The 72,089-nt window shown below is 48.6% G+C and overlaps 1 long non-coding RNA gene across 1 annotated transcript; it reads left to right on the top strand.

Annotated features, from left to right (window-relative positions):
• The first annotated feature begins 21,106 nt into the window (after nucleotides 1-21,106).
• On the top strand, nucleotides 21,107-63,632 carry LOC139237821 (uncharacterized). The gene is made up of 3 exons (XR_011588525.1): nucleotides 21,107-21,173; nucleotides 40,481-40,590; nucleotides 63,468-63,632. It is a non-coding gene; the product is annotated as an uncharacterized lncRNA (long non-coding RNA).
• Nucleotides 63,633-72,089: the final 8,457 nt, after the last annotated feature.

Genomic DNA, 72,089 nt, shown 5'->3' with positions numbered 1-72,089 from the left:
AGTTCTCCCTAGTGTCCTGGGGCCAATATTTATCCCTTAGCAAATATGACTAAAACAGATGATCTGGTCATTATCACATTGCTGTTTGTGGGAACTTGCTGTGTGCAAATTGGTCAGCCACGTTTCCTACATTACAACATTGACTGCTCTTCAAAAAGTACTTAATTGGCTGTAAAGCGTCTTGAGGTCATAAACGTCTCTATATCAGAGCAGGTTCACTAGGTTGATTCCGGAGATGAGGGGGTTGACTTACGAAGATAGGTTGAGTAGGTTGGGCCTGTACTCATTGGAGTTCAGAAGAATGAGAGGTGATCTTATCGAAACATATAAGATAATGAGGGGGCACGACAGGGTGGATGCAGAGAGGATATTTCCACTCATAGGGGAAACTAAAACTAGGGGACATAGTCTCAGAATAAGGGGCCGCCCATTTAAAACTGAGATGAGAAAGAATTTATGTAAATCTATGGAATTCTCTGCCCCAGAGAGCTGTGGAGGCTGGGACATTGAATATATTTAAGGTGGAGATAGACATATTTTTGAGTGATATGGGGAGCAGGCAGGGAAGTGGAGCTGAGTCCATGATCGGATCAGCCAGTAAATGGCGGAGCAGGCTGGGTAGGCCAGGTGGCCTACTCCTACTCCTATTTCTTATGTTTTTATGTTCTTATATCAATATAATTATTTATCACACTCTCAGGGTTATAGTGTCAGTAAATCAGAGCTTTGCTCTTACAGCATGTCCTGGTCACTGAGACGCGGGTGGAGTGTGGGTGGGAGGGGTGGGGGGGGGGGGCGGGGTTCGGGGAGGGTGGGGAAGATGAGAATTCAGGTTCCGCAAGTGGGACTGAGAGCAGAATGTCTGATCCTAAATCAGAGGCCTGAGTGATGTGGAATGCAGAGAGGTATATGATGAAAGAGGTGGAAAACTTTCAATTCACAACACGACTTCAAAGTTGAACAACGGCAGGAGGAGAAGGGGGGTACAACTTCAAACTGGCAAGCGGAGTGGGAAGGGCCATCATCAGGAAATTGTTCCCCACACAAAGAATGACCGACACTCGGAATGGGCGTTCGGTTATGGTCATAGGGGCTTACCCTTGGATACTGTGTCTGGGGGGGATTGCGGGGCGCAGGGCGGGCGGGTGGGGTCTGTAGGAACTTTCTGAATGGATGAGCGAGGATGGTGGGAAAGGCATTTCATGTCTGTGTCAATCTTGTGAGCAGTTATAAACTAAGCTGGGTGCCGAGGTTGTACCAGAGCCTTGAATACCCTCCTTGTCCCTTGCTAATCTCTCGACTCACTGCAGGGTCCGATGTCCAGGTGTGCTCTATTATTTACAGGTATTTCTGCGAAGGATATTCACAACGATCTTGCATTTCTTGTTTACTACTTGCTCATCCAAACAGTCCCTACCCTCCCTCGTGGCATGGTATTATGTAAAAGATGGACTATATCATATAAGTTAAATCTCGCAATATCGTTGTTATCTTTACAACTTCATTTGAACCCTGAGCCACCTTTCTGGTTTGAAACACACTCCGCCCTGTTCAATATAATATCCACACCTGCACGCCATACCATCACTCATTCTGCTTCTCTGTGTGTTATTTTTTTTACCCTGCAGTTATTTCTGCGGTGAATTGCAACAGATAACTGAGTCATGTGATTTGGATAAACGTCATGGCAGGTTTTTTCCCATTCAATTCGTGTTACAGAGTAACACACCCTGCACCTATCGTGCAACAATAACGCCTCTTACAGAGGTAGGACATTCCTCTATACCGATTTATGCCTGTAACTGCCTGGCTTCTGGCATGTGTTGGTCACGTCTGAGATGGCACACATCTGGTCGCACACTGGTGTCACACATCTGGGTTCACACATCTGGTCGCACACTGGCGTCACACATCTGGGTTCACACATCTGGTCGCACACTGGCGTCACACATCTGGGTTCACACATCTGGCCCCACACTGGTGTCACACATCTGGGTTCACACATCTGGCCCCACACTGGCCTCACACATCTGGCCCCACACTGATGTCACACATCTGGCCCCACACTGGCCTCACACATCTGGCCCCACACTGGTGTCACACACCTGGCCCCACACTGGCGTCATACATCTGGTCGCACACTGGCGTCACACATCTGGGTCCACACATCTGGTCGAACACTGGCACCACACATCTGGGTCCACACATCTGGTCGCACACTGGTGTCACACATCTGGACTCACACACCTGGCCCCACACTGGTGTCACACATCTGGACTCACACATCTGGCCCCACACTGGTGTCACACATCTGGGCTCACACATCTGGCCCCACACTGGCATCACACATCTGGTCGCACACTGGCATCACACATCTGGGTTCACACATCTGGTCGCACACTGGCATCACACAGCTGGGTTCACACATCTGGTCGCACACTGGCATTACACATCTGGTCGCACACTGGCATCACACATCTGGCCCCACACTGGCATCACACATCTGGTCGCACACTGGCATCACACATCTGGGTTCACACATCTGGCCACACATTGGTGTCACACATTTGGACTCACACATCTGGCCCCACACTGGTGTCACACATCTGGCCCCACACTGGCGGCACACATCTGGCCCCACACTGGCATCACACATCTGGCCCCACACTGGCGGCACACATCCGGCCGCACACTGGCGTCACACATTTTGGCTCACACATCTGTCCCCACGCTGGTGTCACACATTTGGCTTCATACCTCAGGTGTCACCCAACAAGCATACTTCAGGTACGAGTACATAGAATTACACAGTATTTGCAGCACAGAAACAGGCCATTCAGCCCAACAGGTCCGTGCCAGGGTTTATGCTCTGCACCAACCTCCGCCCACCTTACTTCATTTAACCACATTACTATATCCTTCTATTCCCTTCTCCCTCATATGCTTATCTAGCCTCCCCTTAAATGCATCGATACTATTCGCCTCAACCACTCCCTGTGGTAGCGAGTTCCACATTCTCACAACTCTCTGGGTAAAGAGGTTACTCCTGAATTCCCAATTGGATTAGTGACTATCTTATATTGATAGCTCCTAGCTTTAGTCTCCCCACCGCCCCCCTCCCCGCCCCCTTCCCCCCACAAGTAAAACATCTTCTCTATGACTACCTCTTTCATAACTTTAAAAGCCTTTATCAAGTCAACCCTCAACCTTTTCTTTTCGAGAGACTCTTTTCAATCTTTCCTGATAGCTGAAACAAATTAATTAATATAGCAATATGGACTGCAGCGGTTCAAGAAGGCGGCTCACCACCACTTTCTCAAGGGCAATTAGGGATGGGCAATAAATCCGACCTTGCCAGTGACGCCCACATCCCATGAACGAATAAATAAAACATTACACTATGGACCATGTTTCATACTTCAAATATTGCAATTCAAAAAATTAGAAAGGCAAAAATTTCTTGCTGGCTTCTTCTGATGTAGAGCCAGATATTTGCAAGCCAACCTGAAAACGTAACCCTCCAATTATTAACCTCTAGTTGACTGCACAATGTTTCCATTTACAGCAATTAGTCATTGGGGCCTTAAAAGATCGGGACATCTTACCACAGCTCCAAATTAATGACAGTGGAATAATACGCTGTGTGTTTCATGATATAACACTCCTGTTATTAGAAAACAGCGCATCAACTGGCTTGCGCTGAGCAACACCAAAGGACATTTTTTAGTAGACAACCAGTGTCCTAACTCGCACAAGTCCCGTTCACCCAATGTGCTCGCTGACCTACATTGGCTCCCGGACCAACAGTGCCTTGATTTTTAAATTCTCATTCTTGTTAACAAACCCCTCCACGGCCTCGTCCCTCCCTATCTCTGTAATCCCCTCCAGTCCCACAACCCCCCCCCCCCCCACCGAGATGCCCGCGCTCCTCTAATTCTGCCCTCTTGAGCATCCCTGATTACAATCGCTCAAAACATTGGTGGTCGTGCCTTCAGCTGCCTGGGCCCCAAACTCTGGAACTCCCTCCCTAAACCTCTCCGCCTCTCTACCTCTCTCTCCTCCTTTAATTTGCTCCTTAAAACATACCTCTTTGACCAAGCTTTTGGTCACCTGTCCTAATATCTCCTTCTGTGGCTCGGTGTCAAAATGTGTTTGATTACGCTCCTGTGAAGTGCCTTGGGATGTTTTATTATGTTAAAGGCGCTATATAAATGCAAGTTGTTGTTGCTTAATACTGGTTTATAAAAATACAGTGGTTTATAAAGGGAAAGCATTCCACTATTTGATATAACTTGCCCTCTTATTTATGGAAGTAAAACCCCAGATTTGTTTTATTAAAAAAAAGTAATAATTTTACTAAACTACCAAGGTTGATGCATATGCTACTTAACAATGGGCTAAAATCTATATAGTTAGCATGAGCAGTTACCAAACTAACCTCAAATTAACTTGAGGCCCCATGCATTTCTGTAATACATCCCTGAACCATCATCCCTGTGGGCCACCCCGACCTGTGAGAGAACACCATCGCAGGTCGGGAGTATAAGAGCTGGAGTGGCCACTGCAGCTTCCAGCACGAGCCGACACAAATGTGCGACGACTTCGAGGTGGGCGACTGGGTGACGTCATCAGGGCCCAGGTCAGCGATTGGAGCGTGGGCAGGAACATCGGCAGGGCCCTGGTACAGCAGAGGAGCGGGAAGGTCGTGGCGGACTTGCGACGAATGATCAGGGCGGAGGAGTAATGAAGGATCGTGGCTGAGATTTGGTGACCGTGGCGGAGGTTCGGCGAATGTTTGTGGTGCAGGTGCGGTGAATGTTTGTGGCGGAGGAGCGGTGAAAGTTCGTAGCGGAGGTGCGGTGAATGTTTGTGGCGGAGGTGCGGCGAGAGATCGTGGCGGAGGTGCGGTGAGAGTTCGTGGTGGAGGTGCGGTGAATGTTTGTGGCGGAGGTGCGGCGAGAGTTCGTGGTGGAGGTGCGGTGAATGTTTGTGGTGGAGGTGCGGCGAATGTTTGTGGCGGAGGCGGTGAGAGATCGTGGCGGAGGTGCGGTGAATGAGGGTACGGAGCCCAGAAGAGCCGAGGGCCCAGGGGCCGCACGGGCCAGCCCACACTGCGATATGTGTGCGCACTAGGTCTGTGCAGCAGAGCAGGTCTCCAGTCGTCCTGGTTAACCCTTGCCACTGGATAAAGGCCTAGCTCTTTCAAGCCCGTGTGGTGGCTGGTGTGCAACGGTCACCACACGTTAAAAAAATCCACGCACAGGCATCTTCCACCCTTCAATTGGAGTTCAGGACTGGAACATCGGGTCCTTCATTGAAACATCTGTGAACTCATATGGAAGCAAGTCATCCTCGTTCGAGGGATCGCCTGTGATGATGAGTATATTCCTTGACTTAGAAAGTGGCAGGTGAGCTGCAATCAATGTGGCTCAGTGGGCAGCACTCTCAGCTCTGAGGCAACAGGTTGTTGTTGTCACATTGCGATTCCACAGGCCCTGACAGTCCTCCAGTACCTCATGTGACGTGAGCATAACAATCCAGGCTGACACTCCAGTGCAGTGCTTTTGGATAAGACATTAAACTGAGGCCCTGTCTGTCCCTCTCAAGTGGACATGAAAAATCCCAGGGTACTATTTTGAAGAAGAGCAGGAGAGTTATCCACGGTGTCCTGGGCCAATATTTATCCTTCAAAAAACAGATTATCTGGTCATTATCGCATTGCTGTGTGTGGGAGCTTGCTGTGTGCAAATTGGCTGCCGCGTTTCCCACATTACAACAGTGACTACATTCCAAAAGTACTTCATTGGCTGTAAAGCGCTTTGAGATTCCAATGGTCGTGAAAAGCGCTATAGAAATGCAAGTCTTCCTTCCTCCTTCCTTCCTTACTTTCTTACTTCCTTCCTTCCATCCTTCCCTCCCTCCCTCCTTCCTTCCTTCCTCCCTCCCTCCCTCCTTCCTTCCTTCCTCCCTACCTCCCTCCTTCCTTCCTTCCTTCCTTCCTCCCTCCTTCCTTCCTCCCTCCCTCCCTCCTTCCTTCCTTCCTTCCTTCCTTCCTTCCTTCCTTCCTTCCTCCCTCCCTCCCTCCTTCCTTCCTTCCCTCCCTCCCTTCCTTCCTCCCTCCCTCCTTCCTTCCTTCCTTCCTCCCTCCCTCCTTCCTTCCTTCCTTCCTTCCTCCCTCCCTCCCTCCCTCCCTCCCTCCTTCCTTCCTCCCTCCCTCCCTCCTTCCTTCCTCCCTCCTTCCTTCCTTCCCTACTTACTTATTTCCTTCCTTCCTTCCTTCATTCCTTCCTTCCTTCCTTCCTTTCTCCCTCCCTCCCTCCCTCCTTCCTTCCTTCCTTCCTCCCTCCCTCCCTCCTTCCTTCCTCCCTCCCTCCTTCCTTCCTTCCTTCCTTCCTTCCTACCTCCCTCCCTCCCTCCCTCCCTCCCTCCCTCCCTCCTTCCTTCCTCTCTCCCTCCCTCTTCCTCCCTTCCTTCCTTCCTTCCTTCCTTCCTTCCTTCCTTCCTCCTCCCTCCCTCCCTCCCTCCCTCCTTCCTTCCTATTAACCTTTGTAGCTACACCATTCTGCCACATTGCCAGGACCAGGTAAATGAGAGTGATTCAGATTATAATCTCTGTCCTTGTGGGTGAGAATGTGGTCACCTCTCATAGAAACATAGAAACATAGAAAATAGGTGCAGGAGTCGGCCATTCCGCCCTTCGAGCCTGCACCGCCATTCAGTGAGTTCATGGCTAAACATGCAACTTCAGTACCCCATTCCTGCTTTCTCGCCATACCCCTTGACCCCCCCTAGTAGAAAGGACTACATCTAACTCCTTTTTGAATATATTTAGTGAATTGGCCTCAACAACTTTCTGTGGTAGAGAATTCCACAGGTTCACCACTCTCTGGGTGAAGAAGTTTCTCCTCATCTCGGTCCTAAATGGCTTACCCCTTATCCTTAGACTGTGACCCCTGTTTCTGGACTTCCCCAACATTGGGAACATTCTTCCTGCATCTAACCTCTCAATTCACATGCTGAAATAATCGGTTTATCTTGCAGCTCAGGACCTCTTCTTAACAACTCAGTTACTAAGAATTCTAATTATCGTGCTTCTATGTTCTTCTGTTTAGTTCACTCCCGTCCACTGATATGGTGCTGAGCCTTGACCTAACTCGCACCCAGTCCCGCTCACCCATCACCCCCCTGTGCTCGCTGATCTAGATTGGCTCCTGGTTAAGCAACGCCTCGATTTCAAAATTCTCATCCTTGTTTTCAAATCACTCCATGGCCTCGCCCCTCCCTATCTCTGTAATCTCCTTCAGCCGCCCCCCCCCCCCTCCGCGCCCCGAGATGTCTGCGCTCCTCTAATTCTGCCCTCTTGAGCATCCCTGATTATAACTACTCAACCATCGGTGGCCGTCCTTCTGTTGCCTGGGCCCCAAGCTCTGGAACTCCCTCCCTAAACCTCTGCGCCTCTCTACCTCTCTTTTCTCCTTCAAGACGCTCCTTAAAACATACCTCTTTGACCAAGCTTTTGGTCACCTGCCCTAATTTCTCCTTATGTGGCTCGGTGCCATTTTTTTTGTCTCATAACACTCCTGTGAAGCGCCTTGGGACATTTCACTACGTTAAAGGTGCTATATAAATGCAAGTTGTTGTCACATTGCGATTCCACAGGCACTGACAGTTCTCCAGTACCTCACCCATCACCATTTTTCAGGCGTGGACACAGGCTATTCGAGCGTTAGCTAAACTAATCTCGCCTGACGTCCACGCACTTAGACTTTCTAGTAAAGGTCGTCATATAACGACCAGGAGCAGGAACCCTGGGCGATTTCCCCCCAACCTATCCCAACAACAATTTGCATCTATATAGCACCTTTAACATAATAAAAGATCCCAAGGCACTTCACAGGTACGCAATCAGATACAAAATTGACACCGAGCCAAAGAAGGGGACATTAGGACAGAGGGCTGAAAGCTTGATCAAAGAGGTAGGTTTTATGCTGAGTCTTAAAGGAGGAGAGAGAGGTAGAGAGAGACGGAGATGTTTGGGAGGGAGTTCCAGAGCTTAGGGCCCAGGCAGCTGAAGCCATGGCTGGCAATTAACAAAAGAAAGAAAGACTTGCATTTATATAGCGCCTTTGACAACCACCAGACGTCTCAAAGCGGTTTGCAGCCAATGAAGTACTTTTGGAATGTAGTCACTGTTGGAAACGCAGCAGCCAACTTGTGCACAGCAAGCTCCCACTAACAGCAATGTGATAATGACCCAGACAATCTGTTTTTGTTATGTTAATTGAGGGATAAATATTGGCCAGGACACCGGGGATAACTTCCCCTGCTCTTCTTCGAAATAGTGCCATGGGATCTTTTACGTCCACTTGAGAGGGCAGACGGGGCCTCGGTTTAATGTCTCATCTGAACGATGGCACCTCCGACAGTGCAGCACTCCCTCAGCACTGCACTGGAGTGTCAGCCTAGATTTTTGTGCTCAAGTCCCTGGAGTGGGACTTGAGCCCACAACCTTCTGGCTCAGAGCCGGAAGTGCTGCCCACTGAGCCACGACTGCCGTAATGATGAGACGAAGGAAGTGGGCCAGAATTGGAGGCGCACAGAGTTCTCGGAGGGTTGTCGGGCTGGAGAAGGTGACAGTGATAGGGCTATTTTCGTGCCCCTGTGACAATCCCAGCTGAGGTGAGTTAACTCACCACAGACCGGAGGATCAAATCTTTGACCTTGGGGCACTGGGGTACAGGAGCAAGGATGTCTTACTACAGTTATACAGGGCCTTGGTGAGACCACACCTGGAGCATTGTGTGCAGTTTTGGTCTCCTTACCTAAGAAAGGATATATTTGCCATAGAGGGAGTGTAGCAAAGGTTCACCAGACTGATTCCTGGGATGGAAGGACTGTCGTATGAGGAGAGATTGGGTCGACGAGGCCTGTATTCACTTGAGTTTAGAAGAATGAGAGGGAATCTCATTGAAACATATAAAACTCTGACTGGGTTGGATAGACTGGATGCGGGGAGGATGTTTCCCCTGCCTGGGAAGTCTAGAACAAAGGGTCACAGTCTCAGGGTACGGGGTAGGAAATTTAGGACCGAGATGAGGAGAAATGTTTTCACTCAGAGGGTGGTGAACCTGTGGAATTCTCTACCACAGAAGGCTGTGGAGGCGAAGTCATTTAAGAGGGAGATAGATAGATTTCTAGACACAAAAGGCATCAAGAGGTACGGGGAAAAAATGGGAATATAGTGTTGAGTTAGAGGATCAGCCATGATCATATTGAATGGCGGTGCAGGCTCGAAGGGCCGAATGGACTACTCCTGCTCCTATTTTCTATGTTTCTATGTGTCCTGGCTCTGCATTTGTCAAGAGGACTAACGAGGGGTGCCTCTATGTTAAATGTGAATGCTGCAGATATCACAAGGGGATCTGGCTGGGAGGAGATGCCGAGCCCAGCAGCTGAAATGACATAGGAACCCCGGGGTTAATGAGCATAACTCTTCTGATGTTCGTCCAACCCTTATGTACTGCCAGACTTAATAACTCCTCACAGCAGTATCATAGCAAAAAAAACTGCTGTTTAATGAAAAATATCTTTGTATCTTGACTTTTCGAAGGAAACAGCATTTGTCACAACACAATGATGATGATGACCATTTACATGTTAATACTTAATTATTGTGGTGATTGGAATCAGTCATGGGGATACTGGGAATCCAGTATTTTTCACTTCTTGCATGACTTTTCAGCATTGAGCATTGGCACAGAATAAAGCTGCCCATATATTATCCCGTCAAGCACTCCCAGATCAGTTACAGCACAGTTCAATAAAAAGAAAGAACTTGCATTTCTATAGCACCTATCACGTCCTCAGGATGTCCCAAAGCGCTTTACAGCCAATGAAGTACTTTTTGGAGTGTGGTCATTGTTGTAATGTGGGAAACGCAGCAGCTGATTACTGCACAGCAAGCTCCCACAAACAGCAATGTGATAATGACCAGATAATCTGTACTTTAGTGATGTTGGTTGAGGGATAAATACAGATGCAGAGAAAGAATACAGAGTAAAGCTCCCTCTGCACAGTCCCATCAAACAGTCCCAGGGTAGTTATTGCACGTGTTAGATACAGAGTAAAGCTCCCTCTACACTGTCCCATCAAACACTCCCAGGGCAGGTACAGCATGGGTTAGATACAGAGTAAAGTTCCCTCTACACTGTCCATTCAAACACTCCCAGGGCAGGTACAGCACAGGGTTAGATACAGAGTAAAGCTCCCTCTACACTGTCCCATCAAACAGTCCCAGGGCAGGTACAACACGGGTTAGATACAGAGTAAAGCTCCCTCTACACTGTCCCCATCAAACACCCCCAGGGCAAGTACGGCACGGGGTTAGATACAAAGTAAAGCTCCCTCTACACTGTCCCCATCAAACAGTCCCAGGGCAGGCACAGCACGGGGTTTGATACAGAGTTGCGTCCCGCAGGCCACAATACGCCAAGCAATGAAACATTCCCAGCAGAATTCATTTTGTTCCAATGAAGGGCTTTCTTTCATTCTTTCTCACCCAATTTCCCCCACCCTTCCTGACCTAAAAGCGTTGCCGCCTTCCCGAGGAATGGTCCCATGGACAACATGGCGCCTCGCGTGAGTGTGGCCGTCATTTGAGAGTGAGTGGTGGCAGGCTATTCGACTCTGGGGGCATCGCGACTGAGGTCCAATTCTGTCCTCACCCAGCATTTGCACGCCCACTGCCCAGTCGGAGTCAGACTGGATGGCGATAAGGGTAGTGAATCATGGTGCACCCCCACCCCTCTAGATTTAGTTCACGTCGACTTGGGCTCAAACCAGGGACAATTCTGGCCAGTGTGGTCCCGCTACTCACTGCACAAACACATCAGGGGAGCCTTAGCAGGAGGGAAGTGCCTGAAATATTAATTTGGCTTTTCCCCTTTCGGATGCAGACTTACTTGCCGAGTACTTACAGTATTTTCCGTCTTGCTCAGTGGGTAACACTCTAGCCTTCTGAGACAGAGCATCATGGTTTCAAGTCCCACTCCAGGGACTTGAGCACATAAATCTAGGCTGACACTCCCAGTGCAGTGCTGAGGGAGCGCCGCACTGTCGGAGGTGCCGTCTTTCGGATGAGACGTTAAACCGAGGCCCCGCCTGTTCCCTCAAGTGGCCGTAAAAGATCCCACGGCACTATTTCGAAGAAGAGCAGGGGGAGTTATCCCCGGTGTCCTGGGCCAATGTTTATCCCTCAATCAACATAACAAAAAAACAGATTATCTGGTCATTATCACATTGCTGTTAGTGGGAGCTTGCTGTGCGCAAATTGGTTGCCGTATTTCCCACATTACTACAGTGACTACACTCCAAAAGCACTTTGGGGCTTCCGGCGGGCGTGAAAGGCGCTATAGAAATGCAAGTCTTTTTTTTCTTTCTAACTAGAGTGGGAAGAGGCTGGAGTGGAGCATAAACACCGGCATGGAGCGGCTGGGCCGAATGGCCTGTTTCTGTGCCGTACATTCGATGTCATCCTACCAAAATGTCTGGTTGTGTGTGGCTCAGCGACTTTGAACAGCCTGCTTTGACCCGCCAACAAGCCTGCGAACGGATTGTAAAAGGTCATGTCAACCTTATGGAGGAGTTATTAGCACTGGACGAGTGCTGCGAACAGATTGAGCTTCTGACACACCACAGGCTGTTTATAAGAGCCTGCCTCAGTGGGGAATCAAACGAGTATGAATCAGTTTCTTTTCGGATTTGGCTGCAGGCTTGTGATTTAACACTGCACCAGCATGTCAAGACTTCCCGTGTACTAAACAAGCCGGCAGTGAAACCCCCTCCCGAGCCTTCCACTGGATCCTTACGGTCTTAACTCTGAACACAAATCGTAAGTACATTTGGCATAAAAGACTTTCATTTCTATAGCGCCTTTCACAACCACCGGACGTCCCAAAGCGCTATAGAAATGAGGTACTTTTTGGAGTGCGGTCACTGTTGTAATGTGGGAAATGTGGCAACCAACTTGCGCACAGCAAGCTCCCACACAAACAGCAATGTGATAATGACCCAGCTAATGGTGGTGTTGAGGGATAAATATTGGCCAGGGCACTGGGGAGAACTCCCCTGTTCTTCTTTGAAATAGTGCCGTGGGATCATTTACGTCTACCTGAGAGGGCAGACGGGGCCTCGGTTTAACGTCTCATCCAAAAGACGGCACCCCCGAAATTGCAGCACTCCCTCGGCACTGCCCTGGGAGCGTCAGCCTAGATTTTTGTGCTCAAGTCTCTGGGCTGGGACTGGAACCCACAACCTTCTGACTCAGAGGTGTGTGTTCTGCTCACTGCGCCACAATTTGCTTCAAATCACCCTAGCAACAGATCCTTCTATTCCTTTCTCCTTTGTGAGTTTATCTAACTTCACCTTAAATGCAACTGTGCTATTCGCCTCAACTACTCCCTGTGGTAGCGAGTTCCACATTCATCCCATCTCCAATTAATTACTTGAAGCAAAACAATTTGTGGGGCTATGGAGAAAGAGCAGGAGATGGGACTAATTGGATAGCTCTACCAAGGAGCTAACACAGGCATGATGGGCTGAATGGCCTTCTTCTGTGAGATATTATACTATGATACTATGAAAAAGAAGTTTCCCCTGAATTCCCTGTTGCATTTATTAGTGATTATCTTCTATTTATGGCCCCAAGTTCTGATCTCCCCCACAAGTGGGAACATCTGTATGTCTACCCTATCGAACACCTTCATAATTTTAATGGCCTCTATCAGGTCACCCCGCATCCTTCTCTTCTCTAGAGAAAAGAGCCCCAGCCTTTCCAGATAGGTATAGCCTCTCAGTTCTGGTATCATCTTTCTAAATCACTGTCTGAGTACAAACTAACTGACCCTGGCAGCAGTAAATAGGGGCTATAATTGCGTAAGGAAGAGAGAGATCAGCCAGGCTCCTTGTTCCAGATTGCCCAGCGATCGCCAGGGGGTGAAGGGAGATTTAAAGTCATTGGTAGAAGGATTGGAGGGTATTTGAAGAGAAGTTTCTTTACCCAGAGGATGGTGGGGGTCTGGAACTCACGGCCTGAAAGGGTGGTGGAGGCAGAAACCCTCACCACATTTAAAAAGTACTTGGATGTGCACTCGAAGTGCCGTAACCCACAAGGCTACGGACCAAGAGCTGGGGAGTGGGATTAGGCTGGATAGCTGTTTGTCGGCCGGCGTGGACACGATGGGCCGAATGGCCTCCTTCCGTGCTGTAAATTTCTAGATTCTATGGTTGGTTCCTGAGCCAATATGGCAGGGGGATGGGAACCAATGCAGGGAGACAGAGGGAAACAAAAAGGAGACAAAAGCAAAAGACAGAAAGGAGATGAGGAAAAGTGGAAGGCAGAGAAACCCAAGAAAAAGAACAAAAAGGGCCACTGTACAGTAAAATTCTAAAAGGACAAAGGGTGTTAAAAAAACAAGCCTGAAGGCTTTGTGTCTTAATGCAAGGAGTATCCGTAATAAGGTGGATGAATTAACTGTGCAAATAGATGTTAACAAATATGATGTGATTGGGATTACGGAGACGTGGCACCAGGATGATCAGGGCTGGGAACTCAACATCCAGGGGTATTCAACATTCAGGAAGGATAGAATAAAAGGAAAAGGAGGTGGGGTAGCATTGTTGGTTAAAGAGGAGATTAATGCAATAGTTAGGAAAGACATTAGCTTGGATGATGTGGAATCTATATGGGTAGAGCTGCAGAACACCAAAGGGCAAAAAACGTTAGTGGGAGTTGTGTACAGACCTCCAAACAGTATAGGGATGTTGGGGAGGGCATCAAACAGGAAATTAGGGGCGCATGCAATAAAGGTGCAGCAGTTATAATGGGTGACTTTAATATGCACATAGATTGGGCTAGCCAAACTGGAAGCAATACGGTGGAGGAGGATTTCCTAGAGTGCATAAGGGATGGTTTTCTAAACCAATATGTCGAGGAACCAACTAGGGGGGAGGCCATCTTAGACTGGGTGTTGTGTAATGAGAGAGGATTAATTAGCAATCTCGTTGTGCGAGGACCCTTGGGGAAGAGTGACCATAATATAGTGGAATTCTGCATTAGGATGGAGAATGAAACAGTTAATTCAGAGACCATGGTCCAGAACTTAAAGAAGGGTAACTTTGAAGGTATGAGGCGTGAATTGGCTAGGATAGATTGGCGAATGATACGTAAGGGGTTGACTGTGGATGGGCAATGGCAGACATTTAGAGACCGCATGGATGAACTACAACAATTGTACATTCCTGTCTGGTGCAAAAATAAAAAAGGGAAGGTGGCTCAACCGTGGCTATCAAGGGAAATCAGGAATAGTATTAAAGCCAAGGAAGTGGCATACAAATTGGCCAGAAATAGCAGCGAACCCGGGGACTGGGAGAAATTTAGAACTCAGTAGAGGAGGACAAAGGGTTTGATTAGGGCAGGGAAAATGGAGTACGAGAAGAAGCTTGCAGGGAACATTAAGACGCATTGCAAAAGTTTCTATAGATATGTAAAGAGAAAAACGTTAGTAAAGACAAATGTAGGTCCCCTGCAGTCAGAATCAGGGGAAGTCATAACGGGGAACAAAGAAATGGCAGACCAATTGAACAAGTACTTTGGTTCGGTATTCACTAAGGAGGACATAAACAACCTTCCGGATATAAAAGGGGTCAGAGGGTCTAGTAAGGAGGAGGAACTGAGGGAAATCTTTATTAGTCGGGAAATTGTGTTGGGGAAATTGATGGGATTGAAGGCTGATAAATCCCCAGGGCCTGATGGACTGCATCCCAGAGTACTTAAGGAGGTGGCCTTGGAAATAGCGGATGCATTGACAGTCATTTTCCAACATTCCATTGACTCTGGATCAGTTCCTATCGAGTGGAGGGTAGCCAATGTAACCCTACTTTTTAAAAAAGGAGGGAGAGAGAAAACAGGGAATTATAGACCGGTCAGCCTGACCTCAGTAGTGGGTAAAATAATGGAATCAATTATTAAGGATGTCATAGCAGCGCATTTAGAAAGAGGTGACATGATAGGTCCAAGTCAGCATGGATTTGTGAAAGGGAAATCATGCTTGACAAATCTTCTGGAATTTTTTGAGGATGTTTCCAGTAGAGTGGACAAGGGAGAACCAGTTGATGTGGTGTATTTGGACTTTCAGAAGGCTTTCGACAAGGTCCCATACAAGAGATTAATGTGCAAAGTTAAAGCACATGGGATTGGGGGTAGTGTGCTGACGTGGATTGAGAACTGGTTGTCAGACAGGAAGCAAAGAGTAGGAGTAAATGGGTACTTTTCAGAATGGCAGGCAGTGACTAGTGGGGTACCGCAAGGTTCTGTGCTGGGGCCCCAGCTGTTTACACTGTACATTAATGATTTAGACGAGGGGATTAAATGTAGTATCTCCAAATTTGCGGATAACACTAAGTTGGGTGGCAGTGTGAGCTGCGAGGAGGATGCTATGAGGCTGCAGAGTGACTTGGATAGGTTAGGTGAGTGGGCAAATGCATGGCAGATGAAGTATAATGTGGATAAATGTGAGGTTATCCACTTTGGTGGTAAAAACAGAGAGACAGACTATTATCTGAATGCTGACAGATTAGGAAAAGGGGAGGTGCAACGAGACCTGGGTGTCATGGTACATCAGTCATTGAAGGTTGGCATGCAGGTACAGCAGGCGGTTAAGAAAGCAAATGGCATGTTGGCCTTCATAGCGAGGGGATTTGAGTACAGGGGCAGGGAGGTGTTGCTACAGTTGTACAGGGCCTTGGTGAGGCCACACCTGGAGTATTGTGTACAGTTTTGGTCTCCTAACTTGAGGAAGGACATTCTTGCTATTGAGGGAGTGCAGCGAAGGTTCACCAGACTGATTCCCGGGATGGTAGGACTGACCTATCAAGAAAGACTGGATCAACTGGGCTTGTATTCACTGGAGTTCAGAAGAATGAGAGGGGACCTCATAGAAACGTTTAAAATTCTGACGGGTTTAGACAGGTTAGATGGAGGAAGAATGTTCCCAATGTTGGGGAAGTCCAGAACCAGGGGTCACAGTCTAAGGATAAGGGGTAAGCCATTTAGGTCCGAGATGAGGAGAAACTTCTTTACCCAGAGAGTGGTGAACCTGTGGAATTCTCTACCACAGAAAGTTGTTGAGGCCAAATCACTAAATAAATTCAAAAGGGAGTTAGATGAAGTCCTTACTACTTTGGGGAAGAAAGCAGGAAGGGGGTACTGAAGTTGCATGTTCAGCCATGAACTCATTGAATGGCGGTGCAGGCTAGAAGGGCCGAATGGCTTACTCCTGCACCTATTTTCTATGTTTCTATGTTTCTATAAGTCTGGGCTTTCCTCTGGTTGAAAAAAAATCCCAGCTCTCAGCTGGTTTTCAGACAACAAATTTAAAAAAAACTTTATTGCCCCAGCCGAAATGGTCAATAGCACCCAGGGGAAAGACATTTTTTTATTTTTATTTTTGTGGGTATTGCTGGCAAGGCTGGCATTTATTGGCCATTCCTTGAGAAAGTGGTGGTGAGCCGCCTTGTTGAACCGCTGCAGTCCGTGTGGTGAAGGTGCTCCCACAGTGCTGTTAGGGAGGGAGTTCAGGATTTTGACCCAGCGACGATGAAGGAACGGCGATATATTTCCAAGTCAGGTTGGTGTGTGACTTGGAGAGGAACGTGGAGGTGGTGGTGTTCCCATGGGCCTGCTGCCCTTGTCCTTTTGGGTGGTAGAACTGCCGAAGAAAGTAAAAGGTTTTCGGAAACAAACTAAAGGGTTAACAAAGATAAAATGGCTGCGATTAAGTCACAAATGTAATAACAATAACAGTTAGAGAACAAAAAAAGGAAGAAAGACTTACATTTATATAGCGACTTTCACGACCACCAGACATCTCAAAGTGCTTTTCAGCCAATGAAGTACTTTTGGAGTGTAGTCACTGTTGTAATGTGGGAAACGCGGCAGCCAATTTGCGCACAGCAAGCTCCCACAAACAGCAACAGGAATGAAAAGAAAATGAGACAAGTAGGGATGATAGGAGGCGAGCTGAAATACATTTTATTTTCAGGCCAAATTGTACGTGCCTTGATGCTTCGGGGTTAATTGTGTTTTGCTTTCAGTGTCACAGAGTTTAAGCTCAAACTAACAAATCTAGTTGGACTGGAGAGACTGAAGTGTTCCCTGACGTGTTGACAGTCGAGGATTGAAGGCAGGTGAAGAGCTGGCACAGTGGAGCTCTTTGCAACGTCTGAAGGCTGACCGAAAGAGATCCAGTAACTCAGCACCTACTGGGGATTGAACGAGTGACACTCTGCTCTGGGTAGCTCTGTGCCCGATCCCCTCCCCCTCCTCATCACCGTGACATTGCCAAACATGCTCCTGGCCTAGGAGGTGAGACAATCTGCTTGGAGCCCAATTCTCACTGCTATCATAAGAACATAAGAAATAGGGGCAGGAGTCGGCCATTAAGATCACGGCTGATCTGACCATGGGCTCAGCTCCACTTCCCCGCCCGCTCCCCATAACCCTTCACTCCCTTATCATTCAAAAATCTGTCTATCTCCACCTTGAGTATATTCAATGACCCAGCCTCCACAGCTCTCTGGGGCAGAGAATTCCAAAGATTCACAACTCTCTGAGAGAGGAAATTCCTCCTCATCTCTGCTTTAAATGGGCCGCCCCTTATTCTGAAACTATGCCCCCTAGTTCTAGATTCCCCCCACGAGGGGAAACATCCTCTCTGCATCCACCCCGTCGAGCCCCCTCAGCATTTTATATGTTTCAGTAAGATTGAAAAGAAAGAAGGAACTTGCATTTATATAGCGCCTTTCACAACCTCAGCACGTCCTAAAGCGCTTTAAGGGAACGACGTGCTTTTGAAGCGCAGTCGCTGTTGTGATGTTGGAAACACCGCAGCCAATGTGAAAATGGCCTGGTAATCCTTTTTTTTAATGCATTCACGGGATGCGGGCATCATTGGCAAAGGTCAGCATTTATTACCCGTCCCTAATTGCCCTTAACTGAGTGGCTCGCGAGAGCATCTCAGGGGGCAGTTTAAGAGTCAACCACATTGCTGTGGGTCTGGAGTCACATACAGGCCAGATTGAGGTAAGGGCAGCAGATTTCCTTCCCTAAAGGGCAGTACTGAACCAGATGGGTTTTTACAACATGGTCACCATTGCTGACACAAGCTTTTTATTTCAGAATTTGTTGCTGTGGAGGGATTTGAACTCATGTCCCCAGATCACTTATCCAGGCCTCCAGTAACATAACCACTCTGCTACCGTTTCCTTCTGTTTTAGCGATGTTGAAGTAAGTAATGGGCAGGACACCGGGGATAACTCCCCTGCTTTTTTTTTTTGAAATAGTGCCACAGGATTTTTTGCATCCACCTGAGAGAGCAGACAGGGCCTCGGTTTAACGTCCGAAAGACGGCACCTCTGACAGTGCAGCACTCCCTCAGCACTGCACTGGGAGTGTCAACCTGGATATTTGTGTTCAAGTCTGATGGAATGGGACTTGAACCCACAGCCTGCTGACGCAGAACCACGAGTGCTGCCCACTGAGCCACGGCTGACACCTCAAGTGTGGCGGAGAGAGAGAGAGAGACAGACGCAGTAAATGGCCAATCCAGAGCCACTCACACCTCTGCATCCCAGTAACACACCACCAGATCCTGTCACAGCCCCGTTTCAAATGGAATCCAGACACCTCAGCTCCATCTGACTTAATTGTAACACAAACTCAGGCCAATTAAATAGCAATAAATTAGGCGCATGTGTTTATTGTGGGTATCCTTTTAATATACCAGTAGCTACTGGCATGAGGTGAATCTTTAGGTAGTGACTGTTAAGTACTAGGTAAGCAAGTGACTGTGAATATATTAAGATCATTTAGTGTGTGTTTTCTGATTGTTTTATCTATGTATAATTTATGTCTGGCATCTGTAGCATGTAGTGATGACAGATTCAGAGTGGGCAGAAAACAATAACTGCATTGTTATTTTTTTAACTTGAGCCAGTGCAAACATGTCTTTTTCAAACCACCGCACCCAAAAGACTCGATCCCTGTGCTGAGGTACACCTCCCCGGACGCCAGGCACCCTTTCTCTTATCACCCCCAGGTGGCTAGTGCTCAGACCCGCACAAGTCCAGGCGGCGAGTGCCGACCAGCTATTCGACTGTCAGGGCATCGCGGCCCAGCCTGATCCTTTCCTCACTGAGTCACCGGCTAGCGATCAGCAGCTGGAGTCCCGGTTAACGTCCCAGTCCGCCCCCCCCACCCCAACCCACCACCACCCCCCCCAGCCCAAGGGCACTGATTTCAATTTCAGTGACCCCCCCTCCCCCCCCCCCAACAAACCTGAGATTGGCAAAGTCAGCGCAGACTGGGGATTAGAAGCGAGCCCTTTGAACTCTTTGGGCTAGTTGACATAATTAACCTCATACGGCATCATCATCATCATAGGCAGACCCTCGGAATCGAGGAAGACTTGCTTCCACTCTTAAAATGAGTCCTTAGGTGGCTGAACAGTCCAATACGAGAACCACAGGGCCTGTCACGGGTGGGACAGATAGTCGTTGAGGGAAGGGGAGGGTGGGACAGGTTTGCCGCACGCTCCTTCCGCTGCCTGCATTTGATTTCTGCGTGCTCTCGGCGACGAGACTCGAGGTGCTCAGCGCCCTCCCGGATGCATTTCCTCCACTTAGGGTGGTCTTTGGCCAGGGATTCCAGGTGTCGGTGGGGATGTTGCACTTTATCAGGGAGGCTTTGAGGATGTCCTTGTAACGTTTCCTCTGCCCACCTTTGGTTCATTTGCCGTGAAGGAGTTCCGAGTAGAGCGCTTGCTTTGGGAGACTCGTGTCTGGCATGCGGACACCCTCCTCTGATTGAAATCAGTCCGCATTCCCACTCCGGTCAGTAGTGAGTGACCCTGGTGTGACGTGTACATGCGTGGGCACTGACATTCACTGTACAGACCAAAGGGTTGGCAGTGCCCGTGAAATGGAGCCCATCGAGAGTCAGGGGAGAACCCAGGGAGCGAGAATGGAATAAAAAGACATTTTTATAATATATTAAACTGAAGCTAACATCTCAGATATAAAAGGAGCAGATTTAGATTTTCCGCGATGCTGTAAAACAGATGCTAGCGAGTCGCTAACCAATGCTACATCTCCTCCCCTGCCCCCCCCCCCCCCCCCCCACCACCCCCCAATTTTAATTTCCACAGACTTCAAATCGGGGAGAGGTGAAATGGGCTGCTGACTCCTTATCATCTGTCTTACACCATCGGACAAAGTCAAAATCGACCCCAAACGCACGGCGTTTTTCGGATGAGGCATTAAACCGTCTGCCCTCTCAGGTGGACGTAAAAGATCTCACGGGCTCTATTTCGAACAAGAGCAGGGGCGTTATCCCCCAGTGTCCTGAGACAATATTTATCCCTCAATCAACGTCATCAACAGATGAGCCACGATCTCATTGAATGACGGAGCAGGCTCGAGGACTCAAATGGCTGACTCCTGCTCCTATTTCTTAACAGATTATCTGGTCGTTGTCGCACTGCTCTTTGTGGGAGCTTACTGTGCGCAAATTGGCTGCCGCGCTTCCTGCATTGCGGCAGTGACTGCACATCCAAAAAAAAAACCTCATTGGCTGCGAAGCACTTTGGCACATCTGGCAGTCGTGAAAGGCGCTACAGAAATGCAAGAATTTATTTTACTCCAGACACTGCTTTAAAAGTACGGGGAAAAAATCCTGCTCTGGGAATTAACTTTTGGAAATTCCTGTGAGATCGGCGGGTGGGGGTTTTTTTTTGGTTTTGTTGAAAGAATCCTTGCAGCGTTTGTTCTTCGAACATCTGGTTGCATTAGCTCAACCTGTCAGTGCTGACTGAAGTCCTTATGCATTCAAACGGGATACGCTCAAACCACAGTAACACCAGGCATGGATGCTGCTGGCATACCTGATCCAAACTTGGAATTCCAATGGTACAGCTCACTTCCCACCCACCCCCACTGCTGTGTACAGCATTCCGAAGTTAACACATCACTTCCTCCCCAGTCCCAGTTTGTCGATATTCCGCAGCGAGCAAGTCTCTCGGCTAATGCTCACTCCCCAGTCCAAGGGTGAGATGTTTCCTGTGAGTCATCTTCTCATTTTGCTTTTCTTTCTAATTAACACCACCCTCCCCCCGCCCCTCCCCACTTCCTCGCTCCGCTCTCCCCTGTCCCCCCACTCCCTCCCCCTCCCTTGCTCCGTTCCCCCCCACTAGCTCGCTCCTACTCTCTCCCCACTCCCTCGTTCCGCGCCCCCCCCACTCCTTCGCTCTCCCCTCCCCCCACTCCCTCGTTCCGCTCTCAACCCCCCACTCCCTCGCTCCTCTCCCCCCCCACTCCCTTGCTCCCCCCCGCTCCGAACCCCCCCCCACTCCCTTGCTCCTCCCCTCCACTCCCTCGCTCCGCTCTCCCCCCCACTCCCTCCCACTCCCTCGCTCCTCCCCCCCACTCCCTCGCTCCGCTCTCCCCTCCATTCCTTCGCTCCGCGCTTCCCCTCACTCCCTCGCTCCTCTCCCCCACTCCCTCGTTCCGCTCCCTCCAACTCCCTCGCTCCTCTCCCCCTCTACTCCCTTGCTCTACTCCCCCCTCACCCCCACTCCCTCGCTCCGCGCTCCTCCCACTCCCTCGTTCCGCTCCCTCCCACTCCCTTGCTCCTCTCCCCCTCCACTCCCTCGTTCTGCTACCCCCTCCTCCCATTCCCTCACTCCTCTCCCCCCCCACTCCCTCGCTCCGCTCTCCCCCCCACTCCCTCGCTCTGCTCCCCCCTCCGCCTCCCACTCCCTCGCTCCGCTCTCCCAACCCCACTCCCTCACTCTGTTCTCCCCCTTCCCCCCCCCACTCCCTCGCTCTGCTCCCCCCCCCTCCCTCCCATTCCCTCGCTCCGTGCTACCCCCCCACTTCCTCGCTCCGCTCTCACCCCCACTCTCTCGCTCCGCTCTCACCCCCCCCCCCCCCACTCTCTCGCTCCGCTTCACTCTCCTCACCCCCAGTGTCTCCCCCCACCTCCCCGCCCCTCCCACAGAGGCTCTGAATCACTCTGGGGATCAGGTTTCACGTCCACGGGCTGACCGTCTTAGCCTCGCCCATCCACCCGCCCTTCACGTACCAGCCTTGTACAGCGAGGCTTTGACCGGCGGTAGGCACAACAGGCCCTGCCCCCGTGCCTGGCGCCCGCCCGTGCAACATTCCAGCACGGGTAGGGGGTGGGGGGAGAGGCCTGGGAGGGCGAGGACGGAGAGTCGCGGCCGACGGAGACTAACAGTGCACCAGTGGATACCACGTGCTCTTGTTGCTCTGTGTGGGATATTGCTCTGTGCGGGCAATCTTTGCACTCAGACCCTCGCTCGGTGAAGCAATGGGCCCAGCTCTGGGAGTTCCGGCTGAAATCCCCATCCCCAATAATAGGTTCCGATAATAGTGAGGGTCCGATAATACTGAGAGTCCATTATTAGTGCTCGCTGACCTACATTGCCACCCGATTCAAAGGGAGTTAGATGTGGCCCTTATGGCTAAAGGGATCAAGGGGTATGGAGAGAAAGCAGGAATGGGGTACTGAAGTTGCATGATCAGCCATGATCATATTGAATGGTGGTGCAGGCTCGAAGGGCCGAATAGCCTGCTCCTGCACCTATTTTCTATGTTTCTACCAACTCCTCGATTTTGAAATTCTCATCCTCGTGTTTTAAATCCTCTCCACGGCCTCACCCCTCCAAAGCCCCGCAACCCTCCAGGATCTCTGTGCTCCTCCGATTCTGGCCTCTTGTGCATCACTACCTTACTTCCTTCCAACCATTGGTGGTCGTGTCTTCAGCCGCCTGGGGCCCTGAGCTCTGGAACTCCCTCCCTATACCTCCCTCGCCACCCCTCTCTCCTCCTGTAAGACCTTCCTGAAAGCCCACCTCTTTGACCAAGCTTTTGGCCAGTTATGCTAATGTCTCCTTCATTGGCTCGGTATCAAATTTTGTTTGATCACGCTCTTGTGAAGCGAGTCGGAACTTTGTCCTATGTTAAAGGCGCTATATCAATGCAAATTGTTGTGTCTTCACAAGTGTCAGCTGTGGCTCAGTGGGCAGCACTCTCGCATCTGAGTCAGAAGGTTGTGGGTTCAAGTCCTGCTCTAGAGACTTGAGTGCATAAATCTAGGCTGACTCTCCAGTGCATTACTGAGGGAGTGCTGCACTGTCGGAGGTGCTGCCTTTCGGATGAGAAGTTAAACCGAGGTCCCATCTGCTCCCGCAGGTGGATGTAAAAGATCCCACGGCACTATTTAGAAGAAGAACAGGGGAGTTATTTCTGGGTCAATATTTATCCCTCAATCAACATAACCAAAAACAGATGATCTGGTCATTATCACATTGCTGTTTGTGGGAGCTTGCTGTGCGCAAATTGGCTGCTGCATTTCCCACATTACAACAGTGACTACACTCCAAAAAGGACTTCATTGGGCTGTAGAGTGTTTTGGGATGTCCTGTGGTTGTGAAAGGTGCTATATAAATATAAGTTCTTCTATCGCTTGCGAAAGAATTCAAGGAGACGGAAACCTGTTTCCTTCAAAGCAAGTGATTATGGTTTCCCTACACCCTAGAACGACTAACCTTCCCACTTAAATTAGAGGCAGCAACCTTGAGCTGCCCCGATTTACAGTGGATAAATGCCTGACGTGATACTGAACCACACAGACTAGCAAAGTCCTTGCACTCAATAATCCGGTCTACGGCGAGTTAGCTGAACTCTGCCAAGCCAGCCCTAGCGGTGCTGAGGCTGGAGGACAAACATCAGCCAGTGTCCCTGATCTTGGCTATCAGCCGTGGCTCAGTGGGCAGCATTCTCGCCTCTGGGTCAGACAGTCGTGGCTTCGAGTCCCATTCCAGGGACCTGAGCACATAAATCCAGGCTGACACTCTCAGGGGAGTGCTGCACTGTTGGAGGTGCCGTCTTTCGGATGAGACGTTAAACCGAGGCCCCCGCCTGCTCTCTCAGGTGGACGTAAAAGATCCCATGGCACTATTTTGAAGAAGAGCACGGGGAGTTATCCCCGGTATCCTGAGGCCGATATTTATCCCTCAATCAACGTACCAAAAACAGATTATCTGGTCATTATCACATTGCTGTTTGTGGGAGCTTGCTGTGCGCAAATTGGCTGCTGCATTTCCCACATTACAACAGTGACTACGCTCCAAAAGTACTTCATTGGCTGTAAAGCGCTTTGAGGCATCCTGAGGTCATGAAAGGTGCTATATAAATGCAAGTCTTTCTTTTCAATACAGTGACTCCTGCTGATTGTGTATTTCCCCACCCTAGACCTCTCCTTTAAGACCGACCTCTTTGACCAAGCTTCTTCTTAACTGGCTCGGCGTCAAATTTTGTTTGATAATCACTCCTGCGAAGGGCCTTGGGACGTTTTACTACATTAAAGGCGCTATATAAATGCAAGTTTTGTTGTCTGGACATGATTGGGCTTGAATGTGATCTCCCTCCTTCATGGTCAAATAACTTGCCAACACACACTGTCTAGACTCAGGCATGAAGTCACTTGGATGAGGCACTGGAAGTGTAAGAGGTGAGGGGGTGCAATGGGATGGGCGGGGTGATGTGCAGGGGAGAGGGTCCCAATGAAAGGCAGCTTCCTGTAGGAATGCTAACCCCAGCATGAGTCAGCGATTGCAGGAGAAGAAATACAGAAAGGAAGGCAGGAATTTATATAGCACCTTTTACGATCACTGGCTGTCCCAAAGCCCTTTACAGCCAATGAAGTACTTTTTGGCGGTGTAGTCACTGTTGTAATGTAGGATTACCGCACAGTAAGCTCCCACAAACAGCAATGTGATAATGACCCGGATAATCTGTTTTAGTGATGTTGATTAAATATCGGCCCCGGGACACCAAGGGGATAACTCCCCCTGCTCTTCTTCAAAATAGTGCCGCGGGATCTTTTTACCTCCAGCTGAGAGAGCAGACAGGGGGCCTCGGTTCAACGTCTCGTCCGAAAGAGGTGAGATGGTACAGGAGCCTGGCTTTACTGCCAAACCCACACCACCGCCCCGGGCCGGGGAGTAAACAGAACATGTGGAAATTTGCACCTTGCACCTGAGTCGCAGCAGCAAACAGGGCAGTCTGTACGGAGGAACGGCGAGAATGTGAGCCCCACCCCTAATTCCCAAGGAAACCAGAGTATTGTGAAACACCAGCACCTTGCCTGGCCTGTATGCACGGAACCAAGATTAGCACAAAGTGCTTTGCGTGTAGAATGAACTCGAATCATAGAACGGCTGCAGCACAGAAGAAGGCGGCCAGTGACATTGCGAAAGATATGGATTGCTGTGCATCCCTTGCTCCCTCTAATTGGACTGTACAATGTCTCGCTGAGACCAACAGATCTTAGCCTCAGACCTCTGTAAGCCTCAAAGCCCCCCACCTCCCAAAAACACCAGAAATGACAGAACAACAAAACATAATTATAGGGGTTCTCAAATTCTTTGTGCGGGCAGCCACTACCTCTTTCAATTCTTCAGCGCTATTATCTGTTGAATTCCTGGATTCTGTGGCAAATGCTGCAAGTGTCCGGGAGTCAAGGCGAGCCAAACAGGAATCGCTACCATACAAGGGCAGAGCGGTAACTCGAGCCTCGGAGGGCGGGTTGTTGCTTGCCTGGCTGTGGTTCTCTCCTGCTGACTGGAAGAAGGAGGGAGTGCAGCTCCACATCTTTGCCTGAGCTGCGTGGTGTTCTCCCCTCCCATCGCCCCCCAACACCCCCCCCCCCCAGACATGTCCCCACCTGCGCGCACTGACGCGTGTGGCACAGGTATTCCGCTGAGCAAGCAGCTCTCTGTGCCTTTAGCCCTTCGTCGACAGGGAACACGACAGCAGGCCATTGGGACACTTCGAGCCCCTTCCCAGCAGCCGGTTCGATCGCGCACACAAGCAAAAATGCCCCCCGCTCCCGGATGCCGGCAATCCGAAATTTAAAAAAAAAAACCAGGACAATGCTGGACATGCTCAGCGGGTCGGGCAGCGCCTGTGGAGAGGGAAACAAGAGTTAACGCTTCGGGTCGCCGACCCTGCGTCAGAACTGGCGGATGCTCGACATGAACGGATTCTTAAGGAGCACAGAAAGGAGGGAAGAACAAAAGGGAAGATCTGTGATAGGGGGGAAGATAGGAGAGATTAGAGAGACAAAAGGAATGGCAGAAGTTAGAAAAAGATTCGATCATGGCTGCTAGGAACATAGGAACAGGAGGAGGCCATTCAGCCTCTCGAGCCTGTTTCGCCATTCAATCAGATCAACATCCCCACTGACACCTGGGAGTCCCTGGACAAAGACTGCCCTAAGTGGAGGAAGTGCATCTGGGAGGGCGCTGAGCACCTCGAGTCTCATCGCCGAGAGCGTGTAGAAATCAAGCGCAGGCAACGGAAGGAGCGTGCGGCAAACCAGTCCCACACCCCCCCCCCCTTTCCCTCAACCACTGTGACAGAGTCTCTGGTTCTCGTATTGGACTGTTCAGCCACCTAAGGACTCATTTTTAGAGTGGAAGCAAGTCTTCCTCGATTCCGAGGGATTGCCTATGATGATGATGGCTGATCTGTGATCTAACTCCATATACCTGCCTTTCGCCATAGTCCTTAATACCTTTGGTTAACAAAAAGCTATCAATCTCCGATTTAAAATTAACAATTGATCTAGCATCAATTGCCGTTTGTGGAAGAGAGTTCCAAACTTCTACCACTCTTTGTGTGTAGAAGTGTTTCCTAATTTCACTCCTGAAAGGTTTGGCTCTAACTTCTAGATTATCCACCCTAGTCCTAGACTCCCCAACCGGCAGAAATAGTTCCTCTCGATCTACACTCTCTGTTCCCCCTTAATATCCTGAAAACTTCCAACAGATTGGCAAAAGAACCAAAGGCGATGTAAGAAAAGAGTTTTTAACGCAGCTAGTGGTTGGGATCTGGAACGCACTGCCGGAGAGGGTGGTGGAGGCAGACTCAATCTCATCGTTCAAAAGGGAGTTGGATAAGTATCTGAAGGAAAAACAATGGCAGGCCTACGGGGAAAGGGCGGGGGGAGTGGGACTAGCTGAGAGTCGGCACGGGCTCGACGGGCCGAATGGCCTCCTTCCGTGCTGTAACCTGCTAAATCCTTAGATGCTCTAACAATGACTCCATGAGGCGGTGTGTTGTACTTGAACTGTAGTGACCTTAGTCCTTTATTAGTTAACTCCAGAGTGAGGATCACTAGGCCAGGCACACCTGTACAGGTAACCTATGAGTCTCCCACTGCTGTGCCCTCTGGTGGCACACCTTGAGATAGTACCAATGGTAGCCATGTAGAATACATGACATAACCATTATTTGATTCTATGTGTCAGATCATCCCTTAACCTTCTAAATTCTAGGGAATGCAGTGTGAGGGAACTGCCTGCAAGCAACAACAACTGATTTGCTGGGTAAATGCAATGCTTTGGTGTTTTACTGAACCCCAGGAAGGTCCCTGGTCTGTGAGATGAGTTGGCTGCCTCACCACTGGAATGCTTTGAATGACATGATGTTGCTGTAGCTGCACGGCAGTTACAATCTAAACATTCCACAGAAAGTTAAGTCAAGTCAAGGGTTGTATTCCCTCGAATTTAGAAGTTTAAGGGATGACCTGATCGAAGTTTTCAGGTCGTGGTGAAGACGGCAAATGGCATGTTGGCCTTCATAGCGAGAAGATTTGAGTATAGGAGCAGGGAAGTCTTACTGCAGTTGTACAGGGCCTTGGTGAGGCCACACCTTGAATATTGTGCACACTTTTGGTCTCCTAATCTGAGGAAGGACATTCTTGCTATTGAGGGAGTGCAGCAAAGGTTCACCAGACTGATTCCTGGGATGGCAGGACTGACATATGAAGAAAGACTGGATCGACTAGCCTTATATTCACTGGAGTTTAGAAGAATGAGAGGGGATCTCATAGAAACGTATAAAATTCTAACGGGATTGGACAGGTTAGATGCAGGAAGAATGTTCCCGATGTTGGGGAAGTCCAGAACCAGGAGTCACAGTCTAAGGATAAGGGGTAAGCCATTTAGGACCGAGATGAGGAGAAACTTCTTCACTCAGAGAATTGTGAACCTGTGGAATTCTCTACCACAGAAAGTTGTTGAGGCCAGTTCGTTAGATATATTCAAAAGGGAGTTAGATGTGGCCTTTACGGCTAAAGGGATCAAAGGGTATGGAGAGAAAGCAGAATGGGGTACTGAAGTTGCATGATCAGCCATGATCATATTGAATGGTGGTGCAGGCCCTGTACCTATTTTCTATGTTTCTATATTTCTGTGATATAAAGGGGAACAGATAGGGTAGATAGAGAGAAACTATTTCCGCTGGTTGGGCAGTCTAGGACTAGGGGGCATAGTCTAAAGATTAGACCCAGACCTTTCAAGATTAAGGTTAGGAAACACTTCTACACACAAAGGGTGGTAGAAGTTTGGAAATCTCTTCCATAAACAGCAATTGATGCTAGGCCAATTGTTCATTTTAAATCTGAGATTGTTAATTTTATGTTAACCCAAGTTTTTAAGGGCTATGGGCCAAAGGTGGGTATATGGAGTTAGGTCGCAGAACAGCCATGATCTCATGGAATGGCGGAACAGGCTCGAGGGGCTGAATGGCCTCCTCCTGTTCTTATATTGCTATGTTAACTATGTTTCTTTCCGAACAACTTGCATTTGTATAGCGCCGTTCACGACCTCAGGACGTCCCAAAGCGCTTCACAGCAACGCAAACAGACAAAAATTGACACCAAAACAAATAGAAAGAAATAACTTGCATTTATATAGCGCCTTTCACGACCACCGGACGTCCCAAAGCGCTTTACAGCCAATAAAGTAGCTTTTTAAAGTGCAGTCACTGTACCGCGGGAGCGCTGTACTGTCGGACAAGACATTACACCGTGGTCTGACTGCCAAAACGGATGTAAAAGATCCCCAGGGCGCTATTGAAAATGAGCTCTCTTGGTCCATGTTTATGCCTCACCCACCCATCTAGCTATCTAAAAGATTAACTCGCCATCGGCGCTGGCTGTGTGCAAATTAGCTGACACATTTGCATCCAAAACAAGTGACTTCAGAAATTATTTATAGTCAAATTGCTTTGTGGTGTCGTGAGAAGATAGAAAGAAAGACTTGCATTTCTATAGCGCCTTTCACAACCACCGGACGTCCCAAAGTGCTTTACAACCAATGAAGTACTTTTGGCGTGCAGTCACTGTTGTAATGTGGGAAACACGGCAGCTAATTGGCAGCAAAACAGCAATGTGATAATCACCAGATAATCTGTTTTTTTTAAAATGTTGATTGAGGGATAAATATTGGCCTCAGGACACCGGGGATAACTCTCCTGCTCTTCTTCTAAATACTGTCGTGGGATCTTTTAGGTTCACTTGAGAGAGCAGACAGGGCCCTCGGTTTAACGTCTCATCCGAAAGACGGCACCTCCGACAGTGCGGCACTCCCTCAGCACTGCACTGGGAGTGTCAGCCTAGATTTATGTGCTGAAGTCGCTGGAGTGGGACTTGAACCCACAATGAATATGAAAGGTGCCACATAGATATAAGTTCCTTGTTCTCTTTCGGTTAGCACGAATGTGAGCACGCGAAGGTACAGTGACATTAGTCCTCTCATTTTCCGCTCTTGTGCACACATCCTAATTTAGAGAGCTGCCCTTCATGAAAGCAGCGTTTTGATGAAGCTTTCTTTTTTAACTTGTGGGACAAGCCAGGACAGGCATGTCGTTATTAGCAATGTCAGGTGTTTGTAAACAAACAACAACTGTTTGCCACTTGTTCAAGAAAAACAACCTCCCTTGAAACCAAAGGCTAATGAATATTTACAACTTGTTTTTTTCCCCCGGAGCACTTCCTTCTCAATATCTTGTTTTATGAATTCCCGACTCCCTGCTCTAAGCATTGAATTGTCGCCTCCGTTGATTTACAGCTTGTGCAAATGCACTGAGCACCTCGAGTCCCGTTGCCGAGAGCATGCAGGAACCAAGCGCAGGCAGTGGAAAGAGCGTGCGGCAAACCAGTCCCACCCACCCTTACCCTCAACCACTGTCTGTCCCACCTGTGACAGGGACTGTGGCTCTCGTATTGGACTGTTCAGCCACCTAAGGACTCATTTTAAGAGTGGAAGCAAGTCTTCCTCGATTCCGAGGGACTGCCTATGATGATTATAGCCTGTACCGAAATGGACGTCACTGTGGAATCTGTTCCTCCAACGCTCCGGTGAAAATTCCACGTGATCAAGGCAAGCGTTGACTTTACTGCTCACAGTAGCGCAGGGCTCTACATGGTCCAATTAGTGTCTCCCGCTGGAGTGCGGGTCCACACCCATTGGCCACCTGTCCTACCCCGCCCATGGGGCCACTCTCCGCCTGCGAGCCCCGACAGCGAATCTTAGCTGGCTATTCAACTGTGGGTGGTGCATTACAGTCACACTTAATCCTGTCGCCTCGATTTCAAAATTCTCATCCTCGTTTTCAAATTCTTCCGTGGCCTCGCCCCTCCCTATCTCTGTAATCTCCACAACCCCCTGAGATGTCTGCGCTCCTCTAATTCTGCCCTCTTGAGCATCCCTGATTATAATCACTCAACCATTGGTAGCCGTGCCTTCTGTTGCCAGGGCCCCAAGCTCTGGAACTCCCTGCCTAAACCTCTCCGCCTCTCTCTCCTCCTTCAAGACGCTCCTTAAAACCTACCTCTTTGACTAAGCTTTTGGTCACCTGAACTAATTTCGTCTTATGTGGCTTAGTGTCAAATTTATTTTTTTTGTCTTAAAATACTGCTGTGAAGCACCTTGGGACGTTTTACTACATCAAAGGCGCTATATAAATGCAAGTTGTTGTTGTTGTCGTCACCCTACTTCCATCGCGCAAACCTTCCAGCGGGGACGGGTGGGCGGGAGGCGGGATAGCTATTAGGAGTCGGGACTCTCCTTAGCCCCGGGGTGTTGGGGCGAGCTGCAATACAAGTTTTTTTTGCTTAATATATTCGCTCTTGGAATGTGGGCGGTGCAGGGCAAGGCTGCATTGATTGCCCATCCCGAGTCATCCCGGGGGCATTGAGAAAAATTATGAAAGACTTGCATTTATATAGCACCTTTCACAACCTCAGGACATCCCAAAGCGCTTTACAGCCAATGAAGTACCTTTTGAAGTGCAGTCGCCATTGTAAAGTGGGAAACGCGACCGCCAATTTGTGTACAGCAAGCTCCCACAAACAACAACGTGATAATGAGCAGATAATCGCTTTTAGTGATGTTGATTGAGGGATAAATATTGGCCCCAGGACACCGGGGAGAACACTTCTTCGAAATAGTGCCGCGGAATGCGTTTAACGTCTCATCCAAGAGACGGCACCTCTGACAGTGTGGCGCTCCCTCAGCACCGCACTGGGAGTGTCAGCTGGGACTTTGAGCTCAAGTCTCTGGAGTGGGACTGACATATGAAGAAAGAGGGACTTAGATGTGGCCCTTATGGCTAAAGGAATCAAGGGGTATGGAGAGAAAGCAGAAATGGTGTACTGAAGTTGCATGATCAGCCATGATCATAATGAATGGTGGTGCAGGCTTGAAGGGCCGAATGGCCTGCTCCTGCACCTTTTTCTATGTTTCTATGTTTCTCTGACTCAGAGGCGAGAGTTCTGCCCACTGAGCCGACAGTAGAACAGAGGTTGAAATTCGCTATAAAAGTTATATTTTGCAACAGTTCTTATCAGTAATAGACATTCCCCCACCCTCCGAGACCTCTGCTGTCCTGTGTGTGAGGGGGGGGTGGGGTCAAAGGAGATGGTGGTGAGGGGCTAGGAGATGGCACTGGTGGTTGGTCTCGTCTCATTCGGGACATGTGGGAGAGTGGCAGTCTCTCGGTTACGCCGGGCTGGTGCGCGCACACAGAAAGCAGGAAGTGAGAGGGTTGGGCTGCCTGTGTTCCAAGCTGGGAATGAGCAACAAGAAAGTGGAGAGAATGTGAAAGTGGGTGAGGCCATGGCAATATGCCCATAGCGTTTGTGGGAAACAGCTGGAAGCTTGCCCAGTACAGGGCCAGCTCTGAATAGCATAGCTGATCGTCTGCATCATTTCTTCTACATCTGATACATTCCTGATATACCCAATGTAGGATATATTTCATATACCCTGATATGCCCAATATAGGATATATTCTTTCATATACCCTGATATAGGATATATTCTTTCATCTACCCTGATATCCCCAATATAGGATATATTTCATATACCCTGATATACCCAATATAGGATATATTCTTTCATATACCCTGATATAGGATATATTCTTTCATATACTCTGCTATACCCAATATAGGATATATTTCATATAACCTGATATGCCCAATATAGGATATATTTCATATACCCTGATATACCCAATATATGATATATTCTTTCATATACCCTGATATACGCAATATAGGCTATATTTCATATACCCTGATATACCCAATACATGATATATTCTTTCATATACCCTGATATAGGATATATTTCATATACCCTGATATACCCAATATAGAATATAGTCGTTCATATACCATGATATAACCAATATAGGATATATTCTTTAATATAACCTGATATACCCAATATAGAATATATTCTTTCATATAACCTGATATAGCCAATATAGGATATATTCTTTCATATACCCTGATATACCCAATATAGGATATATTCTTTCATATACCCTGGCATACCCAATATATGATCTATATATTCCTTTATATACCGATATATATGATATACACAATATATTACAATATATACTGATATATCCGATATATATATGATGTATTCTTTTATATACTCTGATATATCTGATATATTATAGATATATATTCCTTATATATTCCGATGTGTAATTTATTTAGATTTTCAAAAGGCCTTCGACAAGGTACCCCATAATAGACTGATGAACAAGGTCAGAGAATGCGGAGTCAGGGGACAAGTAGCAGAATGGATAGCTAGCTGGCTTCGAGACAGAAAGCAGAGCATAGGGGTAAAAGGTATCTATTCACAATGGTAGAAGTTGGGTAGTGGTGTTCTATAAGGATCAATGCTGGGACCACTGCTGTTCACAATTTATATTAACGATTTAGACTTTGGAATAAAAACACAATTTCTAAATTTGCGGATGACACCAAATTGGGGGGATAGTCAATACTGAGGACTGCAACAAATTACACGAGGACATTAATAAACTTGAAGAATGGGCATATAATTGGCAAGTTAATTTCAACATAAGTGTGAGGTATTACAGTTTGTTAAGAAAAATAAGGAGGTCACATATTACTTGGAAAATACGAATCTAAATGGGTTAGAAGAGCAAAGTGATCTTGTAGTACAAATACACAAATCATTAAAAGTAGCAACACAGGTTAACAAGGCCATTAAAAAAAGCAAACCTAGCAACAACAGCATCAATAACAACAACCTGTATTTATATAGCGCCTTTAACGTAGTGAAACGCCCCAAGGTGCTTCACAGGAGTGTTATGAGATAAAAAATTTGACACCGAGCCGCATAAGTAGAAATTAGCGCAAGTGAGGTAGGTTTTAAGGAGCGTCTTGAAGGAGGAAAGAGGGGTAGAGAGGCAGAGAGGTTCAGGCAGGGAGTTCCAGAGCTTGGGGCCCAGGCAACAGAAGGCACGGCCACCAATGGTTGAGCGATTATAATCAGGGATGCTCAAGAGGGCAGAATTAGAGGAGCGCAGACATCTCGGAGGTTGTGGGGCTGGAGGAGATTTCAGAGATAGGGAGGGGCGAGGCCATGGAGGGATTTGAAAATAAGGATGAGAATTTTGAAATCAAGGCGTTGCTTAACCGGAAGCCAATGTAGGTCAGCGAGCACAGGGGGTGATGGGTGAGCGGGATTGGTGCGAGTTAGGGCACGGGCAGTTGAGTTTTGGATCACCTCTAGTTTACATAGGGTAGAATGTGTAGAAAGCACAAGGGTTTATCTCTAGAGGGATAGAATTGAAAAGTAGTGAAGTTATGCTAAACGTGTATCGAACCTTGGTTAGATCACACTTGGAGAACTGCGTACAATTCTGGTCGCCATATTATGAAAAGGATATAGAGGTACTGGAGACAGTGCAGAGGAGGTTTACAAGGATGATACCAGAAATACAAGGATATACATAGCAGAATAGAATGAACAGGCTGGGTCTCTTTTCTCTTGAAAGGGAAGGATGAGAGGTGACCTAATAGAAGTCTTTAAAATTATGAAAGGTTTTGATAGAGTGAATACAGAGAGAGTGTTTCCACTTGTGGGGAAGAGCATAACTAGAGGCCATCAATATAAGATAAGATACAAGAAATCCAATCGGGAATTCAGGAGAAACTTTTTTACCCAGAGAGTGATGAGAATGTGGAACTTGCTACCACAGGGAGTGGTTGAAGCGAGTAGTATCGATGCATTTAAGGGGAGACTGGACAAGCATATGAGGGAGAAGGGAATAGAGGGTTATGCTGATAGATTTAAATGAGGAAAGACGGGAGGAGGCTTGAGTGGAACATAAACGCTGGAATGGACTGGTTGGGCCGAATGGCCTGTTTCTGTGCCGTATATCCCATGTAATCCTATGAGTCTCCACCCATCCTTCTCCATCTAACCCCATCAACATATGCTTTCTCCACTATGTGTTTGGTGGTGGTTTGCAGATTCAGATCAGCCGTGATCTCACTGAATGGCGGAACAGGCTCGAGGGGCTGACTTGCCTCCTCCTGTCCCTGCATTCCTATTACCCTCCTGTGAAGCACCTTGAGATGTTTTACCACGTTAAAGGCGCCACATAAATTGCAAGTTGTTAGTGTTCTCTTCTCAGTGACATAAGAACATAAGAAACAGGAGCAGGGGTCGGCCATTCGGCTGATCTGATTGGCCTCACCTCCACGGGCCATGTGTGGGTAGGTACAAACCGGGCGTTCTCGTTTGAAGCCGAGTGAAGTCAGGGCTGACGTGGCTCTGGCAAGTCCAGGGCAACGGGCATGTGAGTGACATCACGAGTCTATAAACAACAGGAAGTGTGATGTTAGTTCTGAACCTTGATCGGAAGGTCTGGGCGGCAGGGGTTTCAGATAAGGAACTTGGGTGTGACGAGGCGACTGAACCCGTTAACGTGCTTACCAGGCGCTTGGAACACTTTTACAACCCTGCTGGACTGGTGTTGATTGACGAGCGTGTGGGAGGAGGAAGTGTCTCCTGTATAGAGCACAGAGAAGATCAATGTTTATTCTCAAACCTAGTGTGTTATCAATCCAGCTAAACTGCACGTACAGGCCACATGGCTCAAACACTTAATCACAAAACTCGAAGACCAAAGCAAAATACTGCGGAGGATGGAAATATGAAATAAAAACAAAAAATGCTGGAACATACTCAGCAAGTCGGGCAGGATTTGTGGAGAGAGAAACAGAGTTAACTGTAATATATTTGCTTCGTGGGTTCTTTTGCTTAAGAATTCACATTGTTATTAAGAACTAGTTGGTCCTCCACCAGCCTATCCTCGCCACACAGCACTGCCCCCCCAGTCATCAAGATCCATGGCGCGGCCCTGGACAACATGGACCATTTCCCTTACCTCGGGAGCCTCTTATCATCAAGAACAGACATTGACAACGAGATTCAACACCGCCTCCAGTGTGCAGGGCAGCCTTCGGCCGCCTGAGGAAAAGAGTGTTCGAAGTCCAGGCCCTCAAATCTGCCATTAAGCTCATGGTCTACAGGGCTGTAGTAATACCTGCCCACCTGTATGGCTCAGAGACATGGACCATGTACAGTAGACACCACATGTCTCTAGATAAATCCCACCAACGATGTCTCCGCAAGATCCTACAAATCCCCGGGAGGACAGACGCACCAACGTTAGCGTCCTCGACCAGGCCAACAACCCCAGCATTGAAGCACTGACCACACTTGATCAGCTCTGCTGGGCAGGCCACATTGTCCGCATGCCAGACACGAGACTCCCAAAGCAAGCACTCTACTCAGAACTCCTTCACGGCAAATGAGCCAAAGGTGGGCAGAGGAAACATTACAAGGACACCCTCAAAGCCTCCCTGATAAAGTGCAACATACCCACTGATGCCTGGGAGTCCCTGGCCAAAGACCGCCCTAAGTGGAGGAAGTGCATCCAGGAGGGCGCTGAGTACCTCGAGTCTCATCGCTGAGAGCATGCAGAAATCAAGCGCAGGCAGCGGAAAGAGCGTGCGACAAACCTGTCCCACAACGACTATTTGTCCCACCTGTGACAGGGACTGTGGCTCTCCTATTGGACTGTTCAGCCACCTAAGGACTCATGTTAAGAGTGGAAGCAAGTCTTCCTCGATTCCGAGGGACTGCCTATGATGATGATGCATACCTCATCGCGGATCCCCCGAACTCAAATGGCTGGGGTTCTATTGAGTCTTGTGAACATCACATGACTGGCTAAGTCACTCACAATGCAACAGCTCTACAAACTTGTGAGCATGCTCACAAGGGCCTACATTAAATTAACATTTCAGGTCCATGACCACTAATCTGAAACTCCGGTGCCCTGCATCAAGGAGCTATCGGGAGGGAGGAACTTAAAACAATCACTGTCACTAAAGAAGTACTCGGTAAAATAATGATACTAAAGGTGGACAAATCCCCTGGACCTGATGGCTTGCATCCTAGGGTCTTAAACGAAATGGATGCAGAGATAGTGGATGTATTGGTTGTAATCTACCAAAATTCCCTGGATTCGGGGAGGTTCCAGCAGATTGGAAAACCGTAAATGTTACGCCCCTATTTAAAAAAGGAGGCAGACAGGAAACAGGAAACAGTTAGCCTAATATCTGTCGTTGGGAAAATGCTGGAGTCCATTATTAAGGAAGCATTAGCAGGTCATTTGGAAAAGCATAATTCAATCAAGCAGATTCAGCATGGTTTAATGAAAGGGAAATCATGTTTGACAAATTTGCTGGAGTTCTTTGAGGATGTAACAAACAGGGTGGACAAGGGGAAACCAGTGGATGAGGTGTATTTGGATTTTCAGAAGGCACTCGATAAGGTGCCACGTATAAGGTAAAAGCACAAGATAAAAGTTCACGGGGTTGGGGTGATATATTAGCATGGCTAGAGGATTGGCTAACTAATAGAAAACAGAGAGTGCGGTTAAATGGGTTATTTTCCGGTTGGCAAACAGTAACTAGTGGGGTGCCACAGGGATCTGTGCTGGGTCCTAAACTATTTACAATTTACATTAATGATTTAGATGAAGGGACCGAGTGTAATGTAGCCAAGTTTGCTGATGATACAAAGATGGGTGGGAAAGCAAATTGTGAGGACACAAAATATCTGCAAAGTAATATAGACAGGTTAAGTGAGTGGGCAAAAATTTGTCAGATGGAGTATAATGTGGGAAAGTGTGAGGTTATCCACTTTGGCAGAAAAAATAAAAAAGCAAATTATTATTTAAATGGAGAAAAATTACAAAATGCTGCAGTACAGAGGGACCTGGGGGTCCTTGTGCATGATACACAAAAAGTTAGTATGCAGGTACAGCAAGTGATCAGGAAGGCAAATTGAATGTTGGCCTTTATTGCAAGGGGGATAGAAACATAGAAACATAGAAAATAGATGCAGGAGCAGGTCATTCGGCCCTTCGAGCCTGCACCACCATTCAATATGATCATGGCTGATCATGCAACTTCAGTACCCCATTCCTGCTTTCTCTCCATACCCCTTGATCCCTTTAGCTGTAAGGGCCACATCAAACTCCCTTTTGAATATATCTAACGAACTGGCCTCAACAACTTTCTGTGGTAGAGAATTCCACAGGTTCACAACTCTCTGAGTGAAGAACTTTTTCCTCATCTCGGTCCTAAATGGCTTACCCCTTATCCTTAGACTATGACCACTGGTTCTGGACTTCCCCAACATCAGGAACATTCTTCCTGCATCTAACCTGTCCAATCGTGTCAGAATTTTATATGTTTCTATGAGATCCCCTCTCATTCTTCTAAATCCCAGTGAATATAAGTCTAGTTGATCCAGTCTTTCTTCATATGTCAGTCCTGCCATCCCAGGAATCAGTCTTGTGAACCTTTGCTGCACTCCCTCAATAGCAAGAATGTCCTTCCTCAGATTAGGAGACCAAAACTGTACACAATACTCAAGGTGTGGCCTCACCAAGGCCTTGTACAAATGCAGTGCGACCTCCCTGCTGCTATGCTCAAATCCCCTCACTATGAAGGCCAACATGCCATTTGCTTTCTTTACTGCCTGTTGTACCTGCATGCCTACTTTCAATAACTGATGTACCATGACACCCAGGTCTCATTGCACCTCCCATTTTACCAAACTGTCACCATTCAGATAGTAATCTGCCTCCCTGTTTTTGCAACCCAAGTGGATAACCTCACATTTATCCACATTATACGGCATCTGCCATGCATTTGCCCATTCACCTAACCTATCCAAGTCACCCTGCAGCCTCCTAGCATCCTCCTCGCAGGTCGCACTGTTATCCAGCTTAGTATCATCTGCAAACTTGGAGATATTACATTCAATTCCTTCGTCTAAATCATTAATGTATATTGTAAATAGCTAGGGTCCCAGCACTGAACCCTGCAGCACCCCACTAGTCACTGCCTGCCATTCTGAAAAGGACCCGTTTATTCCCACTCTTTGCTTCCTGTCTGCCAACCAGTTCTCTATCTACGTGAATACATTACCCCCAATACCATGTGCCTTAATTTTGCACACTAATCTCTTGTGTGGGACCTTGTCAAAAGCCTTTTGAAAGTCCAAATACACCACATCCATTGGTTCTCTCTTATCCACTCTACTTGTAACATCCTCAAAAAACTCTAGAAGATTTGTCAAGCATGATTTCTCTTTCATAAATCCATGCTGACTTGGACCGATCCTGTCACTGCTTTCCAAATGCGCTGCTATTACATCTTTAATAATTGATTCCAACATTTTCCCCACGACCGTTTTCTCTCTCCCTCCTATTTTAATAGAGTATAAAAGCAGAGAAGTCTTGCTATAACTATACAGGGTATTGGTGAGGCCACACCTAGAGTACTGCGTACAGTTTTGGTCTCCTTATTTATTTACTTCAGAGAAGGTTCACTAGGTTGATTCCTGAGATGAAGGGGTTGACTTATGAAGAAAGGTTGAGCAGGGTGGGCCTGTACTCATTGGAGTTCAGAAGAACGAGAGGTGATCTTATTGAGACATATAAGATAATGAGGGGGCTTGACAGGGTAGATGCAGAGAGGATGTTTCCCCTCGTGGGGGAATCTAGAACTGGGGGGCATAGTTTTAGAATAAGGGACCGCCCATTTAAAACTCAGATGAGGAGGAATTTCTTCTCTCAGCGGGTTGTAAATCTGTGGAATTCTCTGCCTCGGAGAGCTGCGGAGGCTGGGTCATTGAATATATTTAAGGCGGAGATAGTCAGATTTTTGAGCGCTAATGGAGTCAAGGGTTATGGGAAGCGGGCAGGGAAGTGGAGCTGAGTATATGATCAAATCAGCCATGATCTTATTGAATGGTAGGGAAGGCTCGAGGGGCCAAATGGTCTACTCCTGCTCCTATTTCTTATGTTATTATGTTCTATCCTAACTCGCACTGAGTCCTGCTCGCCCCCTGTGCTCGCCGACCTACACTGGCTCCAGGTCCAGCAATGCCTCGATTTTAAAATTCTCATCCTTGTTCTCAAATCCCTCCGTGCCTTGCGCCCCCGTCCCTATCTCTGTAACCTCCTCCAACCCTCCGAGATCTCTGTGTTCCTCCAACTCTGGCCTCTTGAGCATCCCCCGATTTTAATCGCTCAACCTTTGGTGGTCGTGCCTTCAGCTGCCTGGGCCCCAAGCTCTGCAACTCCCTCCCTAAACCTCTCCGCCTCTCTACCTCTCTCACCTCCTTTAAGACGCTTTTGGTCATCTACTCTAATATCCTCTTACGTGGCTTGCGGTCAAACTTTGTTCGATAATCACTCCTGTGAAGTGCCTTGGGACGTTTTAAAGAAATAAATACTTGCATTTATATAGCGCCTTTCACAACCACCGGACGTCTCAAAGTGCTTTACAGCCAATTAAATACTTTTTTTGGCGTGCAGTCACTGTTGAAATGTAGGAAACGCCATTTTGCGCACAGCAAGCTCCCACAAACAGCAATATGATAATGACCAGATAATCTATTTAGTGATATTGGTTGAGGGATAAATATTAGCCAGAATACATTAAAGGCACTAAATAAATGCAAGTTATTCTTGACTCCAAACTTTTTTCCCCACATCCAATTCAATGGACAGAATGTGAAAGATAATATACAATTCTTTTCAATGTCTCGATGATTTGTGCTCACAGCAGTGTCCTGGAGATTAATGGTCAATTCATGGAGGCTCTGGGCCAATTCTGGAGGGATTGGAAACCTGATATAGGATTACGGGTGTAAACAGGAGGCAGAACTATCAGAGGTAGGCCTCGCTTGATTATGGTGTTTGTTATGTCTTGAGTAAAGAATCTGACCAGATAATGTAAGCTTAAAGTAATGTGTGACCGCAGTCCTTTATTACAGGTCTCCAGCGTGCCTCTCCAGCCTGTGAGGCCTCCTTAAGTACAGGTGCTCCCAAGGGATTGTGGGATCCCTTGGGACTCCAGGGGATGAGCCCTCTGGTGGTTAAACAAGGTATTTACAGGTTTACATATATAACAATGTTAGTCCAGCTCGGGGAGAGATGGGACATTGCCTTGAACCTGGGAAACATGCCTTCCAAAATCCTAATGGCAGTGATTTCAAAGAATCATAGAATAGTACAGCACAGAAGGAGGCCATTCAGCCCATCGAATCTGCGCCGGTTCTTTCGAAGAGCAATCCAGTCATTCCCACTCCCCGCTCTTTCCCCATAGCCCTGTGATTTTTTTCCCTTTCAAGTATTTAACCAATTCCCTTTTGAACGCTGCTATTTGAAGACTCAATTTCAAAATTCTCATCCTTGTTTTCAACTTCCTCTATAGCCTCGCCCCTCCCTATCTCTGTAATCTCCTCCAGCCCCCCCCCCCCCCCCCACCCCCCGGGATGTCTGCGCTCCTCTAATTCTGCCCTGTTGAGCCTCCCTGATTATAATCGCTCAACCATTGGTGGCCATGCCGTCTGTTGCCTGGGCCCCAAGCTCCGGAACTCCCTCCCTAAACCTCTCCGCCTCTCTACCTCTCTCTCCTCCTTCAAGAGGCTCCTTAAAACCTGCCACTTTGACCAAGCTTTTGGTCACCTGCCCTAATTTCCCCTTCTGTGGCTCTGTGTGAAATTTTTGATCTCGTAATACTCCTGTGAAGCGCCTTGTAACGTTTAACTATGTTAAAAGTGCTATATAAATGCAAGTTGTTGTTATTGAAACTGGTTCCATAACCCTATCAGGCAGTGCATTCCAAATCTGAACCATTCATTGCGTAAAAAAGATTTTCCTCATGTGGCCTCTGGTTCTCTGGCCAATCAGCTTAAATCGGTGTCCTGTCGTTATCGACCCTACAGCCCATTGGAAACAGTTTCTCTTTAATTTACTCTATTGAAACCCTTCACGATTTTAAACAGCTCCGTCAATGAAAAAAAAATGTTTTTCACGTCACTGAAGATGTCATTATTGTTACTGATAGGAGCTTCTCCTCCACCTCATGCTGCCCGCAGATCGTTAAGCTGTTTGAAAGGGGGCTGCATCCTGCGATGTGAAAGGCACCAGATCCGTTATACATATCCTGTTGTTATTTGTATAGAGTGTGAAAGCATTGAATGAAAACCCAGAAAGCTTCCAGCGCCTGCGCGGTGTTGCACAGGAAATAAAGGACAAAATAACAGCAATACTCTATTTGTTGGTTAATTGAAGTTACGTTAGTACACGACGGAGAAAAGAATAGAAGGATTTGCTGATAGAGTGAGATTCCTAAGGCTTGTGTGGAGCATAAATAAAGACAGACTTGCCTTTATATAGCGCCTTTCACAACCACCGGACGTTCCAAAGCGCTTTACAGATGAAGTACTTTTTGGAGTGTAGTCACTGTTGTAATGTAGGAAACGTGGCAGCCAATTTGCGCACAGCAAAATCCCACAGACAACAATGTGATAATGCCCGGATAATCTCCTTTAGTGATGTTGGTTGAGGGATAAATATTGGCCCCAGGAGACCGGGGAGAACTCCCCCCTGCTCTTCCTCGAAATAGTGTCGTGGGATCTTTTACGTCCACCTGAGAGAGCAGACGGGGCCTCGGTTTAACATCTCGTCTGGTTAAGCAACATCTCGATTTAAAAATGTTCATCCTTGTTTTCAAATTCCCCTATGGCCTCGCCCCTCCCTATCTCTGTAATCTCCTCCAGCCCCACAACCCCCCGAGATGTCTGCGCTCCTCTAATTCTGCCCTCTTGAGCATCCCTGACTTGACCTCACCTACGCTAATTTCTTCTTATGTGACTTGGTGTCAAATTTATTATTACTGATAGGATGTACTGATATAAGATTATGAGGGGGCTCGACAAGGTGGATGCAGAGAGGATATTTCCACTCATAGGGGAAACTAAAACGCGGCAATATAGTCTCAGAACAAGGCCATTTAAAACTGAGATGAGGAGGAATTTTTGGAATTTCTGTGTTGAACTTTCGATGTAATCGATGCCTTTATACAGCATCTTTCATGCAGGAAATCACTCTAAGGAACGTTAGCAGAATAAATTTGACACCGCGTCATAAGGGGATATTCGAATGATAAGAGAGTCAAGGGTTATGGGTAGCAGGCGGGGAAGTGGAGCTGAGTCCATGATCAGATCAGCCATGATCTTATTGAGTGGCGGAGCAGGCTCGAGGGGCCTATTTCTTATGTTCTTATATTAGGACAGGCGACCAAAAGCTTGGTCAAAGAGGTCAGTTTTGTGGAGCATCGAAGGAGGAGAGGGTGCCAGAGAGGTTGTAGGGAGGGAATTCTGGAGAAGGTTGAAGGCTCGGGAGTCAATGGTGGGGGGAATGAATGCCCAAGAGGTCAGAGTTGGAGGCGTGCAGAGGGTTGTTGGGCTGGAGGAGGTCACAGAGAAAATGCTGGAAATATATTCAGCAGGGGAAATTCTTGGCAGATCTTGAGGAAAGAACGGGGACGGAAGACAGACACGTAGAAGTCACTCATACAATATGCTAAATACCTGTGCAAAGACACTGCCAATGGGTTTCATTGCTTGTTGATGGAGTTTTGAGGAATTTTTATAGCTTGTGTCAGCAGATTCCCCAAAGTTTCCCACAGCTAGTTGGTGGCCATAATATAAAGCTGCTGGGACTTGCTAAGACTGGTGGTCTGGAGATTATTTAAAAGCAGTTCAACTCAAATGGGTTCAAGTCCCACTCCAGGGATTAGAGCACATAATCCAGGCTGACACTCCCAGTGCAGTGCTGAGGGAGTGCTGCACTGTCGGAGGTGCCGTCTTTTGGATGAAACGTTAAACCGAGGCCCCATCTGCTCTCTCAAGTGGACGTAAAAGATCCCATGGCACTATTTCGAAGAAGAGCAGGGGCGTTATCACCGGTGACCTGAGCCAATATCAATCAACATCACTAAAAACTGATTATCTAGATCATTACCACATTGCTGTTTGTGGGAGCTTGCTGTGCGCAAATTGGCTGCCGCGTTTCCCACATTACAACAGTGACTACACTCCAAAAATTACTTCATTTGGCTGTAAAGCGCTTTGGCACGTCCAGTGATCGTGAAAGGCGCTATATAAATGCAAGTCCTTCTTTGCCTCAATGCGATTATCTATAGATTGTCTGCACGGACCCGCACTGTCATATTTAGGTTCCCAGAAACATCGTCGAGAGATGCTAACCTGTACGTGACACCAAAGCACAGTAGCAAGAACTGCGGATGCAATTGGAGATTGGCATCATTTACGCGAATCAACAAACGAGATGGCAAATGTGATCGTGTCAAAGAGTACGCACGGCACATTGGAGCATATAATGTGCATCATAACTACAGAGTTGTATAAAATAGAAGTAGCACACAGTGACTCAGACAGAGAGCTGGAGTAACAACAGCGGCCTCATTTCTGGCAGTGTCTAGACAATGTGGTGAGGCGATTAAAAATGCTGAACAACACAAGAGTTGGATCGACGGCCGCAACAGTGGAATACAAATCTGATGCGGTTACGCCAAAGCTGCGCAATATAATGGTTAGACCACACCATCGCGTACCAGCTCTGGGTGTTAATCTACTGTAGGGCTAAGCAAGCACTGGAGAGGGTGCAGTGAAGAGGAGACAACAACGATTCCAAGTGCAAAGAAGGAAAGGGATTGCATTTCTATAGCGCCTTTCACGGCCACTGGACGTCCCACAGTGCTTTGCAGCCAATGAAGCACTGGCGCCTGGAGAAGGAGAAGACGATCTGTATAGCGACTAAACTTGCCAGTAGTCAATTTGCTGCTACGTGATGACTACGTTAGTGTTCTCACTCAGGCCAACATCCTAGCATCTAAGCACTGACCATGCTCGACCAGCTCCGTTGGGCGGGCCACACCGTCTGCATGCATGCCCGACATGAGACTCTCCCAAAGCAAGCGCTCTACTTGGAACTTCTACACGGCAAGCGAGCCCCAGGTGGGCAGAGGAAACGTTACAAGGACACCCTCAAAGCCTCCCTGATAAAAAAAAGTGCAACATTCCCACCGGCACCTGGGAACCCCCAGCCCATGACTGCCCCAAGTGGAGAAAGAGCATCCGGGAGGGCACTGAGCACCTCGAGTCTCGTCGCCGAGAGCATGCAGAAACCAAGCGCAGGCAGCGGAACGAGCGTGCAGCAAACCTATCCCATCCTCCCTGTCCTTCAACAACTGTCTGCCCTACCTGTGACAGGGACTGTAATTCCCGTAATGGACTGTTCAGTCACCTAAGAACTCACTTTTAGAGTGGAAGCAAGTCTTTTGGAGTGCAGTCACTGTTGTAATGTAGGAGACGCGGCAGCCATTTTGCGCACAGCAAGCTCCCACAAACATCAATGTGATAATGACCAGATAATGTTTTTTAGTGATGTTGGTTGAGGGATCAATATCGGCCCCAGGACATCAGGGATAACTCCCCTGTTCTTCTTCGAAATAGTGCCACGGAATCTTTTACTTCCACCTGAGAGAGCAGACGGGGCCTCGGTTTAACGTCTCATCGGAAAAACGGCACCTCCGGCAGTGCAACGCTCCCTCAGTACTGTACTGAGGAGAGTGTTGGCCTAGATTAAGTGGTCAAGTCCCTGGAGTGGGGCTTGACTCAGGTGAAACACTTACCCAGCAATTCTCAAGCAAGCCCCAGAGTTTCCTCATCAGGTTTATGACGGACATCGTCAGGGTGCTGGGAGAACTAGCCAGCTTCTCAATCTCGATACCCAAGTCCACTGGCTCATTAACACCAACTGTATAATTTAGGTCCTCTTGAAGGGTGGATTGGCAAAGAAGTGCTCACTGAGATGCTGGCTCCCCATCCAGGGCATTGGTTGGCACAGCAATGCATTACCTTAAGTGTGAGAATTTAGAGATGTTCCCTTAACACCCACCGGTATGTGCTGTTTGAATGTTGCAGAGCAATATTGAGGGAGTGCTACACTGTCGGAGGTACCTTCTTTCAGATGAGACATTAAACCGAGGTCCCTTCTGCCCTCTCAGGTGGAGGCAAAAAATACTGGCACAGTCCCGGGGACCCTAGTAAACAATGACACACTTCCGGGGACCCCCAGAAAATACTTACTCACTTCCGGGGACCCTCTGTAAATACTGACATCATCATAGGCAGTCCCTCGAAATGAGGATGACTTGCTTCCACACCAAAAAAGGATGAGTTCACAGATGTTTCAATGAAGGACCTAATATTCCAGATCCTGAACTACATCCTGAAGGGTGGAAGATGCCTGTGCGTATATTATTTTTAACGTGGGGTGGCCGTTGTACACCAGCCACCACACGGGCTTGACAGAGCTAGATCTTGGTCCAGTGGCAAGGATTACCCAAGTGCTGCCCCTGGGCCCACGCCTCTTCTGGGTCCTGAACTCGTGCCTCTCCCGGATCCCGATCACATCCCCCTACATTCTCTCGCCGCTCCTTCGCCCCGACCTCACCACTCCTGCTGTACCTGCCCGCGCTCCAATCACTGACCTGGACCTTGATGACGTCCAATCCAATTGCCCTCTTCGCTGGCGTCGCTCTCCTGCACCACTCGTGCTGTACCTTGCAGTGGCACACCACCACGCTGCTTCCGAGGCCTCCACACCACTTCTTTTATGGCCCCGACCTGCCGCTGATGGTGTCTCGCAGGTCGGGGCCGCCACGATCCCAGTGACCTCTGTAATTACTGATACATGCCTGGGGACCCCACAGTAAATACTGACACACGACAGGGGACCCCTATGAATACTGACACACTCCAGGGGTCCCCCCTGTAAATATCGACACACTCCCGGGATCCCCTGTAAATACTGACACATTCCCGGGGATCCCCTGTAAATACTGACACACTCCCGGGGATCCCCTGTAAATACTGACACACAGCCCCGGTGACCTCTGTGAACACTGACACACTCCCAGGTACCACCTGTAAATACTGACACATCCCTGGGGACCCCCTATAAATACTGACACATTCCCGGGGACCCCCTATAAATACTGACACATTCCCGGGACCCCCTATAAATACTGACACATTCCCGGGGCCCCCCTGTAAATACTGACACATTCCTGGGGACACCTTATAAATACTGACACATTCTCGGGGCCCCCCTGTAAATACTGACACATTCCCGGGGCCCCCCTGTAAATACTGACACATTCCCAGGGCCCCCCTGTAAATATCGACACATTCCGGGGACCTCCTGTAAATACTGACACACTCCCGGGAAGCCTCTGTAAATACTGACACATTCCCAGGGACCCTCTGCTAACAGTGACATACTCCCGGAGACCCCCTGTAAATACTAACACACACCCGGAGACCCCCTGTAAATATCGACACACTCCCGGGGACCCACTGTAAATACTGACACATTCCTGGGAACCACCTGTAACATAAAAATATAGTAAAATAGAAAATAGGTCCAGGAGTAGGCCATTCGGCCCTTCGAGCCTGCACCGCCATTCAATGAGTTCATGGCTGAACATGCAACTTCAGTACCCCATTCCTGCTTTCTCACCATACTCCTTGATCCCCCTAGTAGTAAGGACTTTATCTAACTCCTTTTTGAATATATTTAGTGAATTGGCCTCAACAACTTTCTGTGGTAGAGAATTCCACAGGTTCACCACTCTCTGGGTGAAGAAGTTTCTCCTCATCTCGGTCCTAAATGGCTTACTCCTTATCCTTAGACTGTGACCCCTGGTTCTGGACTTCCCCAACATTGGGAACATTCTTCCTACATCTAACCTGTCTAAACCCGTTTCTATGAGATCCCCTCTCATTCTTCTGAACTCCAGTGAATTTAAGCCCAATTGATCCAGTCTTTCTTGATATGTCAGTCCCGCCATCCCGGGAATCAGTCTGGTGAACCTTCGCTACACTCCCTCAATAGCAAGAATGTCATTCCTCAAGTTAGGAGACCAAAACTGTACACAATACTCCAGATGTGGCCTCACCAAGGCCCTGTACAACTGTAGTAACTTCTCCCTGCCCCTGTACTCATATCCCCTCATTATGAAGGCCAACATGCCATTTGCTTTCTTAACCGCCTGCTGTACCTGCATGCCAACCTTCAATGACTGATGTACTATGACACCCAGGTCTCGTTGCACCTCCCCTTTTCCTAATCTGTCAGCATTCAGATAATAGTCTGTCTCTCTGTTTTTACCACCAAAGTGGATAACCTCACATTTATCCACATTATACTTCTCCTGCCATGCATTTGCCTACTCACCTAACCTATCCCAGTCACTCTGTAGCCTCATAGCATCCTCCTCGCAGCTCACACTGCCACCCAACTTAGTGTCATCCGCAAATTTGGAGATACTACATTTAATCCCCTCGTCTAAATCATTAATGTACAATGTAAACAGCTGGGACCCCCAACACAGAACCTTGCGGCACCCCACTAGTCACTGCCTGCCATTCTGAAAAGTACCCATTTACTCCTACTCTTTTGCTTCCTGTCTGCCAACCAGTTCTCAATCCACGTCAGCACACTACCCCCAATCCCATGTGCTTTAACTTTGCACATTAATCTCTTGGGTGGGACATACTGACACACTCCCAGAGACCCCCTGTAGATATCGACACACTCCCAGGGACCCCCTATAAATATTTACACACTCCCGGGGACCCCCTATAAATATTTACACACTCCTGGGGATCTCTGTAAACACTGATACACGCCCAGGGACCCCCCAGTAAATACTGACACATTCCCGGGGACCCCTGTAAATACTGAAACATTCGGGTGACCCCATTTAAATAATGGCACACTCCCGATGACCCCCTGTAAATACTGACACACTCCCGGGGAGCCCCTGTCAATACTGACACACTCCCGGGGACCCCCTGTAAATACTGAAACATTCCCGGGGACCCCATGTAAATAATGACACACTCCCGGGGACCCCCTGTAAATACTGACACACTCCCGGGGAGCCCCTGTAAATACTGACACACTCCCGGGGACCCCCTGTAAATACTGAAACATTCCCGGGGACCCCATGTAAATACTGACACACTCCCGGGGACCTCCCGCAAATACTGACACACTCCCGGGGATCCCCTGTAAATACTGACACACTCCCGGGAACCTCTGTAAATACTGACACACTCCTGGGGACGCCCTGTAAATACTGACACACTCTCAGGAACCTCTGTAAATAATGACACACTCCCGGGGACCCCCTGTAAATACTGACACACTCCCGGGGACTCCCGGGGACCTCCTGCAAATACTGACGCACTCCCGGGTACCCCCTGTAAATACTGACACACTCCCGGGGACCCCCTGTAAATACTGACACACTCCCGGGGACCTCCTGCAAATACTGACACACTCCCGGGGATCCCCTGTAAATACTGACACACTCCCGGGAACTTCTGTAAATACTGACACAATCCTGGGGACGCCCTGTAAATACTGACACACTCCCGGGAACTTCTGTAAATACTGACACAATCCTGGGGACGCCCTGTAAATACTGACACACTCTCAGGAACCTCTGTAAATACTGACACACTCCAGGGGATCCCCTGTAAATACTGACACACACCCGGTGACCTCTGTGAATACTGATACATACCCAGGGACCACCTGTAAATACTGACACATTCCTGGGGACCCCCTATAAATACTGACACATTCCCGGGGCCCCCTGTAAATACTGACACACTCCCGGGGGATTCCCTGTAAATACTGACACACTCCCGGGGACCCCCTGTAAATACTGACACACTCCCGAGAATCCCCTGTAAATACTGACACACTCCCGGGGACCTCCTGTAAATACTGACACACTCCCGGGGACCTCAAGTAAATACTGACGCACTCCCGGGGACCTCCTGCAAATACTGACACACTCCCGGGGATCCCCTGTAAATACTGACACACTCCCGGGAACTTCTGTAAATACTGACACACTCCTGGGGACGCCCTGTAAATACTGACACAGTCTCAGGAACCTCTGTAAATACTGACACACTCCAGGGGATCCCCTGTAAATACTGACACACACCCGGTGACCTCTGTGAATACTGACACAAACCCAGGGACCACCTGTAAATACTGACACATTCCTGGGGACCCCCTATAAATACTGACACACTCCCGGGGACCCCCTGTAAATACTGACACACTCCCGGGGGATTCCCTGTAAATACTGACACACTCCCGGGGACCCCCTGTAAATACTGACACACTCCCGAGAATCCCCTGTAAATACTGACACACTCCCGGGGACCTCCTGTAAATACTGACACACTCCCGGGGAACTCCTGTAAATACTGACACACTCCCGGGGACCTCAAGTAAATACTGACACACTCCCGGGGATCCCCTGTAAATACTGACACACTCCCGGGGACCCCCTGTAAATATTGACACACTCCCGGGGACCTCCTGTAAATACTGACACACTCCCGGGGATCCCAAGTAAATACTGACACACTCCCAGGGATTCCCTATAAATACTGACACACTCCCGGGGATCCCAAGTAAATACTGACACGCTCCCGGAGATCTCCTGTAAATACTGACACTCTCCCGGGGACCCCCTGTAAATGCTGTCATACTCCCGGAGATCTCCTGTAAATACTGACACACTCCCGGGAATCCCTGTAAATACTGGGATCAAGGAGCTTCTACCCTTGTTTCTGAAAGTGTCCTGGGGTCGTGAGAGGCGCTGTATAAATGCAAGTCCATTCTTTTCTTTTTAACTGTCAGAGAGGTGATTGGCTCACTCCTGCAGCTTGTTCTGCTCTCAGCTGTTCTGGCTTCAAGAGAATTGTTAACCTTTTAGCTCGGTGGGGTGTGTGAATGCTCAGAAGCTGATGATGTGACATACAAAAGTCAGACAGTACCAAGTGTCGGAAAATCGTTATCAGTCAGAAGGTCGTGAGTTCAAGTCCCACTCCAGAGACTGGAGCACAAAAATCCAGGCTGACACTCCAGTGCAGTGCTGAGGGAGCGCCGTACTGTCAGAGGGGCAGTGCTGAGGGAGCGCCGCACTGTCGGTGGGGCAGTGCTGAGGGAGCGTCGCACTGTCGGAGAGGCAGTGCTGAGGGAGCGTCACACTGTCGGAGGGGCAGTGCTGAGGGAGCACTGCAGTGTCGGAGGGGCAGTGCTGAGAGAGCGCCGCACTGTCAGAGGGACAGTACTGAGGGAGTGCCATACTGTCGGAGAGGCAGTACTGAGGAAGAGCTGCACTGTCGGAGGGGCAGTACTGAGGGAGTGCAGCACTGTCGGAGGGGCAGTACTGAGGGAGTGCAGCACTGTCGGAGGGGCAGTACTGAGGGAGCGCTGCACTGTCGGAGTTGTCGTCTCTCGGATGAGACGTTAAACCCAGGCCCCGTCTGCTCTTTCAGGCAGACGTAAAAGATCCCGCGGCACTACTTCGAAGAAGAGCAGGGGGAGTTATCCCCGGTGCCCTGGGGCCAATATTTATCCCTCGACCACACATGGCGAAAACAGATGAACTGGTTGTTATCACATTGCTGTCTGTGGGAGCTTGCTGTGCGCAAAATTGTCTGCTGCGTTTCCCACATTACAACAGTGACTACACTTCCAGGGGGAAAAAAGCACTTCATTGGCTGTAAAATGTTTTGGGGGGCTTTGGGAGGGCGTAGGTGGCTCACGAATTGTTACAGTGAGATCTCCACAACCTTTAACCCAGTCCACAATGTGTGCGTGTGTGTGTGTGTGTGATATGGGTTCAGGCTCCTCTTCCAACAGCAGCCCTGAGGTATGACCGGTATTTTCACACAACTGCAGGGATAGATAGTCAGTGGGGCCCGGAACCCATGCCAGACTCTTCCCCCGTGCAATCCACAATCGCCGCAAACCAGTTTTTGCCTCGCTGGGCTGAGGCAGGAAAGCAAGAGGGCGCGATGTTTCTTTACTGGGATAACAGAAACCCGTCGCCAGGGCGACAGTGTCAACAGAGCAAAGCGGTGACTCGCGTTTAAACCCTCCCCCAGATAAACAGGAACAGAGAAGGAAAAAAAAAATCCTGCAGCAAAAGCTTCGAGCTTTTAATGCTTTCATGATGTTGTCAAGGAAAACAGAATGCTCGCAGGATGGAAATTGTACCAAGGCAGCCTAGCACTGCGTGTTCCCATGGTGCGAGTGGACGTTTGATAGCTGCCCTGGCACTGCTGGAAGAACAGGGAGTTCTCCTGCTGTCGTGGCCAAACACGCCTCTCATAATTGACGGCACTTAAAAGAGATTAACCGGTTATTCAGCCCCGGCGGCTGTTTGTGCCTTTGAGTGTGGCTCCTGCGATTTTTCAATTCGACAGTGGGCTTTACTTCCTGAAGGGATGCATTTAAGGGGGAAAAAAGTGTTCTGGGCGTGAATCTGACATCGAATGTCCAACTCCAGCTTCACTTGCTGTTCACTGGCCTGTAAAGCGCTTTGGGACATCATGAAAGGCGCTATATAAATGCAATTCTTTTTTATTTTATATAGAAAGGGTTCATTGAAAAATGACAGCATGGAATCGTACACCACAAGACGGAGGCCATTCGGTCCATCGTTCCTGATCTGTGTCTCAACCCCCACTTACCTGCCTTTGTTCCCACACAATCCCTCCATACCCGTACCCAACAGGAACCTATCGACCTCAGTTTCGAGAGCACCGATTGTCCCAGCATCCACATTTCATGAGTAACATTCAATTGGATTAAAAAATATATATTTATTCGATCACAGGAATCTGGGTGTCGCTGGCAAGGCTGGTATTTATTGCCCATCCCTTAATTGCCCTTTGTCAGAGCAGTTTGACACAACTGAGTGTCTCGCTGGTCCATTTCAGAGGGGTAGTTAAGAGTCAATCACATTGCTGTGGGTCTGGAGTCACATATAGGCCAGACTGGGTAAGGGCAGCAGATTTCCTTCCCTGAAGGACATTAGTGAACCAGTTGTTTTTTTTTTGACAATCATGGTCACTATTACTAATATTAGCATTTTCATTCCTAGTTGAACTGAATTTAAATTCCCCAGCTGCCGCAGTGGGATTTGAACTCATGTCTTGGATCATTAGTCCAGGCTTCTGGATTACTAGTCCAGTGACATAACCACTATGCTACCGTACCCGTAAAGGGAAAAAATGTACAGGGCTATTTGGGAAAGAGCGGGGTGGGGGGGTGGGATTAATTGGATGACCGGACCATAGACCCGGCACAGTAACGATGGGCCGAATGGCCTCCTTTTGTGGGGTATCACCCTACGATTGCATGCTGTCATTTTTCAATGAACCCTGGAGTGTTGGTTACGATGGCGGTGATTGTGGGGTTTTCGATACAAAAGAAAAAAGACTTGCATTTATATAGCGCCTTTCATGACATCCGAAAACGCTTTTCTGGCAATGTGACAGCAATGCGATAATAGGCAGATAATCTGTTTTTTTGTTATGTTGATTGAGGGATAAATATTGGTCAGGACTCCCCCTGCTCTTCCAATAGTGCCGTGGGATCTTTTACAGCCATGTGAGAGAGCGGACGGGGCCTGGGTTTAATGCCTCATCCAAAGGACGCCACCTCCGACAGTGCAACACTCCCTCAGCATTGCACTGGGAGTGTCAGCCTAGAGTTTAATCGAGGCTGACACTCCACCACTGCTCTCAATGCCTGCCCAACTGGCTGTAGGTCCATCTCACATCACAGTCGGCACAGGCCCAATGGGCTGAATGGCCTAGCTTCTGTGCTTGTCCTATCCCAAGAGGGTCGTCTGCACGTGTAAACCCACAGCCACCTCTCGTGCCCTTGACTCCCTCGAAGAAGCCTAACGGCAGGCCGAGAATGCATACTGTGACAAAGGGGACGCACGCTGGCAGCAAAGACTAGACAATTCACACACTGCGTGACTTGCCATCAACAATCTGGCTACACTGAAGCTGTGTACAGAGAGAGTTGTAGCTAAGGTTTGAGAACATGTTTTAACAAGTGACAGGAATGTGCGGTGAGTGGCTTAGGAGATTGAAGGTGGAGAGATTTTTGCAGTGGGCACGCGAAGCTTTAAACAGGACTGCTAACGCAGGGGCCATATTTGATAAAGTGCAACATCCCCACCGACACCTGGGAGTCCCTGGCCAAAGACCGCCCAAAGTGGAGGAAGTGCATCCGGGAGGGCGCTGAGCACCTGAGTCTCATCGCCGAGAGCGTGCAGAAATCAAGCGCAGGCAACGGAAAGAGCGTGCGGCAAACCAGTCCCACCCGCCCCTTCCCTCAACCACTGTCTGTCCCACCAGTAACAGGGACTGTGGTTCTCGTATTGGACTGTTCAGCCACCTAAGGACTTATGCTAAGAGTGGAAGCAAGTCTTCCTCGATTCTGAGGGACTGCCTATGATGATGATTTGGCATTTAAGAGGTGCCCCTTATCAGCTTCTTCTCCGCAGCCTCTGTAGGCTCTTCCTTGTGGTCTCCTGCAGACCCTCCTACCCCAAGACCTCCATGATCGTGCCTCTTTCCAGGGTGAAAGGATGAACAGGCTGGGTCTCGTTTCTCTATAGAAAAAAGAGAAGGCTGAGGGGTGACCTAATAGAGGTCTTTAAAATTATGAAAGGTTTTGATCGAGTGGATACAGAGAGAATGTTTCCACTTGTGGGGAAGAGCATAACTAGAAGCCATCGATATAAGATAGTCACCAAGAAATCCAATAGGGAATTCAGAAAAATCTTCTTCACCCAGAGAGTGGTGAGAATGGGGAACTTGCTCCCACAGGGAGTGTTGAAGCGAATAGTATAGATGCATTTATGGGGAGGCTAGACAAGCGTATGAGGGAGAAGGGAATAGAGGGTTATGCTGATAGAGTTAGATGAGGCTCGAGTGGAGCATAAACGCCGGCATGGACTGGTTGGGCCGAATGGCCTGTTTCTGTGCCGTTTATCCGATGTAATCCTGTGTAATCCTATGTAAAGATGTGTAGCATGCAACACACAGCAACAGTCCTTGAAACTCTGGCTGGGCAGTATTGAGAGATACCCCCAGAACTCTCAAGACACCTAAAGGGCAGATTCAATAGGCCTGTGGCCTGCTCGTTGCCTGAACTGACAGGACCAGCGCATTATACCAGTGCTCAGTGGGTGGTTTGGGATACCATGCTGATATGGAGCCACAGCTCCAGAGAATAGCCTTGTGGAGGAGTCCAGAACTGGAGGATATTTTCATTGCAACAGAGGAGGCTGAGGGGAGACTTGATTGAGGTGTAGAACATTATGAGGGGCCTGGATAGAGTGGATAGGAAGGGCCTATTTCCCGTCGCAGAGTGGCCAATAACCAGGGGCAGAGATTTAAAGTAGTTGGTAGAAGGATTTGAGGAGAAATGTTTTCACCCAGAGGGTGGTGGGGGTCTGGAACTCACTGCCTGAAAGGGTGGTAGAGGCAGAAACCCTCACCACATTTAAAAAGTACTTGGATGTACACTTGAAGTGCCGTAACCTACAGGGTTACGGACCAAGAGCTGGAAAGTGGGATTAGGCTGGATAGACTCTTTGTCGGCCGTCGCGGACCGATGGGCCGAATGGCCTCCTTCCATGCTGTAAATTTCTGTGATTCTAATCTACAAATATAAGGTCGTGACTAATAAATCTAAGAAGGAATTCAGGAGAAACTTCTTAACCTAGAGAGTACTTTTGGAGTGGCACCTCTGACAGTGCAGCATTCCCTCAGTACTGCATACTACTCAGAGCTCCGCACTGGACTCATCAGTAACCTGAGAACTCATTGTTAGTGCAGAAGAGGAGCATCAATTTAGATTTTTGGGTGGGGGCTCAAGTCCCTGGAGTGGGACTATGAACCCACAACCTTCTGACTCAGAGGCAAGAGCGCTATCCATTGAACCATGGCTGACATTTAGGGCAAAGGATGGGCGTGTGGGCATAGCAAACGTCCGTTGTGGGGTGGTCGCGGGGAAGGGGTGGGAGCACGGCATGGGAAGAGTCCAGTCAATCATCAGCATCATCATCGGCGGTCCCTCGAACGAGGATGACTTGCTTCCACATGGGTTCACAGACGTTTCAATGAAGGACCCGACGTTTCAGTTCTGAACTCCAGGGGTGGAAGATGCCTGTGCGTGGATTTTTTTAACGTGGGGTGGCCGTTGCACACCAGCCACCACACGGGCTTGACAGAGCTAGGTCTTGGTCCAGTGGCAAGGGTTAACCAGGACGACTGGAGACCAGCTCTGCTGCACGGACCTAGTGCGCGTACACATATCGCAGTGTGGGCTGGGCCCGTGCTGCCCCCTGGGCCCCTCGCCTCTTCTGGGCCCCGTACCCTCACTCGCCACAAACATTCGCCGCACCTTCGCCACGATCCCTCGCCGTTCATCCGCCCCGACCTTCCCGCTCCTCCGTGTACCAATCAATGGTGACCTAGTAGCAACAGTTGGTAGAGGAGGCGGCCCCTGTTGGTCTAGCGGCAGGATGAGGTATCCAACGTCTGGTGGTCCAGTCATGGTGGCCGTGTGCTCCCAGACTCATGAATTCTGCAGTTGACACGTCTGTATGGATAATGTTTGCCCCAGCCACAGTCCTGTTGTTGTGTACCCTCACTATAAACACCAGACCACACAGGAAGTGGGCACATGGGTTCATTGAATAACTCTATGATTTCATCGCTCATACTTTTCCTCACTTGTGGAATATATATGTATTAAAAAAGAACACAGTTTCTCAAAGAATTCACGGCTGTGTGTAACTTCCCATATCTGCAGCCTAATTTAGCCCACACCACCTACAGAAACCCAGCATATAAATACATGTGTTGAATGAGAATGACGCAACAGGGCTTTACAGAGAAACTACCGGTCTGAGGAGATCGGGCCTCGCCCATAATCCTTTGCAGAATAAAGCACAGTGATGTCAAGTTCCGCGAGCCTGAAGTGAGCGCGATGTGTTCCAACCAGAGAATGAAGTAAAGGAAATTGGCGGGAATAAGGTAATGAGTGTCAACTGTGGCTCAGTGGTCAGCACACTCACCTCTGAGTCAGAAGGTTGTGGGTTCCAGTCCCACTCCAAGGGCTTGAGCACATAAATCCAGGCTAACATTCCCAGTGCAGTGCTGAGGGAGTGCTGCACTGTCGGAGGTGCTGTCTTTCAGTTGAGATGTTAAACCGTCTGCTCTCTCAGGTGGATGTAAAAGATCCCATGGCACTATTTTGAAAAACAGCAAGGGGAGTTATCCCTGGTGTCCTGGCCAATATTTATCCCTCAATCAACATAACTGATTATCTAGTCATTATCACATTGCTGTTTGTGGGAGCTTCCCACATTACCACAGTGACTACACTCCAAAAGTACTTCATTGGCTGTAAAGTGCTTTGAGACTTCCAGTGGTCGTGAAAGGTGCTATATAAATGCGAAACTTGTTGTTTTTAATGCGGTGATGACTTTGCCACTGGTGTGTAGTTCCTTTCACGGCCCCCCAACACCCCCCTCCCCCCCCAGCCCTGAGTCAGCAGGCAAATATCGTGGGGGAATGATTGTGAGCGCTTATCATGTGCATGAGGCACAGCTCATTAGGGTCACCATCTCTGGTTGGACATATTCCTGGAGGTTTCATCACATGACCTCTCACCTCCGCCAGCCCCCCATTGATCGCCTGACACGCCCATCCTCACGGCCAATCGGAAAGCGAATAGACTCTTCGTTCCCTGATTGGACGACGCTTGACTGTCAGTCAAGCTCATTTCCAATGTCAGGAAACAAAAGTGTTCAAAGGAATTATTTGCAAAAGCATCATTTTTTTTGAACGCCCCTATGATTTTTCTCCCGGGTTTGCTCACAGCCGTGGCCTGGAGATGTCAGCGCATTCCTGGAGGATTGGCAACCCCCACAGCTCATTGACAATCGGGAAGGGCCGCAGGTGAGTGTGTTTGGAGGGGGGCTGGGGGCCGGGGGCTTTCTCTACTTTGCGGATGAAAAGGAGTCTGGTCGTTGCTAAAGAAAGACTTGCATTTATATAGCGCCTTTCACGATCAATGGGCGTCTCAAAGTGCTTTACAGCCAATGAAGTACTTTTGGAGTGTAGTCACTGTTGTAATGTGCGAAACGCAGCAGCCAATTTGCACACAGCAAGCTCCCACAAACAGCAATGTAGGGTAATCTGCTTTTGTTATATTGGTTGGGGGATAAATATTGGCCAGGACACCGGGGATAACTCCCTTGCCCTTCTTCGAAATAGTGTCGTGAGATCTTTTACATCCACCTGAGAGAGCAGACGGGGCCTCGGTTTAACGTCTCATCCAAAAGACGGCATCACCGACAGTGCAGCGCTCCCTCAGCACTGCCCTGGGAGTGTCAGCCTAGATTTATGTGCTCAAGTCTCTGGAGGTGAGAGTGCTGCCCACTGAGCCACAGCTGACACAGCTAAGGGTCTGCTCGTGGTGGCACGGTTGCCGTGGAGAGAACTGCGGGTCGGAGCGTGCGTGCCACCACTTTGTGGCACCGCCAAATCCAGCGGGGCTGCTTTGAACAGGGATGGCCTTTTGAAGCAAAGGGGTTGATCACGAGACACTCTTGTCCAATGGAGAAGCAGAGGCAATGCAGCGAAGTCCAGTCAGCGAGTGCTGCTTGCCACCTGGGGCCTATTTATAGTGGGAAGCCTGGCCACAGTAACGTCGTTGAGTCAGCAGTACATCCTCTTCAAATGTGAGGAAGCTTTCCACACAATGGATTTCTTCACAACTCAGTACCATGAAGGTCAGAACATCCGTTGCAGGGTTGCCTTTGTGACTGAAGTGGATTTAATTTTTTTTTTATTTTCATGTTATCGCCCAGGGACATTGGCTGCCCTCTACTTCCTCACCCAAAGTGGCCACCCTCTTTTGGGATGAGGCGTTGAACCGAGGACCCCGTTTGGCCCCCTCTCTGACGGGATTGGACAGGTTAGATTTAGGAAGGATGTTCCCGACGTTGGGGGAAGTCCAGAACCAGAGGGGTCACAGTCTAAGGATCAGGGGTAAGCCATTTAGGACTGAGATGAGGAGAAACTTCTTCACTCAGAGAATTGTGAACCTGTGGAATTCTCTACCACAGAAAGTTGTTGAGGTCAGTTCGTTAGATATATTCAAAAGGGAGTTAGATGTGACCCTTACGGCTAAAGGGATCAGGGGATATGGAGAGAAAGCAGGAATGGGGTACTGAAGTTGCATGTTCAGCCATGAACTCATTGAATGGCGGTGCAGGCTCGAAGGGCCGAATGGCCTACTCCTGCACCTATTTTCTATGTTTCTATGTTTCTATGGACGTCAAAGGTCCCACGGCCACTATTTCGGAGGGCGTTCTCCCCGGTGTCCTGGGCCAATAATTATCCCTCAGCCGACGTCACCAAAACAGGTCATTATCTCATTGCTGTTGTCTGGGAGCTTGCTGTGCGCAAATTGGCTGCCACGTTTCCTACATTACAACAGCGACTACACTCCATAAAGTACTTCATTGGGTGCAAAGTGCTTTGGGCTGTCCTGAGGTCGTGGAAGGTGCTATAGAAATGCAGAAATGTCTTCCATTTCTGTAATGTATTTGCTTCATGGGTTCTTTGCTTAAGAATTCATAGCAACACATTGCTATTAAGAACTAGTCGGTTTATTAGCAAAGGTTTAACAATCACACTACACATTACCAGTTCATCCACCAGGCCCGCAACCACCTGCCATATCGTGGATCCCCCGAACCCAACTGGCTGGGGTTTTATTGAGTTTTGTGATCATCACGTGACTAGCTAAGCCACTCCCAACTCAACAGCTCTACAAACCTGTGAGCATACTCACATGTGCATACATTACAATTTCTTATCCTGCGATGAACTAGCAGCACAGACCAGGGACTGAACCTGGCATCTTCTGGTCTCGATGTCTCAGTACAGCCCTGGGTGGTGTCTTTAACCACTAGGCTATAGGGCAAGGGAAGGTGCTACTCTATATTCAGGCATATCACCCACATTGTTATAAACCGCAATGCTCAATTCCCAGGGACTTATAGTGAGAATAGACGGTGTAATGGTTTGACTGTGTGTTCGCACTCATTCTAAGGGTGAGCTGCGTTGGCTCAGTGTTAGATTAGTTATAAAGAAACTCTCAGCAATGAGATATTGAGACGGTCCTCCCCCTCGCACTCTCACACTCTGAAGGCAAAGTGTAAAAACCCTCCAACATTGAAATAGGATGGATGTTATTGGTGCAGTGACTGCAGTTTGTGGCGTGACTGGTTTAATTCATCATCTGGGTTCGACAGCATTCTCAACGTTCCACATATCAGGGGTAGCACAGTGGTTACGTTACTGGATAGTAATCCAGAGCCCTGGCCTAGTGATCCAGAGATATGTGTTCAAAATCCCACCAGGGCAGCTGGGGAATTTAAATTCAGTTATTGAATAAATCGGGAATAAAAAAAGCTAGTATCAGTAGGTGACTATGAAACTACCGGATTGTCGTAAAAAGCCTTCCAGTTCACTGATGTCCTTTAGGGAAGAAATCTGCCGTCCTTACCTGGTCTGGGCCTATATATTACTCCAGGCCCCCAGCAATGTGGTTGACTCTTAACTGCCCGATACTGTTTAAGAAGGCGGCTCACCTTCTTGAGGGCAATTAGGGATGGGCATGACCGAATAAAAGAAAAATGTGCGCACGAGTTTACGAACTGTTAGGCAGAACCATCAATACTGCACCACTCTCCCCAGCCAGGAAATCTCCTGGGAGAGACAATTTTTGTAAATTAATTACTGGGATGTGGGCATCGTTGGCAAGGCCAGCATTTATTGCCCATCCCTAATCGCCCTTGAGAGGCTAGTAGTCCAATTAAGTTTCTCGTCAATGATGACCCAGTCCCCCAGGATTTTGATGGTGGGGGGGGGGGGGGGGGAGAGATTCAGCGATGGTAATGCCATTGAATGTCAAGGGCAGGTGGTTAGACTCTCACTTGTTGGAGATGGTCATTGCCTGGTACTTGGGTGGCATGCATTGTTACTTATATACAACTGTGGCTCAGTGGGTAGCACTCTCGCCCTTTAGTCAGAAGGTTGTGGGTTTAAGTCCCACTCCAGGGACTTGAGCACATAAATCTAGGCCGACACTCCCAGTGCAGTGCTGAGGGAGTGCTGCACTGTCGGAGGTGCCGTCTTTCGGATGTGATGTTAAACCAAGGCCCCGTCTGCTCTCTCAAGTGGACGTAACCATCCCACGACACTATTTCGAAGAAGAGCAGGGGCGTTATCCCTGGTATCCTGGGGCCAATATTTATCCCTCAATCAACATAACAAAAAAGCAGATTATCTAGTCATTATCACATTGCTGTTTGTGGGAGCTTGCTGTGCACTAATTGGCTGCCGCGATTCCCACATTACCATAGTGACTGCACTTCAAAAACAAAAGTACTTCATTGACTGTAAAGTGCTTTGAGACATTCGGTGGTCATGAAAGGCGCTATATAAACGTAAATTTTTTTTAAACCAGGTATAAAACTCTACGCCCAATTAGGGAAAAAAAGTGCTGTGGAGAATTCCTCTGCAGGCAATGGGAACCACTCCAGCAGATCTGAGGGACCAAGTGTTAGCTGTAAAGACACTGACCTATTTTCCAAAGTCTGGAGATTCAAACCTGGCACCTCCAGCGAGAGGTTAGTAAGAGGTTTCCTCAGAAGTGAGTGAGACCATGAGCAATACTTGGGCTGTGACTGCACGGGAGAGGAATGTGACAATGATCAATTGAGTTGATATCGAGATAAATTATTGACACTAAAACTCTGTTTGATCTCTTTAACACCCACTGCTTCCACATGAAGAGTATATCTAGGAGGGAAAGATTGGATAAGCTGGGGTCGTTTTCTTTGGAAAGAGGAGGCTGAGGGGAGACTTGATTGAGGTGTATTAAATTATGAGGGGCCTAGATAGAGTGGATAGGAAGGACCTATTTCCCTTAGCAGAGGGGTCAATAAGCAGGGGCTTAGATTTAAGAAAGAAAGAAAGACTTGGATTTATACAGCGCCTTTCATGCCCACCGGACATCTCAAAGCGCTTTACAGACAATTAAGTACTTTTGCAGTGTAGTCACTGTTGTGGTAATTGGTAGAAGGTTTGAGAGGATTTGAGGAGAACTTTCTTCACCCAGAGAGTGGTGGGGGTCTGGAACTCACTGCCTGAAAGGGTGGTAGAGGCAGAAACCCTCATCGCATTTAAAAAGTACTTGGATGCGCATTTGAAGTGTCATAACCTACAGGGCTACGGACCGAGAGCTGGAAAGTGGGATTAGGCTGGATGTCGGCCGGCATGAACACAATGGTTTGAATGGCCTCCTTCTGTGCCACATATTTGTATGATTCTAGGATTCTCTCAGCTATGGAAACGGTATGGGCACACTACGACTATCCTTAACCGCCACCCCCTCCCTGCCCCCTGCCTCACGGAAATAGGAGAGGAAGAATCAGCCAGCGTTGCTGTGAGTGGAGGACAGGTGAAGATAGGATTGGATGTGATACTGCCATGGTCAAATAGCCATGTCCAACGTCACAGATGAAGAATGGGCGACGTACTGGAGAGTGCCTGATGCCCAAGGGATGAGGTATCCCTAGGGTAATGGCAGTGAGTGGTTAGGGTCTGGAACGCACTGCCTGAGAGGGTGGTGGAGGCAGACTTAATCACGGCTTTCAAAAGGGAGTTGGATAAGTACCTCAAGTTAAAGAATTTTCAGGGCTACGGAGAAAGGGCGGGGGGGGGGGCGGGTAGTGGGACTGGCTGAAGTGCTCTTGCAGGGAACCGGCACGGGCTCGATGGGCTGAATGGCCTCCTTCTGTGCTGTAACCATTCTGTGATTCTATGTAGTGTATCTATGCCCTCAGTTATCCCACCTCAAGCTGTTCACAGAGCGAGTTTTGAATTAACTTTTTATCAAGAATCCTAGGGGAAGGGTCACTGCCCGAAATGCGAGACATACCTGAGGTTGTGAAGGGCAGAAGGAAGGATGCGTTATCTCAAGAATTAGTGATGAAGTGATGTCAAAGCTTGGCTTTTAACTCATGAATAATGCGACTTTCGATTCTCAATAACAATAACTTAAGTCGGCATCTTTAACATAATGAAACGTCCCAAGACAATTCACGGACCGAGTGATATTAGATGACTGAGAGGTGACCAAAAGCAGGTAGGTTTTAAGGAGCGTCTTAAAAGAGGAGAGAGAAGTAGAGCGGTTGAGGGAGACAATTTCAGAACTTAGGGCCTAGGCAACTGAAGGCACTTCCGCCAATGCTGGGGGATGCACAAGAGTCCAGAGTTGGAGGAGCGCAGGTGTGGAGGAGGTTGCAGAGGTAGGGAGGGGCGAGGGCCATGGAGGGAGTTGCACGTGTGGAGGAACACTTCAACATTGAGGTGTTGCCGGACCGGGAGCCAATGTAGGTCAGCGAGCACAGGGGTGTCAGGTGAGCAGCACTTGGTGCGAGTTAGGACATGGACAGAAGAGTTTTTGGATGAATGGAAGTTTATGGATGATAGAAGATGGAGCATTGGAATAGTCAAGTCTGATGGGAGCAAAAGCAAAGGCAAGAGTTTCAGCAGCAGATAGGCTGAGACAGGGGTGGGACGGGGCGATTCTGTTCAAGATGTAAAGTTCTTGAAAGTATTTTTGGGTCTTGTGGTTGCGCAAAGCTTCTTGCATTAAATCATTTCTATTTTTTCAAGCTTGCTCACCTACTGTCTGATGCAGCAACACCTGATATCATCATTGGAAGCGATAGTAGGTGAGAAAAGAGGTCGTTTGTTCTCAGTTAGTCACCTAACTGCCTAATAATTGTCTCAGTTTTGTGGTGGGTGAGGCGCATTTACAAGAGGATTTGAGTACAAGAATAAAGACATCTTATTGCAATTATTTTTTCTTCTTCTTTTTGGGCAGTCCCCCGGAGTCGACAAAGACTTGCTTCCACTCCAAAAGTGAGTTCTCGGGTGGCTGTACAGTCCAATGCGGGAATTACAGTCTCTGTCACAGGTGGGACAGACAGTGGTTGAAGGAAAGGGTGGGTGGGACAGGTTTGCCGCACGCTCCTTCCGCTGCCTGCGCTTGGTTTCTGCATGCTCTCGGCGACGAGACTCGAGGTGCTCAGCGCCCTCCCGGATGCTCTTCCTCCACTTAGGGCGGTCTTTGGCCAAGACCTGACCAATGAGTTCTAAGGTGGCTGATGAGCCCAATGCGGGCCTACAGTCTCTGTCACAGGTGGAGCAGACGGTGGTTGGAGGGACGGGTGGGAGGGGTGCTTGATTTGTCGTACGCTCCTTCCGTGAAGAGACTCGAGGCATTCGGCGCCCTCCCAGATGCTCCTCCTCCGCTTTAAGCGGTCTTGGGCCAGGGATTCCCAAGAGTTGGTGGGGATGCTACATGTTTCTTAGGAGGCTTTGAGGGTGTCCTTGAAGCATTTTCTCTGCCCTCCTGGGGCTCACCTGCCATGACATAGCTCAAGAGTACAACGCTTATTTCGGGAGTGTAGTATCGGGCGCGCGGACAATGTGGCCCGCCCACCAGAGCTGGTCGTGCGTGGTCAATGCCTCGATGCTGGGGAATGCTCTCCCAATTATATAGGGCCCTGGTGAGAAGAGGCGAGGGCCCAGGGGCAGCACGGGGCTGCCCACACTGCAATATGTGTGCGCACTAGGTCCGTGCAGCAGAGCTGGTCTCCAGTCATCCTGGTTAAGGAAGGATATACTTGCCTTGGAGGCGGTGCAATGGGGGTTCACTCGATTGATTCCTGGGATGAGCAGGCTGTCTTATAATGAGCGATTGTATAGGATGCTCTCTGGAGTTTAGAAGAGTGTGAGGTGATCTCATTGAAACCTATAAAATTCTTACAGGGCTAGTCAGGGTAGATGCAAGGAAGTGTTTCCTCAGGCTGGGGAGTCTAGAACCAGGTGAGCCACCTTCTTGAGTGGCTTCCTAGGCCATTTCAGAGGGCAGTTAAGAGTCAACCACATTGCTGTGGGTCTGGAGTCACATAAAGGACATTAGTGAACCCAATGGGTTTTTACGACAATCCGATAGTTTCATGGTCACCATTACTGATACTAGCTTTTTAATCCAGATTTATTTAACTAACTAAATGTAAATCCCCCCAGCTGCCATGGTGGGATTTGAATTCACATCTCTGAGATTATTAGACCAGGCCTCTAGATTATTAAGTCCAGTGATTAACCGCTATGCTACCGTACCCGATGTCTCCCAGGAGTGCTGAAGCAGACACTCCCACCTTTACGCGAGGCAAAGGGAAAAGTGAGAAAGCATCTTTGCAACAAGTTGTAACTCATCAGGTGTTTTATTTTTATTGGCCATCCGAGGTCCAGGACTCAGGCTGGAACGACATCACCCAGAAGAGAGCTGCAGTAAAGTTGAGGTAAATCATAGATTTGCTGGAATGGTACCGGGGGCGAATGACCTCCGCTGGAGTATTGTGTCCAATTCTGGGCAGCACACTTTAAGAAGGATGCCAAGATTTGGTAGAATGGGATGACTTCAGTTATGTGGAGCGACTAGAGAAGGTGGGTGTAATGTATGCACCGGTGAGTATGTTCACAGGTTTGTAGAGCCGTTGCTGAAAGGGCCGCTCCTCAATTTCTGGCTGCACTTCAGTCCCACGCTCCTGATCTTTGGGCACCCTGTGCAGAGGGGAGCAGGCAGGTCGGAGGGCCTCCTTGCAGGACTGCTCCTAGGCCTGGCTAAGGGGGCCATCAACCAGTCCAGGCAGCGGGCGGTCAAGGAGGTCGTTCAGCCCGACTGCCTGCCTCTCTTCCGGGGTTACATCCGAGCCAGGGTGTCCCTGAAGATGGAGCACGCGGTGTCCGCTGGTACGCTCGCGGCCTTCTGCGAGAGGTGGGTGCCGGAGGGACTGGGGTGCATCAGCACCCCCATAAACCAAATCTTAATTTGATTTAAGTTTCCTTTAAAGTTTTATTTGGAAATTTGTGGGTTCAAGTACTCTTGATTTAAAGTTATGCTCAAGATAGTTGTAGAGTTGTTGCATTGTGAGTGGTTTAGTCAGTCATGTGATGTTCACAAGACTCAATAAAACCCCAGCCAGTTGGGTTCGGGGGATCCATGATGAGGCTGGTGGTTGTGAGCCTGGTGGATGAACTGGTAATGTGTCGTGTGATTGTTAAATCTTTTGCTAATAAACCAACTAGTTCTTAATAGCAATGTGTTGCTATGAATTCTTAAGCAAAGAACCCATGAAACAAAATATATTACAATCGGATTGATTTCCTTCGAGCAGAGAAGATTAAGGGGTGATTTAATAGAGGCATTCAAAATCATGGAGGGTTTTGATTGAGTAAATAAAGAGAAACTGGCAGGTGGGTTAGTAACCAGAGGAAATAGATTTATGGTAATTGGCAAAAAAATCAGGGAGGAGGTGATGAGGGAACATTTTTTTTTAAACACAGCGAGTTGTTGCGATCTGGAAAGTGCTGCCTGAAAGGACGGAAGAAGCAGATTCAATAGTAACTTTCAAAAGGGAATTGCGTAAATACTCGGTGAAACTAATTGGATAGCTCTTTCAAACAGCCAGCAGAGGCCTGATGGGCTGAATGGCCTCCATCTGTGTTGTAAGATTCTACGATCAGGGTAATGATACAGGAAGGGGAGGGGAATAATAGACAAGACTAAAGTTAGTATAAGCCAAATATTTGGGAATATTTTCCACTAGTGTAGAATGTAGAGTGTCTAGATTGGGCTTCACATTTCCCCATCTCCGTTGTCAATTTTGTTGCCATGGAAAGTTGTGATGCTTCCCATAGTCAAATAGCCAGCCAGATTCACTGCTGCGTGCTGCTCCTTCCTGCACGCTGTGACATATAAAGGAGCAGGTACTGAGTGAGGCATGAGGCAGATGTTTCCATGCGAGACAAAAGGGAAAAGTACACTAGAAAAGGGAAGATTGAGGGGGTAAGATTATGAAGGGGTTCGATAGGGTCAACTTAGAGAAGATGTTCCCACTTGCGGGGGGGGGAGCAGAACTATGGGCCAGAAATATAAGATAGTCACTAATAAATCCAGTAGGGAATTCTGGAAATAATTCTTTATCCAGAGTGTGGTGAGAATGTGGAACTCGCTGCCACAGGGAATGGTTGAGGCGAGTAGCACAGATGCTTTTAAGGGGAAGTTGGATAAAGCCAATTCACGACGCGGCCCTCAACAACGTGGACCATTTCCCATACCTCGGGAGCCTCTTATCAACAAAGGCAGACATTGATGCAGAGATTCAACATCACCTCCAATGTGCCAGTGCAGCCTTCGGCCGTCTGAGGAAAAGAGTGTTTGAATACCAGACCCTCAAACCTCCCACCAAGCTCATGGTCTACAGAGCTGTAGTAATACCCGCCCTCCTGTATGGATCTGAGGCATGGACCATGTACAGAAGGCACCTCAAGTCGCTGGAGATATATCACCAACAATGTCTTCGCAGGATCCTGCAAAATCCCCTGGGAGGATAGGCGCATCAACATCAGTGTCCTCGCTTAGGCTAACATCTCCAGTAGTGAAGCACTGACCACACGCGATCAGCTTCGCTGGGCAGCACATTGTTCGCATGCCAGATACAAGGCTCCCTTAGCAAATGCTCTACGCGGAGCTCCTTCATGGTAAACGAGCCAAAGATGGGCAGCGGAAACGTTACAAGGACACCCTGAAAGCTTCCCTGGTAAAGTGCGACATCACCACTGACACCTGGGAGACCCTGGCCGAAGACCGCCCGAGGTGGAGAAAGTGCATCCGGGAGAGCGTTGAGCTCTTCGAATCTCAACGCCGAGAGCGTGAAGAGGTCAAGCGCAGGCAGCGGAAGGAACGCACGGCAAACCGGTCCCACCCCCCCCCCCTTCCCTCGACGACTGTCTGTCCCACCTGTGGCAGGGTCTGTGGCTCTCGTATTGGACTGTTCAGCCACCAGAGAACTCACTTTGGGAGTGGAAGCAAGTCTTCCTCGATTCCGAGGGGCTGTCTATGATGATGAGGGAGAAAGGAATAGAAGGATGGGGTGAGATGAAGAGGAGTAGGAGGAGGTTCCTGTGGAGCATAAACACCGGCACGGTCCCGTTGGGCCGAATGGCCTGCTTCTGTGCTGTAAAACAATGCAATTATTAAATAACAACTAGAATTTAATATAGCGCATTTAACGTAGTAAAACGTCCCATGGAGTTTCACAACAGTGTTACAAGACAAAACAGATAAATTTGACAATGAATCACAAAAGAAGAAATTAGGGCAGATGACCAAAAGCTTGTTTAAAGAGGTAGGTTTTAAGGAGTGTCGTCTTAAAGGAGGAAAAAAAGAGAGAGGGAGTTCGAGAGCTGGGGCCCACCAGCTGAAGGCACGGCCACCGATGGTTGAGCAGTTATAATTAGAAAATTATAAATCACGATTAGCGAATGGAAGTAAGACGTGGCGTTTAGGTCTCAAGCTGCGCTTCCAAACCTTTCCCCCCAGCCCCTATCCCATCCCCGCCCCTCCCGAACACGCTGTTGACAGCTTAGGAACGGAAAAAAGAAATCACAGCGAGCTGCCGCCCAGCCACAAGTCTTGTTAAACTCCTGATACTCAGTCTGGATTCGATCGAGCACAGCTTTGGCCGAGCCCAGTGGGTGTACCTTGCATGAACACTGAAAGTTGGCAACTTTCCCGGGCCAGGCACCACCTCTGAAGCATAAAGCTCTGTTTGAAAAGAACTTGCGACATTTCACCACCCCTTGTTACACATCTTGTTTCCATGGGAACCTGCTCTTGTTGCATCAACAGTGCATGTGTGTTTCAGTCTTGTATGTTTCCTGCGCGCTCGGCTCCCTCCGCTCACCACTGCACCTTTAAGCCATTAAATATTAATTGGTTAATTATACTGCTCGAGTCCTAGCAACGGGCCATAGCGACCAAGTAACCAGGACCAGCTTGCCACAATTTAATCAGTACTGACATTCTGTGGCATCAGATGATATTGTGCTTCATGGGAACAGAAGGTTTACATCAGCTGGCCTACAAAGTATCATTCTGCTGCTAAAACCTGTTTAGATGGCCTGCCCCCTTTTTGTGAATAGGCTCTAACCTCCTCCGTATAGGAAATGTAGGACTGAGATGAGGAGAAATTTCTTCACTCAGAGGGTGGCGAACCTGTGGAATTCTCCATCACAGAAGGCTGTGGAGATTTCTAGACACAAAAGGCATCAAGGGGTATGGGGAAAAAGCAGGAATATGGTGTTGAGATAGAGGATCAGCCATGATCATATTGAATGGCGGTGTAGATTCGAAGGGCCGAATGGCCGACTCCTGCTTTCTATCTTTTTGCCAAAGCATTTAGTGCAGGATCTCACCAACATTGACATCAAAGAAAGAAGGACTTGCATTTATATAGCGCCTTTCACCACCAGATATCCCAAAGTGCATGACAGCCAATGAAGTACATTTTTTTTTAAATGTAGTCACTGTTGTAATGTAAGAAACACGGCCAGCCAAATTGGCATTTTGCGCACAGCAAGCTCCCACAAACACGAGTGAGATAATGACCAGATAATCTGTTTTTGATTGAGGGATAAATATTGGCCCCAGGACACCAGGGATAATTCCACTGCCCTTTGAAATAGTGCCATGGGATCTTTTACATCCAACTGAGAGGGCAGGCAGGGCCTTGGTTTAACATCTCATCTAAATGGTGGCACCTCTGGCAGTGCAGCACTGCCTCAGCACTGCACTGGAGTGTCAGCCTAGATTTTCTTTTGTGTGTTGAATTTCGGGAGTGGGACTTTGAACCCACAACCTTCTGTATCAGTGGCGAGAGTGCTACCCACTGAGCCACACCAATGTTTTGAGTCAGAGCTTGGAATGTTCCTCACACTGACTGCCCACCCCCCTCTGCTTACACCAAGCTGCTGTAGCACATGAGGTTCAGGTTATTATTACCAGTGCACCGATTGCACGCTTCCTGTAGCTCAGTACAGCTATTGTATCTCAGTACCATTCCTTTACAGATCCTTGAGGTCATTCAAAACTCGGCAGCCTGTGTCTTAACTCGCACCAAGTCCTGCTCACCCATCACCCCCTGTGCTCGCTGACCTACATTGGCTCCCAGTCCAGCAATGCCTCAATTTCAAAATTCTCATCCTTGTTTTCAAATCCCTCCATGGCCTTGCCCCTCCCTATCTCTGTAGTCTCCTCCAGCCTCACAACCCCCCGAGATATCTGCGCTCCTCTAATTCTGCCCTTTTGAGCATCCCCGATTATAATCATTCAACCATTGGCGGCTGTTGCCGAGGCCCTAAGCTCTGGAACTCCCTCCCGAAACCTCTCCACCTCTCTCTCTCTCTCTCCTCCTTTAAGATGCTCCTAAAAACCTACCTCTTTGACCAAGCTTTTGGTCATCTGCCCTATTTTTTTGAATTATAACACTCCTGTAAAGCGCCTTGGGACGTTTTACTATGTTAAAGGCGCTATATAAATGCAAGTTGTTACATGCTGGTTCACCGAACTACTATTTAACAGAATCCCATGTTGCCCAATTTCATGCAAATCTATTGCAATCTCTCTCTTCATCAAAGAAGATCTTGCAACTGCATCCGGGATCCTAACACCACTCTCATGGGAAGTATAACAGGAATGGACTGAGGTTTGTAGGCAAATTGCGTGTGCGTGGGTGTTTGCTAAGAGCACTGTTGGTCCGCTGCCCAAAACTCGAAGCAAACCAATGATGGTGCTTATGAAGACACTGTACTGAAATCTGAAACTCGGGTGCTGTTAGTGGGCTGCACTGCTCTCAGCTGTGCTGTTCTCATAGTCTGCCAGCATTTCACTGTCTAGACTCACACTCGGCGACTGGGCCCCCCTCGAGTGAGGTGACAGAAGCCAGATGACGTCAGCGGGACTTGGCCAGCGCATCCCTGCAAGCCGTCCAGGACTTCCGGAGAGAAGTGGGGGATTGCACTGGGAGAACAATCCCACAGTGTGCAGCTCAAGACAGCAGGGTGCTTGAGACGCAAAGAAATGTCAGAAAGATCCTGCATTTATATAGCGCCTTTCATCACCTCAGAATGTCCCAGAGCGCTTTACAGCCAATGAGGTACTTTGTGGAGTGTAGTTACTGTGGTAATGAGGGAAACGCAGCAGCCAATTTGTGCACAGCAAGCTGACACAAACAGCAATGTGATAATGACCAGATAATCGTGATGTTGATTTAGGGATAAATGTTTTCCAGGACTCCGGGGATAACTTCCCTGCTCTTCTTCAAAATAGTGCCGTGGGATCTTTTACGTTCACCTGAGAGAGCAGATGGGGCCTCGGTTTAACATTTTATCCGAAAGACGACACCTCCGACAGTGCAGCGCTCCCTCAGGACTGTCCTTCCGACAGTGCAGTGCTCCCTCAGTACTGCCCCTCCGACAGTGAGAACTCCCTCAGTACTGACCCTCCGACAGTGCGGCACTCCCTCAGTACTGCCCCTCCGACAGTGTGGCGCTCCCTCAGTATTTCTCCTCCGACAGTGCAGCGCTCCCTCAGAACTGCCCCTCCAACAGTGCGGCACTCCCTCAGCACTACCTCTCTGACAGTGCGGCACTCAGTCAGGACGGCTCTGAAAGCAATGTGCTTTGTCATTGAGCGATAGGACATGGGCTTGTGTTCCTTACACAGGGAGTTTCTCTTCCTCTAGCTTCTGTGGAAAAATTCTCAATTCTCTGTTAATCTTTCAGCAATCAGCATGCGGAAAATGCAGAGTGTGTGCCAGCCGATGATGTGCGACATGCCCCCCCCACAACCCCTCCATTCCGAAAGGGGCAGCAAAGGGCAAGTCCATATTCTGTGAGCTCGTTGTCTGAGGTCCCCCTGAATAGTGCGCCAGGCCTTACCGTCACTGAGGGCAGAGAAAGGGAAGTCACATTGTGTAGAATTTAGGTGGCATGGATCCACATCCCATCGTTCTGCATCAAGTCGGCGCCAGTTCCCCAGGCAGTGCCGCGCACCAGCCACTGAATGAAAGAAATAGCGCGGATCTGCAGTGATATAAGAACATAAGAAATAGGAGCAGGAGTCAGCCATTCGGCCCCTCGAGCCTGCTCCGCCATTCAATAAGATCATGGCTGATCTTCCACCTCAACGCCACTTTCCTGCTCTATCCCCATATCCCTCGATTCCCTTAATATCCAAAAATCTATCGATCTCTGTCTTGAATATACTCAACGACTGAGCCTCCACAGCCCTGTGGGGTAGAGAATTCCAAAGATTCACCACCCTCTGAGTGAAGAAGTTTCGCCTCATCTCAGTCCTAAATGGCCGAACACTTATTCTAAGAC

Source organism: Pristiophorus japonicus, chromosome 24 (assembly GCF_044704955.1).
Source record: "Pristiophorus japonicus isolate sPriJap1 chromosome 24, sPriJap1.hap1, whole genome shotgun sequence".
Lineage (NCBI taxonomy): Eukaryota > Metazoa > Chordata > Chondrichthyes > Pristiophoridae > Pristiophorus > Pristiophorus japonicus.
Note: the sequence above shows the minus strand (reverse complement) of the source record. Positions and strands in the feature narration are given on the sequence as shown.